Source organism: Drosophila ananassae, chromosome XL, assembly GCF_017639315.1.
Source record: "Drosophila ananassae strain 14024-0371.13 chromosome XL, ASM1763931v2, whole genome shotgun sequence".
Taxonomy (NCBI): Eukaryota; Metazoa; Arthropoda; class Insecta; order Diptera; family Drosophilidae; genus Drosophila; species Drosophila ananassae.
In genome coordinates, this window is record NC_057931.1 from 8,047,033 (window position 1) to 8,107,980 (window position 60,948).

Consider the following 60,948-nt stretch of genomic DNA (forward strand, 5'->3'; position numbering starts at 1 on the left):
AACATAGATTTTGCTCTCAAAAAACTGGACTTAGAAAATTTTCCTCTCGCTTGGGACTTAGAAAAATTTATGCGTGGGACTTTTAACTTAGAAAAAATTATTTCATGAACAATTCAACGTATATTATTTAAGTTTACCAATTTATGTTCTATAATAATTTTATTGAAGTACAAAATTTAAACATAGCTCAATATTGAATGAAAAATATTATTTATAAAAGGAATTTTTTTTTTTACATTAACTGAGGGCAGCAAAAAAATAATCCCGCGTAATTAGTGTGCGTTTTGTGCAGCGTTTTTATGCTAAATCAACCCAAATCGAAACGGTCACATAGGGTTGTTCATAGTGAGTCGCATTGGTTTATTATTGTGAAATGGTAAGTTTACTGCTCTGTTCATTCAATTATTCCTATTTTATTGTGTTGATAATGATGAATAAACGTTATTTCATTAAACAAATATTTTCAGTTCTGGCTGTACTAGAAATTTGGACGTCTCAATATCTTTATTTGTAAGAATCTTAAATAATTTGTTTTCTTTTTAATTTATTTTCAGCTTTTTGTTATTTCTTTTTTTATCTTTTCAGTTTTATTTTTTAAGATCAATAAATAATATTCTATTATATATTTATCCTATAATTATTAATAAATAAATATGACAAACAACGCATTTCGAATTTAGTAAATATCAATGGGCATGGTTGGGAAAAACAAAAACAAAAACCAAAAGCAAAGCAAAAAGCAAGGGAAATTTTTTTTCAACCAGAATTTCCCTAGTGGAAGGTTCATACCGTTTTCCCATAGCCGGGAAGCGTGGGCCTAATGGAACTCAAGCTGCGATCCGCGTGCATTACGCGCTTGCGGAACGAAGGCATACATGAAAAAAGCGGCCACGCCAATGTAAATTGGAATGATGGTTTTCCGCAGATGGATGTGCGCCGCGAGCATCATTTCCTACCGCGGGATGCGCGTTTGGCGAGCGCCAGGCACGACTGGGATGTCCTGTCCTGTCTTGTTGCCGCAACGTGTCTCTCTTTCGTGGTAACCAGTGGCAAGGATACATCCAGGATATTCAGGATATCCAGGACTGGGGGAACAGCTTGGAATTGATTCAATTAGAGGATGCACCAAAGATAGCTTCTGAATTCAATCATAACTGATCATAACCAACAATCATAACCACTTGATTGAAGAACCAACTCAGAGGTGAACTCAATCATTAATTAGGAAGGATAACTAATTAACGTCAGGGTTCTAATTCGATTAGGATCAAGAGAGAAAGAGCTTCGAATCGAGTTGATTTTTCAATTTGAAATTAAGGATACTTGTCGATTTTCTGACTAAGTCTCCTTTCTGACTACGGCAAGCTAATCAAAGGATATGCTTTATTAGATAAAGTGCTGATTAGAAAAAATATATATTTTTAATTGTATGCAGTCCTTATGGGCCTAGCATTTCAAAAAACCCACAATACCCTCTCTGTTAGGGTAGAAACTGAGAAAAATAATGTCCGCCACGTAGCTGACATAACTTGACTTCACTTTACGCCTATTTCGCATAAAATGGAAGCTTAACCAAAATATACATATATAGACAAAAAAAAAAAAAGAATTCAAAATTAGATGTAAGTAGTGGGCGTAAGTGGGCGTAGGTGGGGGTAAGTAGGCGTGGCATTTAACTTTAAGACTTGTGCCCAAAAAAGCGACAGTAAAGGAGTTGGAGTTGAAGTTTATTTTGTGGTGCGATTTGATTTTATGCAAATTATTGGGAAATGGAGGAAGGCAAGGCAAGGAAAGCCAGAAAAAGGAAAGCCAAATGGAAAGGAAAGTCAAGGAAAAGCCAGGGAAGAAGAAAAGTAAGAGGAAACTGGTGCCGCAACTTTCAGGCAAATCAATTCGAGCTTGCCAAAGTGACACAACTTTGAGAGGCACACTCACACGTATCCTTCGAAAAGGATGCGGAAACAGCAATTCAGTTCGAGGCAAAAAAGCCAGAACTGAGAATGGGTAAAAAAGCGAGAATGGGGAAATAGTAAAAAGTGGAGAGAGAGGGATTTTCCAGAGCAGAGTGGAAAACGGTGGCGGGAAAATCGGGGCGGGGAAAGCCAGCAAAAGTGTCGAAAATGCGAGTCAAGGCGCCGTTTTTGCAATTTGTGTGCGACGCGATGTCAAAATACATTGCCAGCTCCAAAAACAACACACAGGCCCCACACACACACATACAAAATAACAACAAAAATAAAAGCAACAAAGAAAAAAAACAGGAACCGCAGCAGCAGCAACAGCAGCAGCAGCAGGACAAACGAGAAGAGAAAAGCAGAAGCCCCGAAAAGCAGGCAACAGTCACACGTATGTAAATTCCATTCGCTAGTTTCGGATACAGTCCGCGCCATAACATCGATTAGCAATTTAAATTAAATCAAATTTAACACGAAAATGTTTTGTTTAACAGTCTGTCAATTTCAAATATAAATATTTATGAAGAGCTATTTTGTGCATGAAATTGTATTAATTATTAATGGGTTATAAGAGTTTATATAATTTATTCTTAAATCTTTATTGGTGTTTCTTTTATTGTACTAAATACCATAAACCTTATACCCATGTCGCTCACTGTACTTTTTAGTTGGTTCTGTGTGTCTGACGCTGTGGCTCTTATTGTTATTGTTGGTCTGCATACGTGTCGAGTGTTTATTTGAAGGTTAAAAATGCATAAACTTTTAAGCTCACACACACACATGCACACACACACACACATACACACATTCAGACAGCCACAGCCACACTAACACTAATGGCTTTAATTATTAATATTTCAACATGAAATTTAAATTCAAAGCATGACAGCGCAAAAGAAACAGAAATGACTTTTACTACCCACCTCTATTTTCAATTTCTATGTACAGTAATACTTTCGTCCTTGTATCCTTGTATCCTTGTTTGCTTGTGCTTTCTTGTTTAGTATTGTTATTGTTGCCGGAGCAATATATTAAAATTCAATTTAATACAATTTCAATTGCTTGTGCGTGCCACTGCGATTGCGGAAGCGGGATGGCAAATAGTGCTGCCATTGCCAAATGCCACAAGGTGATGGGTGTCCTTGCACCACGTGCTACCCATTAGTGTCCTTAAGGGATTTCCCATTTTTGATACTTTTTCTTTTCTATTTTTTTTGGTAACTTTTTTGATCAATTAAGCAAGTCATTATTAAATTACTATTTTAAAAGGATAAACTGACTAAGAAAATAAAATAAATAAAAATATTTAAACTAGAATGAATAAATATATATTTATTTAAATTATTCTGTTATGCTTTTTTTCAGAAGCTCAACTATTTTGAAACTCTGTAGAAAATAAATTATATAAATAAATAATAAAAAACACTTATTCTTTGTTATTTGTCATTATGAATAGGAAATAATAGAGCTCCATAAAAAATGGAAATGCCAGAAAATCAGTACAAAAAAATGCCAATTGCAATGAATATTTTGTTTATTTTTGTGGATAGCTTGGAATTGATTGCCGTCGTATTAATATATTGCTGGTGTCCTGCTCCATGAGACTGGGTATATCTCAGTCCTTAATTGATTCAATTCTTTTTTATTCCTTATGTGCATTGTTTATTTATTTGTCAGCAGCTCTAGCTCCTGTTTTCCCCACAACTCACACACTTATTCATTGTGGTGTAGAGTGTTGTGAGGGTGGGTATGGGAATATTTCTTCCATTTTTTGGTTTTTGGGTTTTTGGTTTTTATGCTGCTTTGTATGCAAAACGTGTAAGGGTTGTATGCTTCTTGTTGTTGTTGCTGGTGTGGCATCAACAATCCTTGTAGTTGTTGTTGTTTTTGTTTTTTTTTTTTTTTGAAGTGCGTGTTGCATCAACGCCGCCGCCTTTATTTATGCAACAGCTATGGTAGCAGTAATAACACCAAGACCAACAACACATTTTCCCCCCCATGCCCCAGTCGATCTTTGTGACCCCAGATGATGTTCTGCTCTGACATTTAATGAAGAGACTGAAGAATCATGCCTAGAAATGACCTCCCAACACCCCAAACACCCCAACACCCCAACACCCTTCACACAATATCCATATAAAGTAGAAAAGTCGAGGTCATTGCTTGTCATGTCAGTTGCTGTTGTTGCAATTTGCATTTCATTTTGCCCCTTTGTTGTGCAAAAATGTCATTAAATTAAGGCCCAACAAAATTTCTACAATAATTTAAACCAATCTAAGTTACAATCTTAAAAAATACGAAAAAGAAAAAGAGAAAAAAACAATATTATTCTACCTTTTTATAAGCCATAACTGCAAGGTAACTTTGAAGTAAGAATTTAATTTATATTTCATATCGATAATATATATAATATTTTTCTTATATATATATTTTGGATGTAAATTTTGTGGGTTTTTATTGGAATGCCAACAAAAACAAGCGACTTACACATACACCAAATTGCAAACGTTGGCGAAAACTTCATGAAATCCGGTCGCAGGGGCCAGAGGTTAGTCATAAATATATACTCTATATACTCTATATATACAATATATATAGAGTAGATGAACTTTTTGTATGTGCATAACTGAATCAGGTCAAAGAAAACAGGCAAAGGGTAATAAACATGATAAATACTGGATAAAAAACGAAAGCAAGGGCAGTCGGGCGAATTAATAAAGAATGGAAAATAAAGTGAGGCGGCGAGAAATGCATAAAGCAAAGTGAAATTAATTACGAATAAAAACCAAAGTTCATATTCATTTTTTTAGCATATTGCCATTTTTATTATTAAGCTTCAATTTATCGACAAAAAATTCCAAATAAATCCTTTGTAAGTCCTTTGTCTCATAAAACAGAAACAAAAAAAAAATAAAATCAAAAATCGAATAATTTGCAAACAAACCGAAACAGCAAAAAAAAAAATAGGAAATTCCTGAACACCTGATGTGATTCCCCAGCTCAGCTATTATTGGCAGAATCCTTGGCCGAAAGGATTCTAGCAGCAATTGAAAATGCTTTCAGCACTGAGGCTGGAGAGCAGAAGCAGGAGCAGGACTAGAACAGAAACAGGATGCTGGGGACAAGTGGCAGCACATTTTGCATTCCGGCAATGCCGAGATTCTCAGTTTCAGTGCAATTAGCCCAGAGCCGGGGCTTAATCAAATGCCCCGGCTACCCCTACCTCACAGCCATCCTGCCGGCTCATCCTGCCTACTGGTCCGGTATCCTGCAACCTACGTCCTGCACTTCTCATGGTAGCTCTGATTTTTGCCATTTTTTTTTTTATTTTTTGTTGTTTTGCATTTTATCCTCCCAAGAGGAGGCTTGTTGTAAAAAGTGCAGAAAACATAAAAATGTTTGCTTCCGGGCAGCAATACAAAAGCCGCAATATTCACACTTTTACAGCTGACTGGGCACACATTCTACTCTCGTCCTGGCCAGGCATCGTCCTGGTATCCTGGTCTGGTCAGCATACAAATGAACTCCAAAATTTCTGGACAACAAAAGGCACGAGGCACAAGGATAAAGTCATTTCAAATGAATATGCGTGCAGTGTCAGAACAGTGGAGATATCCTCAAAGAATCCTTCGTCGTGCCACCTCATTGCCATATCCTTTGGCCGTCAGTGGGATGGCGCAGTCTGTGGTCTCATGATCATAATTTACTATTCACAAAATATTCAAAACTGCTGCACAAGTGACACTCGAATGCCATTTCGCAGTTTCCACTGACAGACGCAGACTCAGACGCATTCATGGTCCTGGTATCCAAGAATCCAGGACTCACTGATTTCACTATCCTGGAAGCAAGGACACATCCACCATCCACCATCCTCATTCTCATCTTCATCCTTAGTCTCGTTCTCATCAACATCCTTGGTCCTTGTTGTCGTCTGTCAAGTGCCAAAAGTGCTTTGTGCTTTTTGCATTTTGCTCCTGTACTCCTGTGCTCCTTCGGCTCCGTCTGGCTCCTTCTGGCTTTTATTGTAATGCTCTTTGTTTGGATCCTGGGGAAAACTTTTGGCCACAGGTTCTGCCTTAATGAGGACTGAGATATCCCAGCCAACAGCTTAATTTAATTCACTGATAATATTAACCAAACTTTAATTGAAGTTTAAAGCAAAGAAGTGCGGCAGAGCTTCTAATATTTTATATTTTAGAGAAATATTTATATTAGAAATTAATTATTTTAGCTTGTATTGTTCCTGAAACAAGTCCTTAAATGAACATCTATAATCCTTCAATTCTGATTGAAGTCTTGAATGGACAAGCTCCTTAAAACTCCTTGAAAATAAATTTAGCCAGAGGCCCAATAGCATCTATCCATACATCCTCCATCCATTGAGCTCTTCGATCTGAGGCTCGAATTAAGTTGGCCGGAATCCTTTGTTCAATTGCTGTGAGTTGTGGGGTAGTGGGACTTACTAAGCCGCTTCGCATAATGAACCATAAATAGGTAGCCGTATTGTTCTCCAATTCCAAGTAAACAGACAAAGGTCCTGGCTCCTGAATGGGATTAGAAGATTACCTAGCAATGTGCTATTACGGATGGGCAGTTGCTTAAGTTTTTGCCAGAATTTAAAGTTATCCCCGAGAAACAATAATCATTTATTAATTAATATTTGAAGCACCCCCTTGGCAAATAAGGAAATTATGTTTGTTATTTTCCAAAGTGCACTTTTTTAACTTCTGAATACTGAAATACTTCAATAATAATTTTTTTGTTTTTTTGCTTACAATCTTCATTTTGTTTTTTGAGTCTCTGTGGACAAGGTCCTGGCAAACTTTTGGCTGATTGTTTCGACTTTCTTCGCCTTTTTCTCTCTCTCTGCCGTTTTGCACTTTCTTCTGCGACCCCTTCAGTGCCCCCCCAACAAGTTGGTGGACCATAAAACAAGGTAAACTATAAAAAAAAGCGACGCCAAGAGAAAGCAATTACAAATGCAAACTACAAGCAACAGCTGCGGGCATTGGATTTTCATGGTCGGAGAAGGAGTAGGAGTAGGAGCCGGATGGAAGTTTTCACTCCAAGGGAGGGGATAGGCGGGGGGGAATAGTTTTTAGCCAAATGGAGATAGAGAGAAATCAGGCATGGTTAAGGCCAAAAACCCGCCACCTGACTCCAATATCCTGTTTTTGCCAGATGGCCAACATCTAAAAAAAAAAAATATTTTTTTAATTTTTTTTCGCCGGAAAACGAGGGCTGTTTCACTAGTACTATAAAGGTGGGGGGCATATGTTTATGGCTTTTACTAATAAAAGTGTTTTTACGACTTGACTTGGGTGGCTTTTTTTTTTTTAGCGCCCTTTCGTCCTCCCAACGGCACTTACAGTTTATGTGACTTTCTCTCCTCAGCGTATGAAAGAATCAAATTCTTTTGCCGGCACACACGGCGTATGAGTAACGCGAGAAATGCAAGAAAGTGTTCCAAGAAGTGCCAAGGATAAAAAGGGTACAAACGAACCAGGAGGAGTCCTGGTACCTGGTACCTGGTACCTTTGGTGGGGTAGATCATCATTGCTATGGCAATGGAATTTCGCATTCCTGCCAAGTTAATTCGCTTGCATTCGCGGCATTCGCGGCATGGGGGAAGCCAAAGAAATAAATCAGCAAAAAACAAGCATTTACAGTGAAAGAAAAATTAGTTTAAAGATGATATAAGCATTAAATTTTAAGATATTTAATTGATTTATATATGGAATAAATCCATGTAGAATACTTTATCCTTACATACATTCCCACATTTTTTTACACAAGTCATAATGGCGATGTAAGTTAACGGTTAAAGGTGTAGCAGGATCATGGCGGCGGAGAGAGGACAAGTGTTGCAAAGTAGATAAACTTTTGGTATTTTTAATAGCCACCATAAATAAAAATACTAAGTACACTACTTTCCCAACACTACTTCCGTTTTTGGCCAAAATGGTTGGATTTTTTAATTTCTAAACTATATAAAATAAACATAATCCAAAATCTAGGCAACTATTTTATTTTTCCAGTGCAAAGGAGTTAGAAGCCCTGCCTCAGGACGAAGGAGTAGAAGGAGTCTAAAACCCGGAGCCATAGGAGCAGCCATAAAGTGCAAGGATACGTAATGCAATATTTAGCGTCCTTTGAGCGCGCTTTCAGTTAAGTGACAAAAAAAAAAATCTAAAAAAAAAAAACGTAGAAGAATCGCTCAAGGAGGAGCTGCCGGGAGTCGAGAAGCACGTGAACATGATGACTGAGAGGGACGGGGTGGAATAAAATAAGGAGAAACCTGCCCAAGGATCTGGCTCATCCAGCTCCTTGCTACGTGCAACTCGACGCATATCAAGTTACAACTTGCAACAAATATTAAATCAGTAAAATGTCCTTTAGGGCGCACTCAAATGTAATTGTTGTTGCTGCTGCCTGCTTCTTGGGTGGAGCCTCACTCCCCGTCCTTGGGCCACCGCCCGCCTCCGCCCGCCTCACGCCCGTGGGCTCTTCTAGTTCATCTTGCAGCCATTGTTGTTGCTGCCTCATCTTCAGTTACAGCGCGCGTCAAAATTGCTGCCAACCCGCGAGTGTTTATGGCGGCGCCACCGCTCCGCTCCGTTCCTCATCTTGTTCTTAGCTTGCAGCGGGAATGCCAATAGCATTCCACTACAGTGGAACCTCCCTATCTTTAAAGCCCACACTTTCTTTGATTTATTTTGAATGTCAGAAAAATGCTACCAATCATTCTAAAAAAGGAAAATATAATACAAAAATAAATAGTTATTGTTAATGAAAATAGTAATTGATTCCTGTAAGTAAAATAACTGACAAAAAATATATGAAAATTAAAACTTAAACCGCACTTGAACTAAGTGATAGACCTGCTAAAAAAAAAAGAACTATAAAAAATCCTTTCATCCTTGCCATCAATCATTCTCCGCCCTCAATCAAACTGGGTGCAAGGATAATTCGATCCTGGCTGGCTTTTAAGCACTATCGCTGGCGTGTCTCTCAAAAAATATCCTTTTTTGCATCATCTTTTCGGCTATTGTTCCATTTTGCATATACATTTTTTTTTTTGGTCGACCTACACCTATTAGATTTCTGCCATGCACTTTCACTCCGGGCTTTCTTTCACTTTTTTTTTTGCAGCCTCATTCCTCATCGCTTTCAATTGAATGGCTTTCGCCGGGCACTTTGTCAGCGGGAAATTAATTTTGAACCACTGTGCCACGAGGACACCTTTGTGCCGCTGCCTTCACTCAACTCCGACGGATAGTTCCGGCGTGTACTCCGGGCATTTTTTTGCTTTTTATTACGCATCCCGTAAGAACACGCGGACACACGGACACGCGGACAAGGATGTGACATTGTTGGCTATGGGGCTATGTTGTGTCGCTGATGGATACACCGTTACTTAGGCCAGGATTCCGCCGGAATCCGTCCAGCCAAACGCCGGAGAATAAGAGAGATGGAGATAGAGAGGTTTAAGATTGTGAAAGTGCAAATGCTTTTCACGGCTTTCAAATTACCAGCGACTTGGCCGCAAAACAGAACCGAAGCAGGAACCGAACAGGAGATGAACACGCGGTGGCGGCGACAGGATGCAGGATGACGAAGGATTCAAGTGCCGGTGCTATGGCTAAGTGCCACGCCTCCACTCTTGTTAAATTTCAAGCACTGCCAGGATATATTAGTGGATAGTTTTTGGAAAATTGGAAACTAGAATTATATTGAATTATTAAATTTGAAATTAAAATATATTTTCTCCTTTATTCCTATTCAAAAATATCAATTTTGTGAAAGTTTAAAATATTCTTAAAAATCAAATTTAATATATTTTTTTTCAGTGACCCCTTTCTTGCCACTTTTAGCGTCCTTGCAACTGTCTTTCGCCTGGCACCGCCGCCCTGCCCCTTGCATTTGACATTGTAATTTGATTTTGTGGCTGCAGGTACAAATGTGTCGGCCTTCGTCGTGGTCAGCTAAAGGCGCTGGATTTTCCGGCAAGCCGGAAAATGGCGGAAAACTGTAGGGAAAATGGCAAGGCAACCGAGTCAAGCCTATGGCAAGGAGCGTCGCATTCGCGAGCCTTGCCACTTGGTCCTGGTCCTGGACCTGCCTGCCTGCTCCTGCTGCTGTCACTTGCACTTTTCAGATTGTATGTCCTGTCCTGCAGTCAGCCCCGGTTATTTATGCGATTCTACACTGTACAGGGTATATGTTTTCTAGGTGTGCGGGTGTCTGTGTATACCTTCACTGCGGATGATAATGTGTGCGCATAAATATACATGGGAAATTTATTAAGTTTTATGTGCCAGCGCAGAAAAGTAGGCAACACGAAACGCAGCCCACGGCAAGGACTCGCACTCGCACTTGCACGCGCACTCGCACGCGCACTCGCATTCACATTCGGTTTTCTTTTTTTTTTTTTGGTTTTTCATTCGGTCTTGGAGTCCTCTGCGCCATTTTTTCATGTTTTAGCCTCCATTTTCTGGGCTTGAAACAAGTTTATCAACTTTTCTGGCAGACTGAAAAGTGGCAGCGAGTGCCAAAAAAAAGGGATATGTTTAACCAACAAGAAATTAGTTTGCTTGACTCTATTTGATTAAAACTCTATTTGACTCTATTTGTTTATGGAAGAGTTAGAAAAACAAACTTAAAATAATAAATAAATTATAAAGCTATCTTATAGCCAAAACAAAAAAGATTATCTTTATAATATTTTTTCTATTAATTTTTTTCGACTGTAAGAGCCATCATCAAAAGTCGAGCTACATGTTTCTTTGGATTAGGATTAAGATTTTGATTCAAATTCAGATCCTTAACTTCAGTTCTGTGCCCCTGATGTGGGCGGAGGGGGGCGTGGCTGAGGCGTATTTGTCGCACATTTTCGCATTTAACGAGCCAAATTGTTTCGGGGTGTACGATGATGGAGATGCAGAAAGTTTCGTCGAAAAGATGCGGAAAACTATGCGGTTAAATGTGATGATGACAGCGCCGGGGGTAGACACTGGGGGAGGTGAGTGGAATAAGATGGAAGAAACAGAATTTTCCACACTTCAATCTCAATCACAACTCCCCGGCGTTCTCGGAGTTCCATAAACATTTGCCAATCTGCCAAAGCGGAGGGTGGAGTCTCTTTTTTTTTTATTCCCCTTCTACTTATCTTATTACTCATACCTCCTGAGCTTCTTTTTTTCGCTTCTTGTATTCCTTTTGCCCTCATCAGGCAGTCGCCATGGGAGGCAATTCCATTCGTTTCCGTTACGTACCAGTCCCCACTGTGCGTGGGTATGTACAGTTGCAAAATGCAACGTTGACAACTCGTCATACCGCCCACAAGCCCTTCGGAGCCCATGTCGAAATATTCTGGTAATAAAAAAAAAAAAAAGGGAAAGATGGAGGGTCGAATACACGACTATATGATACCTGGTACACAGTAGTTTTTACACCTTTTTGTTGCCTACTTTTGGGCTTTCAAAATAAAATACTTTGAAATATAAGCATATTTTAAATCAAATAACTAAAATAAATATTAAATTTTTATAGTAGAGAGATTTTAAGATTCGATCCACACTTCTTATAAGTTTTTTGTTGCCTATTTTCAGGATAAATAGACAGAGAGACAAAAAATAAATAATAAAGAAGCAAGAGGCTGAAAAAGGACTATCAATTATACTTTATAGGTTCTAAGAGTTTCCTGTGACATAACCTTTCAGGAACCCAATATACCTCTGCCCTATTCAAGCACCGGGTATTACCAGAAAAAAGAAAAAGTAACCCCCCAGCCAGTACAACTTAATTTGCACTATTCAGGGTGCGACATCCTCTTCCTCATCGTCGTCATCGTCGTCGTCGTAGTCGACGACGTCGTCATGGCTGCCAGCATCAGGCACTTTTTATTATTTCTCGCTCTGCCAAATTGTATCCAAGTTATTGTCGTAAAACATACCAAGCTGCCACAGTGCGTATGCGCTATATTTGCAACAACGCCCTCCTCTCCTCTCCTCTCCTCTCCTCTCCTCTCCTCTCCTTGCCGCCTCCCCGAACTATTCTCTCACCCTTAGGTGCCGCAACGTCTCTGGATTCAGTTTCCTTCCGACCCAGGAGCATTGCCCGAGATGTTTGTCACATTTATTCTCCGCCAAAAATAAGGGGTTTTTATGAATTTAAATTCTATAATATTTAAATTTTAGAGACTCATAAAATAGGTGCGGCCTATGGGACACGTGGATACGTGTCATTGGCCACGTAACTTTCTATTAAAAAAATAATAAAAAAAAATAAAAAACAACAAAAAAAAGAAAAATTTATAAAATATTTTAATCCCAGTTTTCAGGCCTGCTTAAGTACAAACTTTGAGAATCGAGGAGGAGGGCACTATTTTTTTAATTCATTATTTTTATTTTTTTAATTATTATTATTTTTTTCTATCAAGTCTATAAAAAAATTCTTTTTTTTCTATAAAATATCTTTGGTAATGTTATTATATGCAAAATAACAGTTTTTACATCATCCCCACTCTGGCCCCTTCCGATGGGCATATCTCTGCCAATTCTCATCCGATCTTAAAAAAGTGTACCATTCTGTGATCAGGGAACTAAACTCCTCATTCAAAACATTGCTTAAATATGGTTTTTTAATTTTTCGATTTTTTCCCAAGGGGTTCCCCCATAAAATGCTGCGTTTTCGCAGTATCCCCCACTTCCGATGTGCATATCTCTGCCAATTCTCATCCGATCTGTAAATAATGTACAGTTCTGTAATCAGGGAACTAAGTAGCTCCTTTCCTCATTCAAAACATTGCTTAAATATGGTTTTTTAATTTTTCAATTTTTTCCCAAGGGGTTCCCCTATAAAATGCTGCGTTTTCGCAGTATCCCCCACTTTGGCCCCTTCCGATTTGCATATCTCTGCCAATTCTCATCCGATCTGGAAATTGTGTACAGTTCTGTAATCAGGGAACTAAGTAGCTCCATTCCTCATTCAAAATATTGCTTAAATATGGTTTTTTAATTTTTCAATTTTTTCCCAAGGGGTTCCCCTATAAAATGCTGCGTTTTCGCAGTATCCCCCACTTTGGCCCCTTCCGATGTGCATATCTCTGCCAATTCTCATCCGATCTGTAAATAATGTACAGTTCTGTGATCAGGGAACTAAGTAGCTCCATTCCTCATTCAAAATATTGCTTAAATATGGTTTTTTAATTTTTCAATTTTTTCCCAAGGGGTTCCCCTATAAAATGCTGCGTTTTCGCAGTATCCCCCACTTTGGCCCCTTCCGATGTGCATATCTCTGCCAATTCTCATCCGATCTGGAAAAAGTGTACAGTTCTGTAATCAGGGAACTAAGTAGCTCCATTCCTCATTCAAAACATTGCTTAAATATGGTTTTTTAATTTTTCAATTTTTTCCCAAGGGGTTCCCCTATAAAATGCTGCGTTTTCGCAGTATCCCCCACTTTGGCCCCTTCCGATGTGCATATCTCTGCCAATTCTCATCCGATCTGGAAATAGTGTACAGTTCTGTAATCAGGGAACTAAGTAGCTCCATTCCTCATTCAAAATATTGCTTAAATATGGTTTTTTAATTTTTCAATTTTTTCCCAAGGGGTTCCCCTATAAAATGCTGCGTTTTCGCAGTATCCCCCACTTTGGCCCCTTCCGATGTGCATATCTCTGCCAATTCTCATCCGATCTGGAAATAGTGTACAGTTCTGTAATCAGGGAACTAAGTAGCTCCATTCCTCATTCAAAATATTGCTTAAATATGGTTTTTTAATTTTTCGATTTTTTCCCAAGGGGTTCCCCTATAAAATGCTGCGTTTTCGCAGTATTCCCCACTTTGGCCCCTTCCGAAGTGCATATCTCTGCCAATTCTCATCCGATCTGGAAATAGTGTACAGTTCTGTAATCAGGAAACTAAGTAGCTCCTTTCCTCATTCAAAATATTGCTTAAATATGGTTTTTTAATTTTTCGATTTTTTCCCAAGGGGTTCCCCTATAAAATGCTGCGTTTTCGCAGTATCCCCCACTTTGGCCCCTTCCGATGTGCATATCTCTGCCAATTCTCATCCGATCTGCAAATAGTGTACAGTTCTGCAATCAGGGAACTAAGTAGCTCCTTTCCTCATTCAAAATATTGCTTAAATATGGTTTTTTAATTTTTCTTTTTTTTCCCAAGGGGTTCCCCCATAAAATGCTGCGTTGTCGCAGTATTCCCAACTTTGGCCCCTTCCGATGTGCATATCTCTGCCAATTCTCATCCGATCTGCAAATAGTGTACAGTTCTGCAATCAGGGAACTAAGTAGCTCCTTTCCTCATTCAAAATATTGCTTAAATATGGTTTTTTAATTTTTCTTTTTTTTCCCAAGGGGTTCCCCCATAAAATGCTGCGTTGTCGCAGTATTCCCAACTTTGGCCCCTTCCGATGTGCATATCTCTGCCAATTCTCATCCGATCTGCAAATAGTGTACAGTTCTGCAATCAGGGAACTAAGTAGCTCCTTTCCTCATTCAAAATATTGCTTAAATATGGTTTTTTAATTTTTCTTTTTTTTCCCAAGGGGTTCCCCCATAAAATGCTGCGTTGTCGCAGTATTCCCAACTTTGGCCCCTTCCGATGTGCATATCTCTGCCAATTCTCATCCGATCTGCAAATAGTGTACAGTTCTGCAATCAGGGAACTAAGTAGCTCCTTTCCTTATTTAAAATATTGCTTAAATATGGTTTTTTAATTTTTCGATTTTTTCCCAAGGGGTTCCCCTATAAAATGCTGCGTTTTCGCAGTATCCCCCACTTTGGCCCCTTCCGATGTGCATATCTCTGCCAATTCTCATCCGATCTGGAAATAGTGTACAGTTCTGTAATCAGGAAACTAAGTAGCTCCTTTCCTCATTCAAAATATTGCTTAAATATGGTTTTTTAATTTTTCGATTTTTTCCCAAGGGGTTCCCCTATAAAATGCTGCGTTTTCGCAGTATCCCCCACTTTGGCCCCTTCCGATGTGCATATCTCTGCCAATTCTCATCCGATCTGGAAATAGTGTACAGTTCTGTAATCAGGAAACTAAGTAGCTCCTTTCCTCATTCAAAATATTGCTTAAATATGGTTTTTTAATTTTTCAATTTTTCCCAAGGGGTTCCCCTATAAAATGCTGCGTTTTCGCAGTATCCCCCACTTTGGCCCCTTCCGAAGTGCATATCTCTGCCAATTCTCATCCGATCTGGAAATAGTGTACAGTTCTGTAATCAGGAAACTAAGTAGCTCCTTTCCTCATTCAAAATATTGCTTAAATATGGTTTTTTAATTTTTCTTTTTTTTCCCAAGGGGTTCCCCCATAAAATGCTGCGTTGTCGCAGTATTCCCCACTTTGGCCCCTTCCGAAGTGCATATCTCTGCCAATTCTCATCCGATCTGGAAATAGTGTACAGTTCTGTAATCAGGAAACTAAGTAGCTCCTTTCCTCATTCAAAATATTGCTTAAATATGGTTTTTTAATTTTTCGATTTTTTCCCAAGGGGTTCCCCTATAAAATGCTGCGTTTTCGCAGTATCCCCCACTTTGGCCCCTTCCGATGTGCATATCTCTGCCAATTCTCATCCGATCTGCAAATAGTGTACAGTTCTGCAATCAGGGAACTAAGTAGCTCCTTTCCTTATTTAAAATATTGCTTAAATATGGTTTTTTAATTTTTCGATTTTTTCCCAAGGGGTTCCCCTATAAAATGCTGCGTTGTCGCAGTATTCCCCACTTTGGCCCCTTCCGAAGTGCATATCTCTGCCAATTCTCATCCGATCTCAAAAAAGTGTACCATTCTGTAATCAGGAAACTAAGTAGCTCCTTTCCTCATTCAAAATATTGCTTAAATATGGTTTTTTAATTTTTCTTTTTTTTCCCAAGGGGTTCCCCCATAAAATGCTGCGTTGTCGCAGTATTCCCCACTTTGGCCCCTTCCGAAGTGCATATCTCTGCCAATTCTCATCCGATCTGGAAATAGTGTACAGTTCTGTAATCAGGAAACTAAGTAGCTCCTTTCCTCATTCAAAATATTGCTTAAATATGGTTTTTTAATTTTTCGATTTTTTCCCAAGGGGTTCCCCTATAAAATGCTGCGTTTTCGCAGTATCCCCCACTTTGGCCCCTTCCGATGTGCATATCTCTGCCAATTCTCATCCGATCTGCAAATAGTGTACAGTTCTGCAATCAGGGAACTAAGTAGCTCCTTTCCTTATTTAAAATATTGCTTAAATATGGTTTTTTAATTTTTCGATTTTTTCCCAAGGGGTTCCCCTATAAAATGCTGCGTTGTCGCAGTATTCCCCACTTTGGCCCCTTCCGAAGTGCATATCTCTGCCAATTCTCATCCGATCTCAAAAAAGTGTACCATTCTGTAATCAGGAAACTAAGTAGCTCCTTTCCTCATTCAAAATATTGCTTAAATATGGTTTTTTAATTTTTCTTTTTTTTCCCAAGGGGTTCCCCCATAAAATGCTGCGTTGTCGCAGTATTCCCCACTTTGGCCCCTTCCGAAGTGCATATCTCTGCCAATTCTCATCCGATCTCAAAAAAGTGTACCATTCTGTAATCAGGGAACTAAGTAGCTCCTTTCCTCATTCAAAATATTGCTTAAATATGGTTTTTTAATTTTTCAATTTTTTTCCAAGGGGTTCCCCCATAAAATGCTGCGTTGTCGCAGTATTCCCCACTTTGGCCCCTTCCGATGTGCATATCTCTGCCAATTCTCATCCGATCTGCAAATAGTGTACAGTTCTGCAATCAGGGAACTAAGTAGCTCCTTTCCTTATTTAAAATATTGCTTAAATATGGTTTTTTAATTTTTCGATTTTTTCCCAAGGGGTTCCCCTATAAAATGCTGCGTTGTCGCCGTATTCCCCACTTTGGCCCCTTCCGAAGTGCATATCTCTGCCAATTCTCATCCGATCTGGAAAAAGTGTACAGTTCTGTAATCAGGAAACTAAGTAGCTCCTTTCCTCATTCAAAATATTGCTTAAATATGGTTTTTTAATTTTTCGATTTTTTCCCAAGGGGTTCCCCTATAAAATGCTGCGTTTTCGCAGTATCTCCACTTTGGCCCCTTCCGATGTGCATATCTCTGCCAATTCTCATCCGATCTGGAAATAGTGTACAGTTCTGTAATCAGGAACTAAGTAGCTCCTTTCCTCATTCAAAATATTGCTTAAATATGGTTTTTTAATTTTTAAATTTTTTTCCAAGGGGTTCCCCCATAAAATGCTGCGTTTTCGCAGTATCTCCACTTTGGCCCCTTCCGATGTGCATATCTCTGCCAATTCTCATCCGATCTGCAAATAGTGTACAGTTCTGCAATCAGGGAACTAAGTAGCTCCTTTCCTTATTTAAAATATTGCTTAAATATGGTTTTTTAATTTTTCGATTTTTTCCCAAGGGGTTCCCCTATAAAATGCTGCGTTTTCGCAGTATCCCCCACTTTGGCCCCTTCCGATGTGCATATCTCTGCCAATTCTCATCCGATCTCAAAAAAGTGTACCATTCTGTAATCAGGGAACTAAGTAGCTCCTTTACTCATTCAAAATATTGCTTAAATATGGTTTTTTAATTTTTCGATTTTTTCTCAAGGGGTTCCCCTATAAAATGCTGCGTTTTCGCAGTATCCCCCACTTTGGCCCCTTCCGATGTGCATATCTCTGCCAATTCTCATCCGATCTGCAAATAGTGTACAGTTCTGTAATCAGGAACTAAGTAGCTCCTTTCCTCATTCAAAATATTGCTTAAATATGGTTTTTTAATTTTTCGATTTTTTCCCAAGGGGTTCCCCTATAAAATGCTGCGTTTTCGCAGTATCTCCACTTTGGCCCCTTCCGATGTGCATATCTCTGCCAATTCTCATCCGATCTGCAAATAGTGTACAGTTCTGCAATCAGGGAACTAAGTAGCTCCTTTCCTTATTTAAAATATTGCTTAAATATGGTTTTTTAATTTTTCGATTTTTTCCCAAGGGGTTCCCCTATAAAATGCTGCGTTTTCGCAGTATCCCCCACTTTGGCCCCTTCCGATGTGCATATCTCTGCCAATTCTCATCCGATCTGGAAATAGTGTACAGTTCTGTAATCAGGAAACTAAGTAGCTCCTTTCCTTATTCAAAATATTGCTTAAATATGGTTTTTTAATTTTTCTTTTTTTTCCCAAGGGGTTCCCCCATAAAATGCTGCGTTGTCGCAGTATCCCCCACTTTGGCCCCTTCCGAAGTGCATATCTCTGCCAATTCTCATCCGATCTGGAAATAGTGTACAGTTCTGCAATCAGGGAACTAAGTAGCTCCTTTCCTCATTCAAAATATTGCTTAAATATGGTTTTTTAATTTTTCTTTTTTTTCCCAAGGGGTTCCCCCATAAAATGCTGCGTTTTCGCAGTATCCCCCACTTTGGCCCCTTCCGATGTGCATATCTCTGCCAATTCTCATCCGATCTCAAAAAAGTGTACCATTCTGTAATCAGGGAACTAAGTAGCTCCTTTACTCATTCAAAATATTGCTTAAATATGGTTTTTTAATTTTTCGATTTTTTCTCAAGGGGTTCCCCTATAAAATGCTGCGTTTTCGCAGTATCCCCCACTTTGGCCCCTTCCGATGTGCATATCTCTGCCAATTCTCATCCGATCTGCAAATAGTGTACAGTTCTGCAATCAGGGAACTAAGTAGCTCCTTTCCTCATTCAAAATATTGCTTAAATATGGTTTTTTAATTTTTCGATTTTTTCCCAAGGGGTTCCCCTATAAAATGCTGCGTTTTCGCAGTATCTCCACTTTGGCCCCTTCCGATGTGCATATCTCTGCCAATTCTCATCCGATCTGGAAATGGTGTACAGTTCTGTAATCAGAGAACTGAGAAGCTCCTTTCCTAATTCAAATTTTTGCTAAAATATGGTTTTTTAATTTTTCAATTTTTCCCAAGGGGTTCCCCTATAAAATGCTGCGTTTTCGCAGTATCCCCCACTTTGGCCCCTCCCGATGTGCATATCTCTGCCAATTCTCATCCGATCTGGAAATAGTGTACAGTTCTGTAATCAGGGAACTAAGTAGCTCCATTCCTCATTCAAAATATTGCTTAAATATGGTTTTTTAATTTTTCTTTTTTTTCCCAAGGGGTTCCCCCATAAAATGCTGCGTTGTCGCAGTATTCCCCACTTTGGCCCCTTCCGAAGTGCATATCTCTGCCAATTCTCATCCGATCTGGAAATAGTGTACAGTTCTGCAATCAGGAAACTAAGTAGCTCCTTTCCTCATTCAAAATATTGCTTAAATATGGTTTTTTAATTTTTCGATTTTTTCCCAAGGGGTTCCCCTATAAAATGCTGCGTTTTCGCAGTATCTCCACTTTGGCCCCTTCCGATGTGCATATCTCTGCCAATTCTCATCCGATCTGCAAATAGTGTACAGTTCTGCAATCAGGGAACTAAGTAGCTCCTTTCCTTATTTAAAATATTGCTTAAATATGGTTTTTTAATTTTTCGATTTTTTCCCAAGGGGTTCCCCAATAAAATGCTGCGTTTTCGCAGTATCCCCCACTTTGGCCCCTTCCGATGTGCATATCTCTGCCAATTCTCATCCGATCTGGAAATAGTGTACAGTTCTGTAATCAGGAAACTAAGTAGCTCCTTTCCTCATTCAAAATATTGCTTAAATATGGTTTTTTAATTTTTCTTTTTTTTCCCAAGGGGTTCCCCTATAAAATGCTGCGTTTTCGCAGTATCTCCACTTTGGCCCCTTCCGATGTGCATATCTCTGCCAATTCTCATCCGATCTGCAAATAGTGTACAGTTCTGCAATCAGGGAACTAAGTAGCTCCTTTCCTTATTTAAAATATTGCTTAAATATGGTTTTTTAATTTTTCGATTTTTTCCCAAGGGGTTCCCCTATAAAATGCTGCGTTTTCGCAGTATCTCCACTTTGGCCCCTTCCGATGTGCATATCTCTGCCAATTCTCATCCGATCTCAAAAAAGTGTACCATTCTGTAATCAGGGAACTAAGTAGCTCCTTTCCTCATTCAAAATATTGCTTAAATATGGTTTTTTAATTTTTCTTTTTTTTCCCAAGGGGTTCCCCCATAAAATGCTGCGTTTTCGCAGTATCCCCCACTTTGGCCCCTTCCGATGTGCATATCTCTGCCAATTCTCATCCGATCTGGAAATAGTGTACAGTTCTGCAATCAGGGAACTAAGTAGCTCCTTTCCTTATTTAAAATATTGCTTAAATATGGTTTTTTAATTTTTCGATTTTTTCCCAAGGGGTTCCCCAATAAAATGCTGCGTTTTCGCAGTATCCCCCACTTTGGCCCCTTCCGATGTGCATATCTCTGCCAATTCTCATCCGATCTGGAAATAGTGTACAGTTCTGTAATCAGGAAACTAAGTAGCTCCTTTCCTCATTCAAAATATTGCTTAAATATGGTTTTTTAATTTTTCTTTTTTTTCCCAAGGGGTTCCCCTATAAAATGCTGCGTTTTCGCAGTATCTCCACTTTGGCCCCTTCCGATGTGCATATCTCTGCCAATTCTCATCCGATCTGCAAATAGTGTACAGTTCTGCAATCAGGGAACTAAGTAGCTCCTTTCCTTATTTAAAATATTGCTTAAATATGGTTTTTTAATTTTTCGATTTTTTCCCAAGGGGTTCCCCTATAAAATGCTGCGTTGTCGCAGTATTCCCCACTTTGGCCCCTTCCGAAGTGCATATCTCTGCCAATTCTCATCTCATCCCCTATAAAATGCTGCGTTTTCGCAGTATCCCCCACTTTGGCCCCTTCCGATGTGCATATCTCTGCCAATTCTCATCCGATCTGCAAATAGTGTACAGTTCTGTAATCAGGAACTAAGTAGCTCCTTTCCTCATTCAAAATATTGCTTAAATATGGTTTTTTAATTTTTCGATTTTTTCCCAAGGGGTTCCCCTATAAAATGCTGCGTTTTCGCAGTATCTCCACTTTGGCCCCTTCCGATGTGCATATCTCTGCCAATTCTCATCCGATCTGCAAATAGTGTACAGTTCTGCAATCAGGGAACTAAGTAGCTCCTTTCCTTATTTAAAATATTGCTTAAATATGGTTTTTTAATTTTTCGATTTTTTCCCAAGGGGTTCCCCAATAAAATGCTGCGTTTTCGCAGTATCCCCCACTTTGGCCCCTTCCGATGTGCATATCTCTGCCAATTCTCATCCGATCTGGAAATAGTGTACAGTTCTGTAATCAGGAAACTAAGTAGCTCCTTTCCTCATTCAAAATATTGCTTAAATATGGTTTTTTAATTTTTCTTTTTTTTCCCAAGGGGTTCCCCTATAAAATGCTGCGTTTTCGCAGTATCTCCACTTTGGCCCCTTCCGATGTGCATATCTCTGCCAATTCTCATCCGATCTGCAAATAGTGTACAGTTCTGCAATCAGGGAACTAAGTAGCTCCTTTCCTTATTTAAAATATTGCTTAAATATGGTTTTTTAATTTTTCGATTTTTTCCCAAGGGGTTCCCCTATAAAATGCTGCGTTTTCGCAGTATCTCCACTTTGGCCCCTTCCGATGTGCATATCTCTGCCAATTCTCATCCGATCTCAAAAAAGTGTACCATTCTGTAATCAGGGAACTAAGTAGCTCCTTTCCTCATTCAAAATATTGCTTAAATATGGTTTTTTAATTTTTCTTTTTTTTCCCAAGGGGTTCCCCCATAAAATGCTGCGTTTTCGCAGTATCCCCCACTTTGGCCCCTTCCGATGTGCATATCTCTGCCAATTCTCATCCGATCTGCAAATAGTGTACAGTTCTGTAATCAGGAACTAAGTAGCTCCTTTCCTCATTCAAAATATTGCTTAAATATGGTTTTTTAATTTTTCGATTTTTTCCCAAGGGGTTCCCCTATAAAATGCTGCGTTTTCGCAGTATCTCCACTTTGGCCCCTTCCGATGTGCATATCTCTGCCAATTCTCATCCGATCTGCAAATAGTGTACAGTTCTGCAATCAGGGAACTAAGTAGCTCCTTTCCTTATTTAAAATATTGCTTAAATATGGTTTTTTAATTTTTCGATTTTTTCCCAAGGGGTTCCCCAATAAAATGCTGCGTTTTCGCAGTATCCCCCACTTTGGCCCCTTCCGATGTGCATATCTCTGCCAATTCTCATCCGATCTGGAAATAGTGTACAGTTCTGTAATCAGGAAACTAAGTAGCTCCTTTCCTCATTCAAAATATTGCTTAAATATGGTTTTTTAATTTTTCTTTTTTTTCCCAAGGGGTTCCCCTATAAAATGCTGCGTTTTCGCAGTATCTCCACTTTGGCCCCTTCCGATGTGCATATCTCTGCCAATTCTCATCCGATCTGCAAATAGTGTACAGTTCTGCAATCAGGGAACTAAGTAGCTCCTTTCCTTATTTAAAATATTGCTTAAATATGGTTTTTTAATTTTTCGATTTTTTCCCAAGGGGTTCCCCTATAAAATGCTGCGTTTTCGCAGTATCTCCACTTTGGCCCCTTCCGATGTGCATATCTCTGCCAATTCTCATCCGATCTCAAAAAAGTGTACCATTCTGTAATCAGGGAACTAAGTAGCTCCTTTCCTCATTCAAAATATTGCTTAAATATGGTTTTTTAATTTTTCTTTTTTTTCCCAAGGGGTTCCCCCATAAAATGCTGCGTTTTCGCAGTATCCCCCACTTTGGCCCCTTCCGATGTGCATATCTCTGCCAATGTGCATATCTCTGCCAATTCTCATCCGATCTGGAAATGGTGTACAGTTCTGTAATCAGAGAACTGAGAAGCTCCTTTCCTAATTCAAATTTTTGCTAAAATATGGTTTTTTAATTTTTCAATTTTTCCCAAGGGGTTCCCCTATAAAATGCTGCGTTTTCGCAGTATCCCCCACTTTGGCCCCTTCCGATGTGCATATCTCTGCCAATTCTCATCCGATCTGGAAATAGTGTACAGTTCTGTAATCAGGGAACTAAGTAGCTCCATTCCTCATTCAAAATATTGCTTAAATATGGTTTTTTAATTTTTCTTTTTTTTCCCAAGGGGTTCCCCCATAAAATGCTGCGTTGTCGCAGTATTCCCCACTTTGGCCCCTTCCGAAGTGCATATCTCTGCCAATTCTCATCCGATCTGGAAATAGTGTACAGTTCTGCAATCAGGGAACTAAGTAGCTCCTTTCCTCATTCAAAATATTGCTTAAATATGGTTTTTTAATTTTTCGATTTTTTCCCAAGGGGTTCCCCTATAAAATGCTGCGTTTTCGCAGTATCTCCACTTTGGCCCCTTCCGATGTGCATATCTCTGCCAATTCTCATCCGATCTGCAAATAGTGTACAGTTCTGCAATCAGGGAACTAAGTAGCTCCTTTCCTTATTTAAAATATTGCTTAAATATGGTTTTTTAATTTTTCGATTTTTTCCCAAGGGGTTCCCCAATAAAATGCTGCGTTTTCGCAGTATCCCCCACTTTGGCCCCTTCCGATGTGCATATCTCTGCCAATTCTCATCCGATCTGGAAATAGTGTACAGTTCTGTAATCAGGAAACTAAGTAGCTCCTTTCCTCATTCAAAATATTGCTTAAATATGGTTTTTTAATTTTTCTTTTTTTTCCCAAGGGGTTCCCCTATAAAATGCTGCGTTTTCGCAGTATCTCCACTTTGGCCCCTTCCGATGTGCATATCTCTGCCAATTCTCATCCGATCTGCAAATAGTGTACAGTTCTGCAATCAGGGAACTAAGTAGCTCCTTTCCTTATTTAAAATATTGCTTAAATATGGTTTTTTAATTTTTCGATTTTTTCCCAAGGGGTTCCCCTATAAAATGCTGCGTTTTCGCAGTATCTCCACTTTGGCCCCTTCCGATGTGCATATCTCTGCCAATTCTCATCCGATCTCAAAAAAGTGTACCATTCTGTAATCAGGGAACTAAGTAGCTCCTTTCCTCATTCAAAATATTGCTTAAATATGGTTTTTTAATTTTTCTTTTTTTTCCCAAGGGGTTCCCCCATAAAATGCTGCGTTTTCGCAGTATCCCCCACTTTGGCCCCTTCCGATGTGCATATCTCTGCCAATTCTCATCCGATCTGCAAATAGTGTACAGTTCTGCAATCAGGGAACTAAGTAGCTCCTTTCCTTATTTAAAATATTGCTTAAATATGGTTTTTTAATTTTTCGATTTTTTCCCAAGGGGTTCCCCAATAAAAAGCTGCGTTTTCGCAGTATCCCCCACTTTGGCCCCTTCCGATGTGCATATCTCTGCCAATTCTCATCCGATCTGGAAATAGTGTACAGTTCTGTAATCAGGAAACTAAGTAGCTCCTTTCCTCATTCAAAATATTGCTTAAATATGGTTTTTTAATTTTTCTTTTTTTTCCCAAGGGGTTCCCCTATAAAATGCTGCGTTTTCGCAGTATCTCCACTTTGGCCCCTTCCGATGTGCATATCTCTGCCAATTCTCATCCGATCTGCAAATAGTGTACAGTTCTGCAATCAGGGAACTAAGTAGCTCCTTTCCTTATTTAAAATATTGCTTAAATATGGTTTTTTAATTTTTCGATTTTTTCCCAAGGGGTTCCCCTATAAAATGCTGCGTTGTCGCAGTATTCCCCACTTTGGCCCCTTCCGAAGTGCATATCTCTGCCAATTCTCATCTCATCCCCTATAAAATGCTGCGTTTTCGCAGTATCCCCCACTTTGGCCCCTTCCGATGTGCATATCTCTGCCAATTCTCATCCGATCTGCAAATAGTGTACAGTTCTGTAATCAGGAACTAAGTAGCTCCTTTCCTCATTCAAAATATTGCTTAAATATGGTTTTTTAATTTTTCGATTTTTTCCCAAGGGGTTCCCCTATAAAATGCTGCGTTTTCGCAGTATCTCCACTTTGGCCCCTTCCGATGTGCATATCTCTGCCAATTCTCATCCGATCTGCAAATAGTGTACAGTTCTGCAATCAGGGAACTAAGTAGCTCCTTTCCTTATTTAAAATATTGCTTAAATATGGTTTTTTAATTTTTCGATTTTTTCCCAAGGGGTTCCCCAATAAAATGCTGCGTTTTCGCAGTATCCCCCACTTTGGCCCCTTCCGATGTGCATATCTCTGCCAATTCTCATCCGATCTGGAAATAGTGTACAGTTCTGTAATCAGGAAACTAAGTAGCTCCTTTCCTCATTCAAAATATTGCTTAAATATGGTTTTTTAATTTTTCTTTTTTTTCCCAAGGGGTTCCCCTATAAAATGCTGCGTTTTCGCAGTATCTCCACTTTGGCCCCTTCCGATGTGCATATCTCTGCCAATTCTCATCCGATCTGCAAATAGTGTACAGTTCTGCAATCAGGGAACTAAGTAGCTCCTTTCCTTATTTAAAATATTGCTTAAATATGGTTTTTTAATTTTTCGATTTTTTCCCAAGGGGTTCCCCTATAAAATGCTGCGTTTTCGCAGTATCTCCACTTTGGCCCCTTCCGATGTGCATATCTCTGCCAATTCTCATCCGATCTCAAAAAAGTGTACCATTCTGTAATCAGGGAACTAAGTAGCTCCTTTCCTCATTCAAAATATTGCTTAAATATGGTTTTTTAATTTTTCTTTTTTTTCCCAAGGGGTTCCCCCATAAAATGCTGCGTTTTCGCAGTATCCCCCACTTTGGCCCCTTCCGATGTGCATATCTCTGCCAATTCTCATCCGATCTGCAAATAGTGTACAGTTCTGTAATCAGGAACTAAGTAGCTCCTTTCCTCATTCAAAATATTGCTTAAATATGGTTTTTTAATTTTTCGATTTTTTCCCAAGGGGTTCCCCTATAAAATGCTGCGTTTTCGCAGTATCTCCACTTTGGCCCCTTCCGATGTGCATATCTCTGCCAATTCTCATCCGATCTGCAAATAGTGTACAGTTCTGCAATCAGGGAACTAAGTAGCTCCTTTCCTTATTTAAAATATTGCTTAAATATGGTTTTTTAATTTTTCGATTTTTTCCCAAGGGGTTCCCCAATAAAATGCTGCGTTTTCGCAGTATCCCCCACTTTGGCCCCTTCCGATGTGCATATCTCTGCCAATTCTCATCCGATCTGGAAATAGTGTACAGTTCTGTAATCAGGAAACTAAGTAGCTCCTTTCCTTATTCAAAATATTGCTTAAATATGGTTTTTTAATTTTTCTTTTTTTTCCCAAGGGGTTCCCCTATAAAATGCTGCGTTTTCGCAGTATCTCCACTTTGGCCCCTTCCGATGTGCATATCTCTGCCAATTCTCATCCGATCTGCAAATAGTGTACAGTTCTGCAATCAGGGAACTAAGTAGCTCCTTTCCTTATTTAAAATATTGCTTAAATATGGTTTTTTAATTTTTCGATTTTTTCCCAAGGGGTTCCCCTATAAAATGCTGCGTTTTCGCAGTATCTCCACTTTGGCCCCTTCCGATGTGCATATCTCTGCCAATTCTCATCCGATCTCAAAAAAGTGTACCATTCTGTAATCAGGGAACTAAGTAGCTCCTTTCCTCATTCAAAATATTGCTTAAATATGGTTTTTTAATTTTTCTTTTTTTTCCCAAGGGGTTCCCCCATAAAATGCTGCGTTTTCGCAGTATCCCCCACTTTGGCCCCTTCCGATGTGCATATCTCTGCCAATTCTCATCCGATCTGCAAATAGTGTACAGTTCTGCAATCAGGGAACTAAGTAGCTCCTTTCCTTATTTAAAATATTGCTTAAATATGGTTTTTTAATTTTTCGATTTTTTCCCAAGGGGTTCCCCAATAAAATGCTGCGTTTTCGCAGTATCCCCCACTTTGGCCCCTTCCGATGTGCATATCTCTGCCAATTCTCATCCGATCTGGAAATAGTGTACAGTTCTGTAATCAGGAAACTAAGTAGCTCCTTTCCTCATTCAAAATATTGCTTAAATATGGTTTTTTAATTTTTCTTTTTTTTCCCAAGGGGTTCCCCTATAAAATGCTGCGTTTTCGCAGTATCTCCACTTTGGCCCCTTCCGATGTGCATATCTCTGCCAATTCTCATCCGATCTGCAAATAGTGTACAGTTCTGCAATCAGGGAACTAAGTAGCTCCTTTCCTTATTTAAAATATTGCTTAAATATGGTTTTTTAATTTTTCGATTTTTTCCCAAGGGGTTCCCCTATAAAATGCTGCGTTGTCGCAGTATTCCCCACTTTGGCCCCTTCCGAAGTGCATATCTCTGCCAATTCTCATCCGATCTCAAAAAAGTGTACCATTCTGTAATCAGGGAACTAAGTAGCTCCTTTACTCATTCAAAATATTGCTTAAATATGGTTTTTTAATTTTTCAATTTTTTTCCAAGGGGTTCCTTTACTTTACTTATCCTCCTTTACTTAGCTCCTTTACTTATTCAAAATATTGCTTAAATATGGTTTTTTAATTTTTCAATTTTTTTCCAAGGGGTTCCCCCATAAAATGCTGCGTTGTCGCAGTATTCCCCACTTTGGCCCCTTCCGATGTGCATATCTCTGCCAATTCTCATCCGATCTGGAAATAGTGTACAGTTCTGCAATCAGGGAACTAAGTAGCTCCTTTACTCATTCAAAATATTGCTTAAATATGGTTTTTTAATTTTTCAATTTTTTTCCAAGGGGTTCCCCCATAAAATGCTGCGTTGTCGCAGTATTCCCCACTTTGGCCCCTTCCGAAGTGCATATCTCTGCCAATTCTCATCCGATCTGGAAATAGTGTACAGTTCTGTAATCAGGGAACTAAGTAGCTCCTTTACTCATTCAAAATATTGCTTAAATATGGTTTTTTAATTTTTCGATTTTTTCCCAAGGGGTTCCCCTATAAAATGCTGCGTTTTCGCAGTATCCCCCACTTTGGCCCCTTCCGATGTGCATATCTCTGCCAATTCTCATCCGATCTGGAAATAGTGTACAGTTCTGTAATCAGGAAACTAAGTAGCTCCTTTCCTCATTCAAAATATTGCTTAAATATGGTTTTTTAATTTTTCTTTTTTTTCCCAAGGGGTTCCCCCATAAAATGCTGCGTTGTCGCAGTATTCCCCACTTTGGCCCCTTCCGAAGTGCATATCTCTGCCAATTCTCATCCGATCTGGAAATAGTGTACAGTTCTGTAATCAGGGAACTAAGTAGCTCATTTCCTCATTCAAAATATTGCTTAAATATGGTTTTTTAATTTTTCAATTTTTTCCCAAGGGGTTCCCCTATAAAATGCTGCGTTTTCACACTATCCCCACTTTGGCCCCTTCCGATGTGCATATCTCTGCCAATTCATATCCGATCGGGATAAAAATTACCATTTTGTAATCAGTGCTTCAAGTGCCGGGATTCCTCATTCAAAATATTGCTTAAATGTAGTCTGATTTTAAACGATTCCTGTGTATTATTTGATTGCCACATGCCTCAGAATTCATTATTTTCCGTAGAATTTTAGGTTGGCATTTTTGATTTGGGTTTTTCTTTTCGCGGCTACAAGAAAAGTTTTTGGCACTTTTGGGGCCGGGTCGGGCCGTCCGTGGGAACCATCCGCCCATATGTCAGCATGGGTTTTTCCACGAGATGCTTCTTTTTCTATACGTGTGTGTGTGTGTGTGTGGGTGTGTTTGTGTTCTGCACTTCTGTTACACCAATTTTTGGGCTTTTTTTTTGTTGTCCTGTGTGTTTGGGAGTGTGTGTGTGTGTTTTATTTCGCTGAGCGAATGTGTCACACAGTTTTTAGTGTGTAAAGTGCAAACAATCAACGCTAGCGACTTTCAGCTGCTGCTGACTCTGCCACACCGCTGCTGCCACACCCACTCTGCGCACACCACTCCCCCTCCCCCGTTGTGTCCACCTTCCTGGCACGCCCTCCTTTGTCGTCACGCTTTTAGCTAAGCTCGGTTGCACTCCATGTTGTTTCACTGTACCAGTTCCGTCCCTCCCCCACAAAAAAAATAGAGTAGAGCTTACAGACTATATGATACTTGGTAGTTTTCCTTTATTTAAAACAATAAAGGTTTCCTAAATAAAGATACTTGGTAGTTTTCTTTTTTATTTCTCTTAAATGCTACTTAGAAGTATATCTTTTTTTTGGTTTAAATTAATTATTTATTATTTATCTTTTGGCAAAATAAATATCCATCTAGTTAATATACCCCTAGGAGTACCAGGTATGAAGAACTGCATCTGGTTGCTTGTCAAACGCTTGCAGCGTTTTTTCAGCTTGTTTCTGTCACTATTACATTTCATATTTCCACGCGGGCTTTTTGTTTCTGTTTTCCAGCTTAGAACCAGCTTGAAACTCAACACTTTGGCAATTCGAATTCCCCCCATTGCGAACCCTCTTCGCTTAACTTCTTTTTTTTTTTGCTGTGAAGATTCCTATTCATTGGAAAAAGTGTGAGTTAAGTCCAAAACTTCAAGTTCTCAATTGTTCAGAATGCAGCACCTTTTTCCACCATGCACTGAAAGAAATGAGAGTGTTAGAGTGTCTAAAAAAATAAAACATACAATTACTTTCTTTGTTCTTTAGAAGTAACTACTAATAACAGTCGAAGAGTTATAATATTTCTAAAAAGTAATACATACTCATCACCCGTTGTTTTCCAGGATAATTAAGTTATTGGCAGGTCCTGTCCGGAAAGGAGCTCCATCGGAGGTTGAGAGTCACTGAAAAGAGGATTTGATTAAACCGGACAAGGGAGTCCATATTCAGATCAACACCTGCCAAAGGCAGCTGCCATCGAACCCAATCCAGGAATTACTCGTAGTTCCAAAATCCAAGGACCTCAACCTGAAACCTAATTTTAAGCCAAAAACACCAAAAAAATTAAAAAAAAACAAGAAAGGAAAGCTAACTTCGGGCGGAGCCGAAGTTGATATACCCTTGCAGTTCAGTCGCAGTCCGCTAGGTGGCGCCACGCATCTTATATTATTAGATATGTAGCGGATCGTATATAGTCGGCCGATCCTTATGAAATTTGGCATATCGAATTATTTTGCCAAAAGAGTAATCTGTACCAAATCCCATCTTTCTAACTTAAAAAACACCAAAGTTATGCCAATTTCGATCGTTCTATGACAGCTATAGGATATAGTCGGCCGATCCTTATGAAATTTTGCACACAAGATATTTTGGTCAAATATAACATGTGTGGAAAGTCCCAACCCTCTAACTTAAAAAACACCAAAGTTATGGCATTTCCGATCAATCAGTTATATGGCAGCTATAGGATATAGTCGGCCGATCCCGGCCGTTCCGACTTATATACTGCCTGCAAAGGAAAGAAGGGTGTGTGCAAAGTTTCAACTCGATAGCTTTAAAACTGAGAGACTAGTTTGCGTAGAAACGGACAGACGGACAGACGGACAGACGGACATGCTCATATCGACTCAGGAGGTGATCCTGATCAAGAATATATATACTTTATAGGGTCGGAGATGTCTCCTTCACTGCGTTGCACACTTTTGACCAAAATTATAATACCCTCTGCAAGGGTATAACAAACACAAAGCCGAGAAACCATACCAAAAACCGAAACCGATGCACCCAAACTCATGGCATTGTCCTGCTATATCCTGTGAGAATGTGAGAATGTGTGTGCGTCCTGCTGGTTCGCTTTAAATGGCAGATTTATTTGGTATGTAGAGGGTCTCCTTTTTAAATCCAGATCCCCGAAGGTCCTGGCAGTTGCAACTCCAGCACCAAAATGAGTGACATGTCCAGTCCGAGAAGGACATTGGTATGCAGTAGTGTAAGCTGTACGGACAGCTCGTCCTTTCACTCATAAAAAGAAGAAGGAGGTGATAGTGGTAGTGGTAGTGGTAGTGGTAGTGGTGCTGAGTCGTAATCCCAAAACATATACTTAGAAGTGAACTTCAGTTACAGATACAGAGATAGAGATAGAGAATCGCACAGCACAGTAAGATACAAAACAACAATAAACAGGATGCTGAAACAAACGAGCCAGCAGCTGCAAGGATATTTCTATTTTCTGCACAACAAGGACTCTCTCTTTATCCATGCGACTCCAAGTCGGAGTGCCAACATAAACTGAATAAAAAATAATTAAGCCACTGTTGACGCACTTTTTCGGCACGCCAGGCACGTGACAGGATGGCAAGGATACTAAAGGATACAGAACAATACTGAAGGATAACTAGCTGTCGAGGTGCCCATTAAAATTCTCAAAAACTCTCAAGGGGATTTCTCACTTCTCCCAGTCAGACACAGACCAAATTCCATAACTTGTTTGCTTTTATTATTTGTTGTTGATTTAAGAAGTTTAGTTTGTGTTTAAATAAATTTTATAATATTAAATAATAAATTAAGTTAATAGATTCTGATCCGATCTGCTCTATTTTTCAACTAAAAGTGAAAGAACATTAGCAGCCGGGCACTTCCTCTGCAGTTTCTCAATTATGCAGCCAATGGATTCTTTTCACAGCTCCCCACATTCCTGACCCACTTCCGGGGACGGAAAGTCCAAAGTCCGGAGTCGGAGATCCGGAATACCAGTTAGCAGCCAAATGAACCAACCATTTCCATTTTTATTTCAATTTTTTTTTTGCCCTTTTCCGTTTTTTTTTTGGGTGTGACCCCCTAATGAATATGAAGGGAAGTTAGTTGCATAATTTAGTCATTGTCGAGGACGAAGACCAACAAAAAATATATAACTGCATTGAATGACATGCAGTTTGCCATTTACTCGTAATAACTACGAAAGAAATAGAGTAGCTGGCTAAACAAACAGAAACAGAAACAAAAATAAAATAAAACACTCAGAGCTTAACCAAGACAAATGACAGGGAAATGTGTCAAGAGCACAGAGGCATGTGTTTGGCTTTCGCTTTCCCAGGGAGGAGGGGTGAACTCTGTAATATTTTCTTCCTCTGGTAGCCCCTGGCAGCCTTTTGGTAGCCCCTGGCAGCCCCTGGTAGCCACTGGCAGCCTCTGGTAGCCCCTGGTAGACTTCTAGTTCACCCCATTCCCTACCAAAAAGGTCAAAGAAAGTGGACCAAATACTGTCGCTACACCTGGAAGTGCGCAATGACAAAACGGCAACTGATTAAAGTTGCTGATTGAATGGCACAAGCCTGCACTTTAAAAAAATACTACCCATTTTCCATATTTATAAAACTCTTAAAAAAAAAGCCAAAGCCCAGTTCATAAATTCAAATTAAAACACAATATTATTGATATTCGAGGATTAGAAGTAAGTAGAGAGTTCCAAAGCATCATTGATTATTATGTTTCATATTTCCTGAAACTTGCAAGAAATATTTCATCACTTTTCATAAAATAAAATAAAATATCCCCTTCTAACTAAAAGCTTCAAAAGGAAAAATGTGGAAACTGGTCTCCCTTTTGTAGGAAACAAAAATTTCAATAAAGATTGCAGTCAGTATTATTTTCATATATTTTTTTCATTCAAGCCTTTGCTGATAAGTTCTGTGAATATTCTCATACCTTTCTAGAAGTATTAAATATTTTGATATATTTCTTGTTTATTTACAGTGCATTTTGGCCATAAATAAGTAAATGCAAAAGTCAGAAACTTGACAGGGAAACGAAATGAAACGAGGCTGCGGATGAAGGACAAAACTGGGCCTAAAAGAGCCAACTTGCCAACTTGGGTGGCAAGGTGCCGTGGCAGTGTGGCAGGGTGGTGGCTGTGGGGCATGTGGCATGTATGGGTCTCTGTGGCACACGGCACGCATTTGTCAGGCAAACGGCAAAAGATGTTTGACGCTTTGACAGCTGTGGCAGCGACAGTGACAGCCGGCGCGGCAAAAAGGTAGACACCGAATGCCAAAAATCAAACACGAAATATTCGCTTTCGTCACTAGACAGAATGGTGGGGGGAAATGGTGAGGGATTGGGTGACGAAATTCAAGGAACGTCATTTTCAATGAAGACATTTCCACTTTGTCAGCCATCATCGTACTTGTCGTCGTACCGCCGTCATCATCAATGGTCGCCAGGGATTTTCCAACGTTTCGGAAGGTGCTTTTTGACTTTCTTTAGCTTTTAGTCTTTTTATTTTTTTGGCTTTAAGAAGACTTGAACTTCTCATCCCGGGACCCCTCATCCCCTCTAAAAAAAAATATAAAACCTAACCTCTAAAGGGGTGTTCTTTCAAATATATTTCACTGCACGTTCTCCTGCCACTTAGGAACGCTTTTCGGTTATTTTTAATATGAGTACGTGACTTTCTTGTGCTGCCACTTTGTGGATGCCAAAAAAAAAAGTATAAAAAATATATAGGAAAGGGGGCTAGAGTTGGCTAAGAAGGGGTGGTTTTTTTTTTGGGGCCAGGCTAATTGAATGCAGGCCTAAGAAGTCAAAGACAAATCGAAGGTCTCTTCAAGGGAGCCTTAAAGGCTACACTAAATTATGGAATTTTTAATTAATATTATTAGCTAATTATAGTATGTAAAATTTTAAATAATTTGTCATTAAACCATTCAACTTTATAAATAGTTTCCTGAACTAGTTTCTGGTTGAAATAGTTTTCTTGTCTTGGAAATGAAAAGAAGCTTAAGAAATACCGTCACATCTCAGAAGCTAAACATTTAGTGCCGGACCAGAAGTTCTTCCTTTGGATTTAAGCCCTTAAAGCCCCCTTGGCCAAAAGGTAGAGGCAGAAAATGCTTCCTTTAAGCCAAAATAGTGGGCTCTGTAAACTGAGAATTGACCAAGGTCCGCTGGCTAAGGAAGAGGATACCGCCTGCTCTCGACCCTTATCCTTTGTGGCCTCATCCTTTTTCGGGGCCATAGTTTTCAAATTTGGCCAGGCCAACACGAACACCCCAACACACACACACACACACACACACACACTCGAAATCGGACACAGACACCAATGCAGACGTAAAGTACAAATGTGCCAAATGATAACATTTTTGGGGCCAGCCTCGTTCCACGAATCCTGGAAGCCATAGCTCTTAGGCCCCAAGAACCTCGTCCTTACCCCCCATCCCCCATAGAAACCGTATCTGCATGCTACTTCCCAGGATGTGTGCCCCATGTGCTTACACTGAGAAAAAATAATAACTATTCAAAATAATAAATATAAAAGTTGAGGAAATGAAAACCTTAAATTCAAAATATGTTAACTTATAGACTTTACTAAACTAATAGATAATTAAAATTAAAACACAATAAAACTATTGAATATTATTTTTAAATGACTCTTAACAAGTAGTCCATGGAGCTATTTTTTTTTTGAATAAAAATGAATCGCTTTACCCAAGCACTCAAGTCAATGGATTTTCAATTTCTAATCATTATACTTCCTCATCTCAACGTGAACGTGTCGTATAAAAGTAGCTCCTAAAAATAAAAAAATCTTCAAATTTTGAAGGGTAGTAGTTAAATAAATATTTCAAATCTCCTAAAGGAGTTGTTATCTATTAAGAAGTAGAGTCTTCAATAAGAAGTTTTCGAAAGCCTGACTTACCTGATTTGAATCTAGAAACCTGAAAGACACTCTGATCTTCAGGAGCAAGTCACCAAGCCAGTCACTTGATTCAAAAGGTAATGCAATTTTTCAAAAAATAAATTTCCCTATTAAATACTAACCCTTTAACAGCCAAAATGCCAGTTTCATTTAGGCCAACTGGACTTGCAGGCTTCTGGGCGACCTCTGTACGTCTGTTCTTCAGTGCCCTGTACCTATGGCTTCTGATGCACGCCGCGGCCATCGTGGCCATTCCCATTGAGCGTTATGACAGCAAGGAGTGGTCCAACTACTTAACCTTTGACATCTCCTATAGAACTCTTCTTGGCTTCGATCTGAAGGCCGAGCTCTACATCACCACCTTGATGGGATCACTTTTATACACCCTATGCCGTTGCTGTCGCCGCAACATGGATCGCCCCATTGTCCTTAATTATCGGATCTACATCTTCTTGGCTCCGTACCTTCTGTCGTTCATCGTCTACTGGACCATTAGCACTGGAATAATAAGCTATGGCTTATTCCGTATCGTTTACCACAGTCAGAACAATTTATGGATCATAATAACCCAATTTATACTGGGCATCCTATTCAAGCTTCTGATCTTTTCCAACTACTACTCGACCTGTGTACGGTCTCGTGCCATTCTGAAGGTGTTGGAGACCGAGGGCCCTGAACGAGAAGCAATCCTGAACCTGAGAACACATGCCACGCATTTGAATTTTTTTTTTCGTTTGTAAACCACTTTTTGAAATCAGTTGAGATTATATTATATACTAATATGTTACACAGCCGTTCTTACAATTAAACGAAGAAACAAATCAATTTTCATCATTTCAATTTTTCCCTTTAGGCATTTTCTTTTTTTTATATTTTTTATAAGATCGAGTTAGAATATATTCTCCTTATGAGCTCTTTATTGCCAGAACCAGTTAAGAATTTTAAAGACAATTATACTTAACGGGCTTAAAAATCAGAAATAATTAAAGATTATCAACTATTGAGTTCAAAATTATTCATTAAATAACATCATTTAATATTTTATTTAAAATTAATCGTTTAAAATATTTAGTATTATTAACTATAACATTATTTGTTCAAGTGTATGCCTCTAGCCGTGTGTGGCTTTTGGCTTCTTTCGCCAAATTTGGCCAACTGCTCGGTGTTTTGGTTACGGTGCGTGTGTTGGATTGCATTCCTTGAATGCTCATTTGCCCCGTTTTCACTGCGCTTTTACGGCCGTACACTCACACAGATACATATACACACACACACACACACATACACACCCACTACTAGCAAACACACACACAAACAGGGATAGAGCAGAAGTGAGAGGGAGAGATTTTTGTGTGTTGCTGTTGATGCGATTTTATGTATTTCCATGATGCGCTTATTCGACTTCGGCATTATCCTGGCGAAGCCACGCAGCGCTTTCCATGCATACAAATTGCTAAATTATTTAAGCAGCGACAACGACGCAAAAGGGGGGGGGGGGTGAGTATGGAAGAAAAGCGGGAAAATCTGCAGGAAAAGCCGGAGAAGCTAAAGCAACTGGAGCGGGAAAAATAGGAAGGTGCTGCTATTAGTCCAAGTTGTCCTGTCCGGTAAGTCTTTATGGTTTTGGCCAGAAGGAGCAGGATAACATCCTGTGGCAGTGCCACATGTGTGCGTGTGTGTGCTGTGTATGTGTGAGTGCTGGCCGCTACAATAATAAATAAGTGGCCAAGAGCATAGCATACTTTTGTGCGCCGTTAAACTTTCTGCGTAAATTCAGCGTTCATCATGGCTAACTTCGTTTCCTGTTTTCTTTTTTTTTTTGGTCGTGGGGGGGGGAAAAGGTATTCCGCATTCCCTTCCCTTTGACACAGGAAAATCTTTTAGTCCTGCCGCTTGCCCCGCTTGCCTTTGGCTACACTTTTCTTTTACTTTCCATTACACACAATTACTGTCTGCCACGCACACAGGGTCGCGGTTAGGGTATCATTGAAGAGGGGCTATATTTTTATTTTTTTTGATTATTTTTTCGAGAGAATTAATAGTTGATTGGAGAAGGAACTTGTGCAAATAAATAATGGGAGCCACAGACAAGCGGACAATTGGACATATCTGAATATCTAACTCAAGTTTATTTATATTAAATGCTAAATATCCCCTCCATGTCTAAGCCACTGCCTCCTTTCTCCTGAAACACACACACCCACACACATATGAACAAAAAAATTGACCAACTTGGCCGGCTACTGCTCTGCCACTGGTGTGTATGTGTGTGTGTGTGTGTGTGCGGTCGCTTTTGGCCAATGGCCACTGTACCGGAGACACCATACGCATTCAATTCAATTTAAAATTCATGGCATTAACTTTAACTTCAACTTAAGTCCGACGCATGCAACTTGATAAAATGGAAAAGCCATGGGGAGGGGGGCGGGCGGTAATAAAGAGAGGAAAAGCGATGGAGGGGAGTGGAGGGGGAAGGAGGGAAAAAAGCGGTGAAAAGCAGGGTCACTGTGCAGTGAAGGCTTTTAACTTAGTTTTCTGTGCGTTGATGTTTTTCCTTTTATGCTCCGGCCATCATTTCTGCAGTTTCATAATTTGATTGCATACTTTTTCGGGCTTCCCATTAACACGATACGTATGTATGTATGTGCTTGTGTCTGAGTGTGTCTGTGTGTATTTTCTTTATATGTATTAGTTAGTGCTTTTAGCTAGCTAATTGCGGCCAATTGGCCAGCACAAAATGGCATAACAAAACCACCGCAAAAATGCAACATGTAACCATATATATTACATAGAAAACTGACCAAATATTTCCCCTCTGAAAAACCTCTGAAAAACGGTAAAAAAAAAAAAAACGAAAAGAAAAATAATGGCGCCCAACAACTCTATATATTTATGCTAACTAGTTTTGAAGCTCGGTGGCAACTCTGGCTCTGGCGAGTATGGCAAATGGCAGCTGCATAAACAATTCCTGGCGACGACTCGTACTGGTCGTACAACTTTTCAGGACCACAAAACTCTAGTAGCGAACAAATTTCGGTAATTAAACTACACTCCACCAGAAAATGTCAAAACAAAAAAAACAAAAAAATGGAAAAGGACGAACATGGATGGGTAACTGGATGAAAAGGATGCTGAACGGATTTGTTCGCCAAAAACATTGATTGTTCTTAATTGCAAAATGGATGGCTGATAAACTCAATCGATGTGGCCAAAAATACTTTTTCAATGGTGGCTAATGAATGGGTCACTTTTTCCCATTTTGCCCTTTTTGCCAAAAATTTTTCCAATTTATTAGGAGAATAAAAAAAAATGACTGAAATAATAATTTAATTTGTGGCTAGCAAGAATGTCTAAAAATGTAATGAAAATGATTAGGCAGTTACAAAAATGTTTGTTGATTGTTGATTGGAATAATGAATTGGAATTGAATGAATAATTTTAATTAAAAATATATAGCTATAATCCAACGGTTTTGGTTAAAAAAACCATTATAAAAATAAAAACCCCTTTAATAATTCAAACTTGTTTAATAAATATTGTAAAAAAATTGATCCAAAAAAAGCTTAATCAAATGTCTTAACCCTCTGAAAATATAATAACCTTTTAGGCCAAATTACTCAATCACTTTTGATTGATTCGTTGTGGAAGGACATACATACACACACACATACACACTCAAGCCAGGACGATGACTCTAATAGTTTGGCATTAAAAATGCATCACCACGTCTATTGTGTAGACGAATTTTCGATCGAAATTGTTTTGGCCATTAATTTGAATTGATTTCGAAGTGCATTTTTAATCAGGCAATCGGCCAGGAAATATTTATGAGCCACTATGGGGGCAATCAATCAGTTAATTAAATACAATTTCTGGCCACATTTTGGCCAAGTTAAATGCCCCCAAAGTTTCTGCCAACAAAAAACCAAACAATAATTGAATAAAAAAAGAAATCCAAAAACTTTGCAGTTTTTAATTTAATAAAGTTTTTTTTTTTTCGTGGCCAGGATTTTGTTTGCCAGAGGGACTTTGACTAAAAATAATAAAGTTTATGTTTTTTTTTTTTTTGTTATCCGTTGTTATCCGTTGTCTGGTTGCTTGTGTCTAAGCCAACTTTATTGCTCTCTTTTGGCCACGTTAGCCACTTGAGGCCTCCCGTCAGCCGGCGGAGCTTCAAAGAACTTCCAACTTCAAATCACGTCGCTTTATTAGTTCAACTTTCAGCGGTTTTTTGCGAGCGTTCCTCTTTTTGTTTCCACCGTTTTTTGTATTCCCCAGCTGGCAGGCTTGTCGGCCCGGGCGGTTGGGCGTGGTCTGATTCACCTATTGACGTTTATTGAATCAAAACCGTTTTGTCCGCCTGCCTGGGAGCAGCCAGCCAGCCAGAGTTCGATTTGGTTGTACTTCCATTCGCCTCAATTCGGTCTGGGTTATCCCCGGGAGTTCCCCGGGATTGCTTCACTTTGGTTCGATGCGGAAACCTAAAAAACGGTGCAGCCAGTGGGGAGTTTATGCACTGAGAAAAATATGATATATATCTTAACAAGCAAATCATAATTTTAAAAAGAGATTTTGAGGAAGAAAAAAATACATCAAAGCTGTCTTTCTTTTAATTTTATATTTCAGATATTAAAGGACTTGATTTTATTTAAAAAAGATTATAATAAAAAATATATTTCTTAGTACTTCAGCCAAAAACCATAAAACAGTAAGAAATTTTAAGAATTTGTAGATCAAAAAAGATTATAATTTGTTATGTTTGTTAATCACTTAAATTCCTATTCATACAATTTTCCAAAATATTTATAAATGACACCTTATTTTATACATAATTTAGCACTTTTTTTTAAACATATTTAACACATTCCGATAGTAACATTTTGATCATTACATATATATATTTTTTATAAATAACCTTTTAAACATACAATTTTTAAAGCTGAATATTAAACTACAACAAATTCCATTAGCTTTTCTTTTTTGTTCCAGAATTATGCGACAAACTGGCATTAATGAAAGTGCCTGAATCAAAATAATATATGTAAATATGTATATTTTTTTTTTACTGATTACTGATGATAAAAAATGTATAATATTTGTTCTGTGTAACTGAGAATGCAGTTGAAATGTTAGCGCAAGTGGAAAAAAACAAAAGAGATTTCCCCACGGAGCGTGTGGAGCGGCTAAGCCTTTTTAGCATCACATAGTATGGCATCCTCCAATATCCACCTCCATTTTCCACATTCAGATGGAAAACCAAATCCAAGTCCACATTTCACCTCCATAGACATATCCACGAGCAAACACCCGGCAAACATTTCAAATCGGCGGGTCATGATTCAAGCACTCAGTCAGCTGTATTTTATTGAATTAGGGCGGAGTCCTGCGACTCCTGTTCGATCGGAATCGGAATCGGAATCAGGATGGGTGAAGGCGGAAGGCGGAAGTTAATGGAGAGGAGGTGGGAGGAGTTTCCAGAACAAATACGACGCCTGGGGGCCACAACTGTACGATATCCTGATCCTGTTCCTCTCCAATCCTTTCTGCTCTCCCAATAACTTCATAAATCAAAGCGTTTGCTCAGTCATTTTTAGAATTTGTTTGCCACTGCACTGGCAACGCAAACGAATCCTTTTGCTCATATGAGAATGCAAAACGTACGAGTCCTTTTCCCCCTTTTTTTTTTTGTTTTTGTCTTACTTTTTGTTTTTTTGTTCGTTTTGTTACCACGTTGTTGGCCACCATTTCACTGATTTTTTCAGATTCTCGGTTTTATGGCCATTAAGCCGAACGGTATCCTTGATATCCTTTGGGTTTTGACAGCACTCTTCAAAATCATATTTTACATTTTTTTCATAAACTATTTTAAATTATTTTTTTTTTAATGATAAAATCCATCGAAATAACAGTTTTTTAATAAGTATTCTTTTGCATTTAAAAAATAATAATAAAGTTGATAAAAATTCTTATTTTTACTGGCAAATTTTAATTAAAAACCTTGTTAGTATACTTGGTATATGATGGTTGCATTCCAATAAAATAGTCCTGACTCCTGTCTTTGTCCTGTCCCTCGTGAATTGTTCCTATTGTTGTTGTAATTCCACTGACTGTATTTTTTTTCGCCACATATTTGGATGATTTTTTTTTTTCAAATACAGAAGGTACGGAGTACATACGTAGTATGTGTAGAACGTAGGTTACCTTTGGCAGGAATGTTTGCCTGTTGGCTGGATGCTCGTTTGCTGGTTTCTTTGGCGAAACCCCATCGGGATGCGCCATTCACCATTCCGGATTCAACATTCCGCATTTCTAATCCCATTCCCATTCCCATTTCGATTTTCAGATTTGTTTTCGCATTTTTCTCTTTTTTTTTCTTTTGATGAACTGCAAAGGTGTATTATAATTTTTTCATGGACTGGAAAATAAAGTGTGTCAGGACCTTAAGAAAGATCTTCCTCCCAAGATTGTAAAGCTATCGTGTTAGCGATAGATCTATCGAGTAAGCAGGATTGACAAGAAGGGGCTTCTGAAGTGATGTCCTTTCCTACAACTTCCATTTAAGCCTGAAATCTTATATAATTTTACTCTGACAACTCTATTTTTTTCTCAGTGTTTTAAATACTAGTTGTGACTGCCAGACCGCTCATCGAAGTGTCGCGCGTGTGCCGTAGCATTGTCATTTGTTTAAGCTTTATTAATGGTTTTTCATTTTAGCGACAATTTCGTGGCATGGTGCGAAATATGGGCCTGGCGCCCGACCCCCCACTCCTACTCCTCCGCTTCGTCTACTGCACCGGAAAAGTAGGCAACACTTTTTGTGCCTCTCTAATTAGTGCTTGTTTACGAGGACCGCCATCGCGATAGCCGGCCGGTAGGGGGCGCGTTTTTGAGAACTCTTGACAGCCGGCGCCTTCAAGTATGCAGCAAGTTTTGCAAAATACGATTTGCATATTAAAAGCGGCAAAGGATGGCTGATGGCCGGAGGACGATGGGGGCGTGGACGTGAACGTGAACGTGGCCGTTGAGTGAAAGAGAGCCACATATTGTATGTATATAAAATGTTAGAGCAGATGAGGCATACTCATTGAAATTGAACGGAAATTTTGCGCCCAAGTTGAGCGAAAGTTGAACAACTTTTCCTTGTTGTTGTTTTTTTTTTGTTGTGTTTATTTTCCTGCTTATGGATTTTTTTTTCTAGCCACTTGGCTTTTATTCCGTATTGCCTGTTGTCTTTGTTGTTGTTGCTTAGCTTCGTTTTCTATTTGCAGATTATATTTGTGCCTCCCGCTCCGGTTGTATTTTGTTTACACGCTCGCTTTGCTTTGCTTTTCAGTGCTTTCCTTTGCTTTCCGTTGCTCTGCTTTCCTTTGCTTTGCTTTGACTTGGCCCATGGAACAATGAATGTCACTTTGGTCTAGACCCCAGACATTCTGCCCCCCGGCAGAATGGCAATCCGGTGCGGTTTGGTTATGGATTTTGAATGGTTCTTGGTCTCCAAATGGATGGAGGGCCGACAAAGTAGCGAATTCAAAATACCCTACAATGAAAACATACATTTTTGTACATTTCAAAGCTCCCACCCTGCGTATGAGTAATATTTTTGTAATCAATTTTTGGAATTATATGCATTTCTATTATTTTTATTGCATTTCTTTAATATTTCTATGACTAAATAATACATTTCATAAAATTAGTTAGAAAAAGAATGTAAAACACGGCGTATACATCATTTTTCATTATATTACTCATACGCCCTGTTGGCCATTTATATTTTTAATATTTTTTACAACAAAACCTTCTTATTCATTCGTGGAAGTAACTTACCTTAAAAAATATATATATAAATTATATTTATTTCTTATGAAAAAAACCCACAACACCCTATCATACTGAGTATCCTTAGATTCTTTAGAAAAAGGATTCGTTTCGATATTTATTTTGTATTTATTTGCGACTGATATTTGAGCGAACCTGTTGCCTGCCGCGCGGCAGAGTAAATGGCCTCAAATATTTTCGTGTATAACTTTTGTTTGCAAAGGGGTCGTGGGTCAGGGCTGTGGGGCATGCCATGCACTACACAGACACATACATACACTGTGTGTGTACTGTGACCTGGGCCCGGGGTCACACGTGAAAAGGGGGTAAGCTTATAAGTTTATAAAGTTGCGGATGGACGCACGTGTCGTTTGTTTTTTGTTTTTATTTTTTTGTTGTTGCTGTTGACCTTTTGTTGCTGACCTGTCACCTCTACCCCCCTTTGGTTGATTCTTTTGTTTCGTATATCCTTGTTGTTATTGTCGCGACAAAAAAGGATTTAATTTTTACTGGACATTTGACTTGTTTGCCGCTTTTCAAAGGGAAATCTCTTTGTCGCTCCCTTGTCGCTGCGTGTCCTCGATATCGGATTTATCGCATTACGCATACGCACAGTGGGGCATTCGGATCAATTTCCTTACCCATTACAACTTCATTCCCCCCACGGCACTCCGCTGCCCCACCTCCATCGGCTTATAACCGTGTTTATAGTCATTTTACATAGCCAAAGCGTTAATTAAGCCCGGTCGTTGAATTGTCAGACCAAATTGTTGCTCTTGCTCCTTTCGGCCAAGTCCTAGTGAGTGTTTGTGTGTGTTTCAGAGTGTCTTAGTGTATGTTTCCATGTGTTTGTATATGTTTGTTTGTGTTTGTTAGTGTTTGTTAGTGTTTGTTTGTATTTGTTTGTGTGTGGCAATCGATTATTCATCCAGTATGCAAATGGACAAATCACTAGCCTCTCCTAAAATCCCAATTAAGTCTTGTAATTGCACTTTTGCAAACAACTATGTGAAATCATAAAATATCCAAATGTTTGGGAGTACAGATAAATAGATAGATAGATAGATAAAAGTTTTAGAATTTGTATTTAAACTATTCCTTTTTTTATACTTTTTCAAAATACTTTTATTAAAAAAGACTACACATTTCATAAATCACAAAATTGCTGAAAATATTCATATTATAACAAAATAAAATAATATAAATTATAAAGCAAATTAATAACTCTTTAAAGATCTTAAATATGTATTTTTAAATATATTTGTATATCACAATAAATATTTGTTATATTCTGTAAGGCTATTGTTAGGATTGGAAACTGGAAACTAGAGACTGTTTAGTTGAAAATTTATATGAACAAAGCAGCACCCCTAACCGCCCTAAGCTTTAAGCCATTCTTTGTTTGTTTTTTTTTATATTTTATATATATATATATATTTTTTTTTTCTATTTTTTCCTTAGCACTCTTTTATAGTTGAATGAAATCGCTGAAATTCCTTGCCAATTTTATAAACAACAATGAACAGGCAAGTGTCAGAGGCCAATAATGTGGAGTGGAGAGGCTGTTGCAGGATGCTCTGTGTCCTGCAATGTAGGAGGTAGCCTGGCCTGGTAGGAGGTAGTTGGTAGCTGATAGCTGGTAGTGGGCGTGGCTGTTCACATTCCGTTTTTCTGCATTATTCTGCTTGTTAAACAGTTGACGGTGGCCTTTGACTTTCAACGATGGGCAAAACAACGCCAAACTACCAAATACAACAGCTGAAAAATACAACCAAACAAAAAAAATGGTAGAAAAAAAAAAAATAATGGCTTGACTTTCAATTGCACAATGACAACAACAACAGCAACAACAACAACAACAACAACTGAAAAAAGGAACAACAAAAGCTGAAGCAGAAGCAGCAGGACGAGCAACCAACAGCAATCAACAAACAACACAGGCAACGACGCCAACAATAAAAGGAAGAAACCAGTGACGGGTCTAGAGGGGGCCAACGGATGAGGTCCTGTGGCAGGGGGACATCAAAATCAATTCAAGTACGGAAACTGCTGCAGTTGTACAGTTGAACGGCCTGGACAGAGGCAGAAAAGCCAAAGCGGCGCGAACTGTGGTGGAGGAGGGGGACACGGGAAAGGCTCAATAGCACAGAAAATGCACTGAGAAATATAGGGATTACATAACTAAAAAAAATCAACAAACTATTAAACAATTAGTAATGTTTTATTTTCTTATTGATTAATTAAAAAAGAAACTAATAATTCTGTGTTTGAAATTAACAATATATCGATGTTATATATATCGATAATTTTCAATTAAGAAAAACATCGAAAAAGCTTAAAAAAGTGTTGGAAACGAATCTTCAGTTTAAATAACTAAAAAAAGATCAAAACTCTTATAAATTAACAAAGTTCCTTAAGTATTTCTTAAAAATTGATAAAAACTCAATATATTTTTGAGAAATATTTGGTTTTCAGTGCTTTGAAGTCATTCCCGGAAAGGATTCCCATTGTTTTAACTGTTTTTGTTGTGGATTGTTGTTATTGCTCAGCAGGCTCTGCAGAATATGCATCGATATAAATGAATTGGTAGAGTTCAAAAAAGGATGCCAAAAGGATGCACACACACACACATACGCGTTACGCGTTTGACAGAGAAAGAGAAGGAGATAGCGAGACCGCAGAATACATGAAATCAACTTTTGCGACTGAAATTTGAATTTAGATTGAATGCAGATGACACTATTTTTGCCGACGACAAGTGCACGGCTAGATTAAGGATCAATACCGATTAAAGATCAATCAATAAAATATGCACATTCCAAATTACCATTGATACATTTTATTTATATTATTATTTTTTTATTTTAGTATTTAAAAAGCTGCATGCTTAAATAGTGTTGCAAAACACACTAAATGTATTAAACACTTTAAATACTAAATAGTAGTTTGAAAATAAAATCCATTTATTCATTTATAGGATTTCAAGGACTAGAAGGACTAGAAATTTTTGTTTTTATTTAATATGTCAATCAGGAATAATCTTGAAGCGATTTGTTAGATCGTTGTCATTGTAATTCCGCATTTACTGGCCAATACGGGACGGCCAGTTACTTTTTGGGCCACAAAATGACCGAGACGAGAACTCATTCCCGAACCCGATCAGGTTTTCGGTCCCAAAAGGAAATCAATTCAAATTAGATGAAAATTATAGTTGAAATTGCTCGGGAGCCAAAGCCATCCTTCCATTTCTACCAGTTCTCTACCATTTCCACCATTCAGTCATTCGTTCATTCACTCATTCAGCCATCCTGTCCAATCTGATTAACACTTTCGAGCCAGGGGCAGATAAAGAAATCGATTTGCCAACACCCACGTAATCAGGGTTAGCCGGAATGTGATTCGGAATCGAATCGGAACCGAAATCGAAGAAAGAGCAGGGGGAGGAGTGTAGGACTGGAGGAAACAGAAGGTGGAGGAGAAAGAGAGATGGATGAGGACACGGTGACCACCAGTTGCCCATTTGGTGGCCACGAACTGATTACAGTCTAATAAGTATGCGTGGGGCATGACCGAGGGCCCTTTGTTAATAGGTCTCCAAAGGGTCACTCTCACACTCACACGCGGGCAGTCATAAAAAAAAGAGGAGAAAGGGCAAGAAATTGAAGGCTTCTCTCCTCTCCACTCCACTCCACTCGAGTGTAGCCGGAGACTGATGAAGTCTACAAAAAAAAAGGACAGCCAGGAAGAGGAACAGAATCCAAAAGAGAATTTAAATTGAAGACTACAAAGCTAAGTCCAAACCGTTCAAAAGTTACCCATCAAGCCAAAACAGCAACACTTTCAAATGGCCATTAGTGATGGCCATTAAATCACAAAAAATCGATATACGATAGACATCACTAATCGGCAGCCATATTTGTTTTGTGGCTAAGCTATCTATTTAAATATTTTTCCAAATAAGAGAATAAATAAGTATTTAACAGCTTTATAAAATTATAACTATAAATATGTATATAGAAAATATATTTTAGTAGATTGTTTTTTTAGTAAAATATATCTTTGAGCTAAATTAAAACGAGAAAATAATCAATGGAGACGCCGGGATTTGAACCCGGGACCTCTAGCATGCGAAACGAGCGCTCTACCCCTGAGCTACGTCCCCAACTGAATAGGAACAATAATGATATTAATAATGATTTATAATGTTAAAAAAATATATATTTTAGAGAAAATTATCTTCAATATACAAGGTCCTTAATTTTTTACCAAAAGCTTGGCTTGGCTTTTTGATTTTGATGTGTTGATTTGGACTTGTCCGTGTGAGTTTGGCGCGCCCCTTTTGGTCGCTCCCGCCCCCCTCCACTGAAGATAAATTAAATTTAAACTGATAATAAAAAAAAAACGAGGAAATTTACGAGCCAATAAGACGGAGGAGTTGGCCTTGAGATTTTCCCGACCGAAAGACGGAAAGACGGAAAGTGGGAAACCCTTCGCCACACCGCACACAAATAAATAATAACAAAAGGATCAAGGATAACAACAGCAACAAAAACAACAACTGACGGCAAAGGAGCAGCAATAGCGGCGAAAAAGCAACTCCAAGTCATTCCTGACAAAAGGACGAAGGAGAGATGTTGTTGGGGGCGAAGGATGAGGAGGGGAAGCAAGACCGAGATAACGACAAGACAAGTGCAGTGCGAGATAAACTTAACAAACGAAGTCAACAGCAACCAGAGGGCGGAGAGCGGAGGGCGGAGGGCGGAGGACGTAGAGGTCCTGGGATTGCCCACAATAAGAAGAACAAGAACAATGGCATTGACAATGTTTAGCACATGAGCGAGGTCCTGCAAAAAGGATAAGAGAGAGAGGGAGACGAGGGCCAGGGGTCGTGGGTTACAGCTTTAGCCATAACAACAGATTCCAACTGCTTAGTGGATACTTATCCTTACAGACACTGACACACACACACAGACACATAGAGAGACTAAACATATATAGGATATCCCACTGATTCCTACAAACAATCAAAGGTTAAGGTATATTACGTATATGTATTACGTATTACGTATTACGTATACGCAATGTTTGCTCAACGGGAAACTCTGAAGAGAATGGAGAGATTAGAAAGCGCACAAAGCACTAACTTCAATTTAAGCTTTTGTCAGCGGAAGCAAAGAAAAGAGAATACAAGATAAACAGCCAACGGAAAGGGGATTTCGAATTTCTATTGCTACTGCTACTGCTATTGGTATTGGTATTGGTATTGGTTTTGACTTTGGCTTGGCACTATAGTGCACTTGGCCAACTTATCCTTAACTTGGCCAAATGGAATTAAATTCCTTCAACAACCAGAAACAATGCCCTTGAGGATTCTCTAATTGATTCAAATTGATCCACTAATTAATTTGAATTATTTGCTTTCTACTTTTATTTTAGCTTCTTGGGAATACTATACTATTTTGAATTATAAAAAGTGTTGGAAAATAGGATTACCACCCCAGGCAGCCAGAGTTGTCGCTTTTTAAAGGAGCTGCCAGGCCTTGAGGGAACTGTCATTGCTCCTGTCACTGTCAACTTGAGTTAAGGTGCAAATTTTTATTCACTTTTATTCTAATCGCCATGGATCCAAATCAAAATCGAAGCCCTAACTCCAATTCTAACGAGGAAAATCCGCCAGTGCCAGTGCCAGTGCCAGTGCCAGTGCCGACCCACGCTAGTTATTTTCAGGGAATCGAGGGACTTTTTGCCGATATGGGACTAATAGCTGATCCAGACACTTGGGAAGTACTTCGCGACATGGCCTACGGTTAGTGAAAAGAAAGTTAAAGTTAAATAAAAGCCAACAATCATGTGTAAGTTTAAATAATGATATATATTTCTGTTTATTTGATGCGCCAGGCATGGATCCGACTAGTCTCCCGGATGACTTTTATTTGGAGAGTCTGGATAATAGTTTCTGCTTTTATATCATGGGTCTGAGCGTTGATTTATATCCAGTGGCTCCATGTCCTCCACCGACTACTCCAGTGGCCCAGACCCAGCGTTCCGGCTCGACTCGTCCGATTCCATTGCCCCATTTGGGAGAAGAAGAAGGTGTAGCTATGATGGCCATGTCCGATACGGATGAAGATTTTGTGGAAATTGATATCTCATTCGACGTCCTCCATTATCCAGATGATAATGACATGGAATAATAGGTTTTTAGCTCTACCAATAAACATAATCATTGAAAATTAATTTAAATTTGTATTTTATATTTTTCTATGATTTTATTAATCAGAAATTGCAGTTTTTTCCAGCTTTTTCTTAAAACCAATATTAATACATATCATATACATCTCAATAAAATTATAAACCTGAATATTATGGACTTTCGCAGGTGGCCCATCAATCGTAAAGATATTGTGGAATTGCTTCTGTCCTCCGATATTAAATATTAATTAATGGTTATAAGTATTTTATGGATTCCTTTGGACTACTTTTCAGATTATTTCACCTTTTAAATATGTATTTAATTTACATGAATATGTTGTGAAATTATTTCACCTACCTGTACGATCTGTATCGTTTTATTAATTTGTGTTTTTTCTTTTTATATTTCGTATCAATGAGTTCAGAGGTTGCTGCTTCTCTAGGGCGCCGAAAAGTATGCTAAATGATTTCATTTAACCAGCAAATGACACCCAACACACACACACACACACACAAGGACAACAGACAAGGACAACAGATGCCACGGAATATACGAATGTAATTGCAGCAAATGAATAAATGAGGCAAAAGGCGAAAGGCAGACGGCAAACGGCAGCCACCAGGAATCGCTAAGAGATATCCTGTATATATACATATATAACAAAAATATATGTATGTGAGAGTGTGTGTGTATATGAGAGAGTGTGTGTGGCAATGCATGTTTTGCCGCTTATTGCCAACAACAACAACAAAAAGAAATTGAAGCAAAAACAGCAGCAACGGGCAACAAAAATGAAAATGAGCAAATGTAAGCACACAGGACCTGCTCTCCCCAGGACTCTGGCCCTCCAGTCTCCCATCTCCCCCTCCCCCACCTCCCAGATCTGCTTCATAAATTCAAATTTGATTTTCATGTTGATTATGATGCGAGAGATGCGCAGATGATGATGGAAATGAAGATGGCAAATGGCAACCAAGGCCTGGAAAAAGGAGCCGTAGCCACAATCAGGACCTCACACGCACACACACACACACACACACACACACGCACACACGCAGAAGGCCTCCTGATTATTGGATGCGTGTGTATGTGTGCGTGTGTCTGTTGCTTCTGTTTTGCATTCCACTTGGATTTTTATTTAAGCTTTTCTATCGTCTCGTCGCCTGTTTTACGTCTGTGTTTACGACTCCGCAGGAAACTTTACTTTCCCCAATTGAACTAGCCTCCTCCAGGATGAGAGCCTTTATGTGTTATACGAGTTCGAGGCCCACAAGAGCCCCATTTTTCCTATCTACGGCTGTGCCACAAAATACAAAATATGTACGCAGCGAAGTTTTTATACCCTCGGTGATCTACTTAACACAACTGCCAGAACCTAAAAGGGGAGCCATGAGGAGAGGCTATCCCTCCATTTTGGAAGGGCACCCCCTAGAAAATTAAAGAAAAAGTTTAAAAATTATTTCATTCATAGATTTTGATGCACAATCACGGGGAATCGATCGGCAAATCATTTAAGGTATTCCTCTCGAGAATCGGATAAGAATTGGCAAAGATATAGACATCGGAAGGGGCCATATGGGCAAATCCAGGATTTCGCAAGGGGTCTCCCCACAAAATTATGAAAAAAAGTGAAAAAATATTTTGTGTTCAGATTTTGATGCAGATCGACGGGGAATCAACCCACAAATCGTTTAAGGTATTCCTCTCGAGAATCGGATCAGAATTGGCAAAGATATAGACATCGGAAGGGGCCATGTGGGGAAATCCAGGATTTCGCAAGGGGTCTCCCCACAAAATTTGGAAAAAAAGTGAAAAAATATTTTGTGTTCAGATTTTGATGCAGATCGACGGGGAATCGATCCACAAATCGTTTAAGGTATTCCTCTCGGGAATCGGATAAGAATTGGCAAAGATATAGACATCGGAAGGGGCTATATAGGCCCGCTCCATTTTTGAAGGGGACCATCCAGAAAATTTAAGACTCTTGAAGAAATACATTTTATTTATTTAAAATATCTGAATACAAAATGAAGACCTGATAAATTGTAAACTAATAAACCAAATCCTTCAGGATGGGACGATGGCTGGAGCTTATTCGATTCATTATTCGTGGCGACATATGGAAACACATACCAAATGAGGATATTCCGCCGACGAAAGCATTCTGCTGAAATCTTTTGAATATCTTTGGCGCGCATCTACCCATTTTTGTTGGCTGGAAAATCTCTGAATGCTTTCAGCGTTGTGCTGGCATAAAGGCGAAATGGCGAAATGGCCAAGACAATCAAACGTGGCTATAAAGTCAACTGACTTTATTACCAGGCCGCCCAGCGACGCCGCCACTCAGTTGCATCGTTAGCGCGGTTAATGCCCAAAAGCGATGACATCGATGCATTCCCCATCTCCAAGGATATCTGTGCTCCTTTGCCTGTGGTCCTTTCTGGTTATTTCCTGGTCCTTTGCATCCTGCATCTACCATCACAGCGATGTCTCGACCATATCCACCGATTGCCATTTCCAGGCCAATAGCAATACCAATTCCAATCCCTCCTCTGTCGCACTTGGCCGAAAAGACACAAAAACAAAAACCGAATGGCAGGCGACATATGGACGTCATTGGCCAGGGCCATAACACTGCAACTGCCGCCATCTGTTGGCGACTATCCGCGTTCACGTCCACATCCGCGTCCATATCCGCATCCTCAGGCTCCAACATCCGCATTTGCATCCGTAAAGGACATGGTGGCGAACGGACTAACTGAAAGCGGAGATTGGTTTCTTTCATGAAATTCTTTTCTTTTTTTATTAAAAATCTAAAACACTTAAAAACTTTAATGAAAAAGTTTTGATATTTGTTACCATTTTTTTTTTATCTATCTTTAAGAAAGTTTTATATTTTAATTTGAATTCATAGATAAAATAACTTTTTGGTTTAATTTTTAATATTTCTAAAATCAGTGGTTGACATTTTCAGGTTTTCAAATATTTTCAGGATTGTAGATTTTAGTTTTAAATAAAAATGTAATTTTATATCAGATTAAAATGAATAATAATAGAAAAATAAAACTGATTATTTTGGAAAATATAATAAATCGATTTTTATATCGATATAAACGATAAAATCCTTCATTTAAGATCCTTTATTTGTTTATGTTTTTGGAATGCTCTCCGAATAAGTACATCAATTAAATAATTCTTGGAACAAAAAATGATAGCCAAGAGTAGTTAGTTTTCCTGGAAGAGTATACAGTTTCCGGCTGGGAGCTGTTTCCTGGCCAACCAACAGGTGGAACCGACGGTGTCATAACAACCGGCAAAGGCAAAACAAAAGGCCAAAAGCAAACTGGCCAGCAGAAAATGACAGAATGGGCGGGCGCCCCAATAGTGGTTATGGGTGTGAAATGCGGCAGGATGGGCCAGGATGAGGCAGGATTGGGCCACCTAGGTATGGGTGGGAAATGGAAAACTGGAGATTCAGCCATTTGGCTTCGGTTAAATGGCAAACATTGACGTTTGCCGTTTGGTTGTTATTGAAATTTTTCGAGCGTGACCGTGTTAAAGTTGAGCAAAGACCAGCCCACCAGGTCATTAAGTATGCAACAAATTGATGCATGCCACCCACAACGTGCAACCACCTGCCACACATAAATGTGAACTGGAAATGTAATGAGAAGTGTTTGCAAAATAAAAAAAAAGGACGCATTCAAAAGTGAATTCAACCAAACATGAAAGAGCATCATTGACTTTCGGCCTCAAAGGGACAATTATTATTGAAAAGCCAGCCATGGCAATTAAGTTCCTTCAAAGTTCAAAATGAATTCTCTCATTCATTTAAAATATTGTCGGAAATTAAAGTTTCTCAGCATCCTTTTTGGCTATTTTTAACCCTTTTTAGCATAGGAGTCCTGTGACACAACTGTACCTAAAAATGGAATCAAATTGATCAACTGGGAATCCCAGGCAGTCGTTCTATCTGCTATATACATATTTTTTTTTAGCCAAATCATTTGCCACTACCTCGGTTTTGGGGCGCTTTCAAGGTAAACCAGCCATAAACTCGACATAACCTCACATAAACTTGAAAAGAAGAGTGCCACCTAAAAAGCCAAAACCCCCCAAGAACCCCCCCAAGTCCCTGATTCCCTTAAAAACCTCCAAAACGCCAGCCGAAAAAAGGACCTAAGGTCGTAAAGCAGCTGTTGCTCCTGTGCGTGGCATGTCCTTGCCGCACTACAATCACAATCTCACACCTCTACCAAGGCACTGTCAGAAAAATCGTAGTTTTTTTAATTTTATTTGTATTACACCTCCATTTTATTAGGTTTTATTTAAAATATATTATTATTGTGTAGTATTTTTTATAATATTGAATTTCAATATAAAAAAGAATATTAGTTTTCAAATGAATTAGTTTATCGATAATTAATTAGTGATGAGTAATAATCTTTACGATATTTATCGTTTGATATCGAAGGAAATTATACATTTCTTGGATTAAAATATATTATATTTCTTAAGTTTTCTCATTTAATAGTTACTAATACATAGTATTCTTTAAAATGTAAACTTTTCTTTATTAATTTTTATAAAAAGCCTCTCAAAAAATACCTTTGTTTAGTACCCAAATAGATGGAATAATATTTTAAATATATTGTATAATATTTCTCTACTTGTATAATTTTTCCATTAAAATAATCCCAGAATTTCTCTCTCTGCTGTGAACCGTTGAATAAACTTAGGAAATGAATTTATTCGAGTGTAGGGGAATGAGAGGCGATGGCCGCCGCAAAAGGCAACAAAATTCAATTTACTATGCGCGCTTTATGGCCGAGTCCTGTGTTGTGTGTGTGTGTGTGTGAGTGTGAGTATGAGTGTGTATGGGTCTGTGGGAGAAAGTGGAGAAATGTTAGCAACAAAAAGCGAATCGCAGTTTATGGCTTTTTCCTCCGCCCTCCCCGCCACCAGACAGAAGTAATTACAAGTGTTTGCTTATTAAGTTCCATGGCTCATTAGGCTTTCGGACGGCGATAAATGCTGTCTGTGGAGGCAGCAGTCACCATGAGATCCACCTTTCAAGATGGGGACGGAGGGAACACCGCGGGCCATCGACACCGCATTAAGGCATGAGGAACATCATGAAAAGCAACAGGCTTTAGGGGCTTTAGTCCTTCATCCTTGCATCGACTCATTGTATTATCTAATTGTCAGTCTTAGTAGAGGGATTACTGTACTAATTTTTCCAGCCACGCCGCAGGACATCCGTTGCTGCCAAAGAGGAGAGGATACTAATCCAGGTACCGTTACGCGTTGTGGCCATTGGCAATCAGCGAAATTGTAAAACCGTTAAAAACATGGTTGGCATAGGTCCTAGGTCCTTCTATCTCCTTTATCCTTTTTTCCTCCTGTGTCCTCTCCTCATGTGTCCTGTCCTCCTGTGTCCTGCTCTCCTGTGTCCTCCAGGTGAGTTCGTGGTATGGCTTGCCCCTAATTTGATGGCCGTCATTTTGTGGCAACATGGACATGTTACATTGATTGAAATTTTTGGCTAAATACGAGTATTGGCCAACTTTTCGATTGGCCACTTTAGTAATTTTTGGCCACCAATAACACCCAGTTAATGGGCTTTTCAGTTCAACGGAAATTAAAGGAAATAAAACGGACTATAGTACTAGTAGTTATAGCTAATTAACTATAGTAGTTATAACTAATAGTATTAAAACTTAAGTTAAGAGATAATAGTTTATTTTAATTAATCATTTAAGATGTTAGGAGAAAGCTCTAACTATCGATTAATATTTCAAGAGCAATAGATTAAAAATATCGATAAGCCAAAATACAATACGATTCATCGTTTTATTAAATCATTAAAGTTCAAACAGACAATTAAGACTTGAACTTTACTTTAGTTTTTCGCCAAATTTAAATTCCAGCCCTTCCTTTGTCCAGTTTAGATTAATTATCACAAATTAGGTATTAAGTTTTAGCCTTTTCGGGAGATGGGGAGCTGGGAATGTGAGAGGTAGGGCTCCAAAATTGTACTTCTAATCCCATTTGCTTTGTCTATTTCAATTTTCTTGCCGCCCCATGCCCCATGCCCCATGCCCCATGCCACTTGATCCTTTCATTCTTTTCGCCAATGTGCCGGATTTTCGTTTTTGGCTCCTGGCTACTGGCTTCAGGATTTTAGCTCTTGGCCATTTGCTATTGGCCCGTCTGCCAATTACCAATTAAGCTTTGCTTAAAGCCCAATTAATGCCACACCCCCCCCACCTCCCTCCCCTCTCTGACACCATCGACAACATCATTATCATCATCATTACCATCATCATCAATGCAATTATTGACAACAAAGAGCGGCACATTGCCAAATCCTGGCCAGAAGCGGCAATCGACTAACTGGGACGACGACGAGCCCTCCAAGTCATCCAAAAGGACACAAAACCCCACAAGTGATGGGTGATATCAGGGGGGGTGGGGGGTGCGAGGAGGTGTTGTCAGTTGGGGATATCAAGAAAGGGATGTCGGGGGCTTGGGAATGGAAACTCAAAATCGGGATTGATGATTCGGCTAGAAGGCACACAATGCCAATGCCAAAATCGAAGCTGCAGCAGCCAGAAGCCCCAAAAACTAGGCAAGAATTTCGGCCAACCAGACAGTACACTGCAAAAAAATAAAATAGCAACAAAATAGCAATAATTTTTACTATGAAATTATATTTTATAATAATAGCAAATAAATACTCAAGTTCCATAAAATATGGACATCCTCTTTCCTCAAAATATCTTTTAAACAAAATCAACTTAAATACTAAATATTTTGAAGAGTGTCCTTGACTTTTGAATTGTTTTCTATTTGGAAGGTAAGTGAAAAATTGGTCACTGATTAAATTCAACACGTTGGGGGACTAACTAACTTGTTTTTTATTTCCCGCCAAAATGGTGTTGTTAACTTTTGGGCTCAGTCCGGCCGCAGACCGGCAATTACATTGCCCCTCAAGACTGCCCCATCTTCATCCTCCTCTCTTGCCACTCCCCCACCTCCCCCCCCGCCTTAAACCGCAGTGGAACGAGCACCCCCCCCTAATTTGAAACCCTCGGGCATTCCAGACAAAACACTCGTTCGCGATTCTCGACAGGCGGGGGTGTCACTCCTCCATTTTTTTTTTTTTTTTTTTTTTTTTTTGGTTTCCTTTTTTCAATTTTTTCTTTAGGGCTAGTCAACAAATGTCCCGCCCATCAGCCCCGCCCCTAAACGTCGCCGCTATTGCGTCATTAGCAACTGAAAAAAAAAATTGTTAAAAAAATTATATAATTTATTAATTCCAAACAAATTAATTCAAAATCAAAATCAAAAACAATACTTTCAAGACTTTTTGGCGTAAAAATGTAAAGTAATGTCCAGTTAGCCAGATCAAAAATATATATATGATTTATAATCAAGATATATACTTAATTCTTGATGAAATGCAGAGGACCCTCTGTAAGGATATTTCTCGAAAAATCATTGGGATTTGTGGAGACCAAGAAAAGCTGCCGCCGGCGGGAAATCGTTTTTGTTTTTGAAGTTTGCCCAACTGGAGCTGCAGCATCGCGGCCAGGACTAAGGATGCCACAGGACCTGAAGGGATAACGGGAGTGGGATTGTGGCAATACGGATAGGGGGCGAAACGGGACGGGATTGCGGGATGCAGTTGTTTGGAAGCGAAGGCGGCCAACAAACCTGGCCAACAACTTGGGGCGACTTTTTGCACTCATTTCGCACGTTCAGACAATGGATGGCGGGGGTGGGGGCGGGAGAATGGCGGGGGATTCGAGCCCAGCTAGCGAAAAGTAATTGGAAGAGGAAGCGGCGTGCGGAGGGGGGGTTGTGGCAAGGGACAAGGAGACAGGAGACAGGACATAGCCCAAGGATAGGGAAGTTCCCGAGAAAGGAACAAACTCGGGCACGCATCTAAGCGCTCTGCCAGGACACTCTCTAAGCGAAAAGGAGTCTCGACCAGGCGACAAGGATATTTTTAAAAGGATATATTATATACTTGAGAGGTCTATAATTATGATACCCGGTACTTCCCTCTAAAAAGTCTCTATCTCTGGATAAAAAAATTAATGATTCTGTTTCTAATTTTTATATTAAAAAAAAACATATAAAATAAATATATAATTTATGGAAATAATTTTGCAACTCCCCCTTGAACGAACTTGTTCATAATTAATTTATTTCATAAAAAAGTTTTAGATATTTTACCTTAATTTGTTTCACTTTTATCTGCGTATCTGTATCTGGGGGCTCTTGTCGGCTGGCTATTTGTGAGATACTTAGATACTACCTTCTGGACCCAGCCAAGGAGGGGGATGGAGGGCATTAGAGGCATCAGCCGCACACGAAAATACAGTTAGCTTAAAGCATTTCCCGTATTTTACTGTCATGCCACTGTTTTTCTCGGTCTATATGTATGTGTGTATGAGTGTGTTTGTGTGTGTGTGTGTGTCTCTTGGGGGCGTGGCTGGATGGGAGGTTACCCAACGGTGCTTTGGGGTTTTTCACTCGGTCGTTGTAAATTACTTGATTCGTTGTTGGAATTTAATTAACATTTTCCTAAGTTTTACTTTTAGTCTTTTTAGTAACTCACTGTTTTTATCTAACTCTCTCTATGTGTGTGTGTCTGTGTGTTTATATCCATCTCTTTTTAACCTTATCTTGCTGTCTCTCTCTGCCAGTGACAGGCATTTCATGCGGGCTGAGAACTCGAAACCCAAAAAAGCTTACGGACTTGTTATGTTTACACATTGAGGCCTTTTCCATTTGTGTTGGTAAACACAAACACTTTCTCAAAAAAGAAAATAAAAACCCACACACACACACACAGAGAGAGAGAGAGAGAAACAGACACACACACTCATATACAGCCACTCACACAGATACTCAGACATACAAAATGAATGAGGCCATTGAGAAGTGTACATTTTAAAGTGCAGATAATTGCGCGTGTAGACAAAATGGATTTTCGACTATTTATGTGGTTCAACCGCACACATGTACACTGAGAAAAAACACGAATACACACACCGACAAGTGCTTTATCTTTGCTGCAAAAAAATGGTTGATTTCATTTAAAGGATATATATACAAAATTGAGTTAATATTTTGTATGGGAAGTCCTTCACACTTGTCCCACATTCATAGCAATATCTAAGCCAATTCTTATTAGATTCTCAAGAGGGATATCTTAAACGATTTGTGGATCGATTCCCCGTCGATCTGCATCAAAATCTGAACACGAAATATTTTTTCACTTTTTTTCATAATTTTGTGGGGAGACCCCTTGCGAAATCCTGGATTTCCCCATATGGCCCCTTCCGATGACTATATCTTTGTTAATTCTTAGCCGAATTTCGAGGGGAATACCTTAAACGATTTGTGGATCGATTCCCCGTCGATCTGCATCAAAATCTGAACACAAAATATTTTTTCATTTTTTTTCATAATTTTGTGGGGAGGCCCCTTGCGAAATCCCGGATTTCCCCATATGGCTCCTTCCGATGTCTATATCTTTGCCAATTCTTATCCGATTCTCGAGAGGAATACCTTAAACGATTTGTGGATCGATTCCCCGTCGATCTGCATCAAAATCTGAACACCAAATATTTTTTCACTTTTTTTCATAATTTTGTGGGGAGACCCCTTGCGAAATCCCGGATTTCCCCATATGGCTCCTTCCGATGTCTATATCTTTGCCAATTCTGATCCGATTCTCGAGAGAAATGCCTTAAACGATTTGTGGATCGATTCCCCGTCGATCTGCATCAAAATCTGAACACAACATATTTTTTCACTTTTTTTCCAAATTTTGTGGGGAGACCCCTTGCCAAATCGTGGATTTCCCCATATGGCCCTTTCCGATGTCTATATCTTTGCCAATTCTTATCCGATTCTCGAGAGGAATACCTTAAACGATCTTTGGATCGATTCCCCGTCGATCTGCATCAAAATCTCAACACAAAATATTTTTTCACTTTTTTTCATAATTTTGTGGGGAGACCCCTTGCGAAATCCCGGATTTCCCCATATGGCTCCTTCCGATGTCTATATCTTTGCCAATTCTGATCCGATTCTCGAGAAGAATACCTTAAACGATTTGTGGATCGATTCCCCGTCGATCTGCATCAAAATCTCAACACAAAATATTTTTTCACTTTTTTTCTTAATTTTGTTGGGAGACCCCTTGCGAAATCCCGGATTTCCTCATACGGCCCCTTCCGATGTCTATATCTTTGCCAATTCTTATCCGATTCTCGAGAGGAATACCTTAAACGATTCGTGGATCGATTCCCCGTCGATCTGCATCAAAATCTTTATAGAAAATATTTTTTCAAATTTTTGTGGGTGATCCCCACTGTGGCCCATACAATGGGCCAACTTCTGGGACGCAATAGGACTCGGCAGGATTCTGGAGTCGTACTCTTTGCAGCCAAAAACCAATTGCAGTGACAGGATGGCTCATGAACTGCAATTTCAAAAGGAATTGGAAATCGGACCATAAAACCTACGAGGCAGCAACAATTGCAGCAATCATTTACATAAAAAACAATGCAAATAGAGCAAAAATTAAGCAAATGTAAATAAAATGTATTGCTGAGCAAGAAATGGGAAATGAGTGGAAAAAAATGAAACCATCGAGTGGAAAATGAAATGAAAACCCTTTACGTGAACGTATTTGCTGAAAACCCAACCAAACCGGCAAATATCAGAAGAAAAAAAGAGGATATTAAATATATAATTCGCATACATGTACATACAGTATAGAAAATGAAATCAAATGCAATAAAGTGCAGGACCAGTCACCCACATTTTCCAGTTACCTGCCTGCATGACAATAAAACAAAATAATATCTGAACGAACATCATATGAAATTGAAATGAAGCAAATTGCATTTGGGAAACCAAACCAAACCAAAAAGCACATTCAATCCCGGACAAATGCGGGCTGGCCAATAGTTTTTGGCCATAATAGTCCAGCCTAATGACTTAATTCCCAGGCCAAAGTCTCAGCTAATTGAAGCAAACACTTTAACAAATTATTTTCCAAATATTTGTTTATTTCATTAACACGATTGGATTATAAATAAATGCAAACAAAAAAAGAACACACAAATTAAAAGCTAATTATTATTTTATTGGTTTGTAAGTAAATATTCAATTTTATTTTATTTTTCCGTGTAAAAATATGTCAAACTAGCCATAAAAAACCAAAAATGCCTAAATTCTCATCAATGAACTTCACCACAAAAGTAACTTAATGATGCCTAAATGATATTCAAATGTCTTCAAAGGATTTTATTTAGCTATACCAGATATTAATTACATTGTTTACACACAAATATAGTCTGTAAATAGATACAACCATAAATGAAAATGAAACTCTGCTGGGGAGTCTTTAAAGTAAAGAAGCCCTCGAAAGGCCAGAAGAGCCCTCCCTTTTGATTGATAAGCATTGTTTTCCATTGGCTAACAAATTATCCATATCCTGCTGTGTATCGTCTATATCCTTTGTTCCTTATACCTTTCCCGCTGGCAATGCCCAGTAACGGTGCGATATGAGGGTGTATTGGGGATATTGGGGTAGTACGTCCAAAGTCCCAAAAAAGTATGCTATCCGTTTTTTTAAATATAGTTAAATCACTTAGGTAAAATAGTTGTTTGTGTAAAATAAATCAACCATAAAAGTGTGCTACATTTTATACAACAGCGTTTGAAAGGATTTTCAGGCTTAAAACTGGGCTAGATACGCCTAATAAATTAAGTTAAAAGTAAAAAGTATGAATAAATTTAACAAAAACATATTATGTTTACTTTTTTTGAAAGAAAAAAGTAGGAAGTAATTTAATTCTGGGTTAAATTTATTAAAAACGTGAATTGTACGATCGGTAGCCCAAAAAAGTATGCTACAAAATTGTATTTTGAGAAAGAGACGAAATAAACCGCCAGTGCTGGGTAGCGTATTGTCGAAAATATCGAATCCCTTCCCATCCCATATATTTTTTGCCTTTTGCATTTTGCTCCCTTCAATATCGCAGCGCTTTATGTTGAATGTAATAAATATTTACATTCCGTCGAGCTCGCGAACAAACAAACTTCGTTTGCCAGCACAGCCAGGACATGCAGCTACAATCCTTTTGGCTGATGCCACGCCTGGCATACGCTCCCCCACTCCCACTCCCACTCCCATTCCCACTCCCACTCCCACATACATATTCTTTTCACCCTTTCCTTTACGCGCTTTCTTCGCCTGACAATGTAAGCTCAAACAATTTCATTTCCAAACAAACATACGCATACAGTTACCCGAGCACGTACACACATACATATACACACGCACATAACGGTACATTAATTGATAATTGTTTTGTGCTCAAAAGAAATTAAAGAGCTGTAGCTCTCTCTTCGCCTTCTTCTCCGTTTCTTGCTCTCTGCCTTCAGCATTCCCTCCGCCCCATTACCCAGGAGATGTATTGCCGAAATAGAGAAGGGGTCTATTAGGGGGGGGACTAATTGGA

General features: G+C 39.0%; 2 protein-coding genes and 1 non-coding gene across 3 annotated transcripts; 2 read left to right on the forward strand and 1 right to left on the reverse strand.

Moving 5' to 3' along the window:
* The first annotated feature begins 34,227 nt into the window (after window positions 1-34,227).
* On the forward strand, window positions 34,228-35,168 carry LOC6502293. Its single transcript, XM_001966147.4, has 2 exons — window positions 34,228-34,463; window positions 34,519-35,168. The coding sequence occupies exon 2, from the start codon at window positions 34,524-34,526 to the stop codon at window positions 35,124-35,126; it is 603 nt and encodes a 200-aa protein (XP_001966183.1). The 5' UTR covers window positions 34,228-34,463; window positions 34,519-34,523; the 3' UTR covers window positions 35,127-35,168.
* An 11,123-nt stretch (window positions 35,169-46,291) lies between these two features.
* Trnaa-cgc lies at window positions 46,292-46,363 on the reverse strand. Its single transcript has one exon. It is a non-coding gene; the product is annotated as a tRNA-Ala (tRNA).
* Window positions 46,364-47,744: 1,381 nt separating this feature from the next.
* On the forward strand, window positions 47,745-48,438 carry LOC6502294. The gene is made up of 2 exons (XM_001966148.4): window positions 47,745-48,007; window positions 48,100-48,438. The coding sequence occupies exons 1-2, from the start codon at window positions 47,821-47,823 to the stop codon at window positions 48,393-48,395; spliced, it is 483 nt and encodes a 160-aa protein (XP_001966184.1). The 5' UTR covers window positions 47,745-47,820; the 3' UTR covers window positions 48,396-48,438.
* Window positions 48,439-60,948: the final 12,510 nt, after the last annotated feature.

Bases quoted from the DNA above. Each gene is read 5' to 3' on its own strand.
- LOC6502293 (XM_001966147.4), top strand. From the start codon at position 34,524: ATGCCAGTTTCATTTAGGCCAACTGGACTTGCAGGCTTCTGGGCGACC.
- LOC6502294 (XM_001966148.4), top strand. From the start codon at position 47,821: ATGGATCCAAATCAAAATCGAAGCCCTAACTCCAATTCTAACGAGGAA. The intron at 48,008-48,099 runs GTTAGTGAAAAG...TTGATGCGCCAG, and splicing joins ACTTCGCGACATGGCCTACG to GCATGGATCCGACTAGTCTC.